The 72089-nt window shown below is 40.6% G+C and overlaps 3 protein-coding genes across 3 annotated transcripts; 1 reads left to right on the top strand and 2 right to left on the bottom strand.

Moving 5' to 3' along the window:
- Positions 1 to 1991: 1991 nt before the first annotated feature.
- On the bottom strand, positions 1992 to 13352 carry spdef (SAM pointed domain containing ets transcription factor). Its single transcript, XM_080422153.1, has 6 exons — positions 12924 to 13352; positions 5890 to 6487; positions 4713 to 4910; positions 4317 to 4364; positions 4087 to 4221; positions 1992 to 3503 (listed from the first exon to the last, which is right to left on the bottom strand). The coding sequence occupies exons 2-6, from the start codon at positions 6476 to 6478 to the stop codon at positions 3325 to 3327; spliced, it is 1149 nt and encodes a 382-aa protein (XP_080278279.1). The 5' UTR covers positions 6479 to 6487; positions 12924 to 13352; the 3' UTR covers positions 1992 to 3324.
- Positions 13353 to 22962: 9610 nt separating this feature from the next.
- Positions 22963 to 38867, bottom strand: ilrun (inflammation and lipid regulator with UBA-like and NBR1-like domains). The gene is made up of 5 exons (XM_080422164.1): positions 38578 to 38867; positions 37055 to 37209; positions 36584 to 36781; positions 31560 to 31864; positions 22963 to 25887 (listed from the first exon to the last, which is right to left on the bottom strand). Exons 1-5 carry the CDS (start codon positions 38736 to 38738, stop codon positions 25855 to 25857), a joined length of 852 nt encoding a protein of 283 aa, XP_080278290.1. The 5' UTR covers positions 38739 to 38867; the 3' UTR covers positions 22963 to 25854.
- Positions 38868 to 40461: 1594 nt separating this feature from the next.
- On the top strand, positions 40462 to 46696 carry snrpc (small nuclear ribonucleoprotein polypeptide C). Its single transcript, XM_080422197.1, has 6 exons — positions 40462 to 40546; positions 42012 to 42054; positions 42827 to 42935; positions 45258 to 45317; positions 45461 to 45580; positions 46143 to 46696. The coding sequence occupies exons 1-6, from the start codon at positions 40539 to 40541 to the stop codon at positions 46256 to 46258; spliced, it is 456 nt and encodes a 151-aa protein (XP_080278323.1). The 5' UTR covers positions 40462 to 40538; the 3' UTR covers positions 46259 to 46696.
- The last annotated feature ends 25393 nt before the right edge of the window (positions 46697 to 72089 follow it).

Below are 72089 nucleotides of genomic sequence, written 5' to 3' on the forward strand. Positions count from 1 at the left end.
ATCAACGTAACTCGCATATAGCACTCAACTGTCACAAACTATTTAATGACACGTAGCTCGCATACACGGAAACTGACTCCGGCCTATCCAGCTCAGTTTACACTCACCCATGACACAGGCCATTGTCTGCTGATAATTTGAATACAAAAAGTGCACCATTTTAATTGTGTCTTAACTTACCTTGACCTACCTTGAACTTAAATCATCACGTAATGCATTGGAACACAGAATGGGGCTATTTACAAGTGTGCCGTAAACATGGAAATGAATTTGTATCGATCATCATGTAATTTAATGCAGTAATGTGAATATGGTGCCACTGTGGCATTCACTGTGAATCTCCTGTGATACACTGAAGGATATGGTAAATAATATTTAAACATTTATTTATTTTCTGTCTGTAACTGATAGGGGAAACACTGGTCTGTGGCAATGTTGTGGAAAGATCTTAGAAGTCTAGAAGCCCTGTCCTGTCTTGTCTTTTTTTCTTTTTGTCTTTCCTTATTTTTTTTAGCATAGCGCTGTAATCTCCAAACTGTAGTGCCTGTGCCTATACAAAAATAAAAAATACGTCATGTGAAAATTCTGAGGGAAAAAATGTTCAGGCCTATTTGGAGGCTTGATAAGATTAGAGTTGGCTTGGTAAATATGACAGTATCTGCTTGCATGCAAAATGCTGTAACTCATCACTGTACAGCAGGATGGCTGAGTGGTCATAGTCAACGTACGAGTGTGAGTGTGTGTGTGTGTGTGTGGGGGGGGGGGGGGGGGGGGGGACACAACAGGCCTATAGAGGCATTCATTCATAAACCTGGTTGTTGTCTGGGGGAAGCAGCTATTTCAATGCCTATTGGTCTTGAAGATGTGGAAACGCTTGCCATGTGGTATCATCTGAAACAGTATGTGGCTGGGGTAGCTATAGGGCCTTTGATTATCCTAAGGGCTTTAGTGACACAATGTCCATTGTATATATCCTGGATGTAGGGAAGCTCACATTCACTGATGCTCTGGGCTGTCTGCCCAACCCTCTGCAGCACTTAGCGGTTGAGGTCAGTACAGTTCCCATAACAGGCAAGCAGTGATACAATCGTTCAGGATGCTCTCTGTGGTGGTGCCTCTGTAGAAGGATCTTGGGTCCCATCCCAAACTTCTTCAGTCTCCTAAGGAGAAAGAGGTGTTGCTCTCCCTTCTTCACCACTTGGCCCATGATGACTCAACGAAATGAGCAGACAGAATGGATGAAATTGGATGAAATTAGCAACCCAGTCTAACATGTATTTTCTGTTTACTAAGGACACAGGGAGACCCCTGTTATTGAACAAACACTACATAGCAAAGATCAGAATATAGAGCTTTAACCTTTTAATAAAAAAATTCCATAAAATATTACTTACACTACCTTTAAGAGAGGTTCACAAACATATATGGAGCTGTCCTTAACCCAAACACTGTACGATATGATATCGTTTTCTGAAATACTTTTGTCTAACAAATACTTTTCATCTAACACATTTAAAATTACTTAAATTAGTAGGTTCTACACTCATTCGAACAAATTGAACCTGACACATTATTTAACCCTGCAAACATCTGATGTGGCCTTGTGTGCATTTAGATATTGGAGCTGTTCCCACCACTAGATGTCACCAGTAACCAGCGTCAGCTTTGGCACAGACTGAACCAGCAATTCCCAACCTGTGGGCTGGGGCCCACTGGTGGGCCATGAGGATATGGCAAGTGGGTCCCCAAATAATTGGTAAAACAGTGAGATTTTATTGATAATACAACATTAGTATTTCAAAAGAATATATAAATGTTTAAATCCTTCAAAATTTTGTTTTTTACAGTATAAATAAATCAGACCTATGACAGTGAGATATACTAGTCATGACCCTCAGTTAGGATAAACATTGACAGAGAGAGAGAGAGAGTCATATGAGATTAGTGTGCCAACTGGTTGAACCACCAAAATACTACAGTCAAGACAAACCTTTAGCAGAGCTGTTGTTTTATTTCATAGATGATTTCAAATTTATGCTTACCCTGCAAGATCTGAGAGTGCTGTAGCATGCCGTGGCATGTTTAGATTACAGTCACTGTTTGCCAAGTACAGATAGAAATGCTTACTACTGATATGCCTCACATCCCTGGAGGGCATCCGATTTTGGCAGATACCCCATCTGCCCTCCCTTGACAGCACAAAGAAGAGTTCCGACATAATCGTCTGAATATGCTAATCGTGATTGATAGTCGTAATATTTAAAGCAGAGCTCTGTTTTGTCAGTTAGGGGTGAGAAGAGGTCAGATGCCAATAAAAACCAAGTGAGGTGATCCAGGTGCTCCCAGGGCATGGCGCTATTCTGAAATTCTATTTCAGAATATCTTTTCAAAATTCTGAAATTCTATTTCAGAATAGTGTCATGAGGTCAATTTCTTTAATAACGAACCTGTCTTTCTCAACATGCAACTGTAAGACACAGATAGTTTGGTTTGTGTACAGTGTTGTTTATCAGGCTGAACCTTTCACTACTAGGCTCAGATAATCACAGGTTTGTCAAGCTTTTAATTCGGGTTAAGCAAACTGCTAAAACCTCTCATTTGTGCATGCCATTCTGTAAGAGATCAGACGCACACCATAGCGTATCTCTTTGTTACTTGGATGGCATCCAGGACCAAACCCAAGGTAAAGCACAACAATCTTGACCACATTCTAAAAGGTGTGAGAAAAACAGGTTGCAAGTCAAACACAGCATAGACAGTTCTCAAGACTGCAGGCAAGACAACAAGTAGGTTATAATAAAAGGTAGCTGTGGGCAATGGGTGTTTCCCATAAGGGTGCGTGTGATATCAATCAGCTCTAACTGTAACAAGGTTAACTGCTGGTGTATGACGTTCAAAAGGAAAATAAGTATCATATATACAGTATAATAGACAGAGTAGACAGGCAGATCATGCAAACGACAAGGCAGTTAATTTCTCTTTTTTTGTTTTTGCATTCTCTTTTTTATAATCTTTGGTTGCGTCGTTCAGTAGGCGGAAAAAAACCAAAGAACATGTTATTATGTTGTCTTCTTATTTTGAGACCACATACGGGCATGCCTACATGTCACCTGGCCGGCTGATATGCCAATGTTGGCAGTGGCAATGTGTACCAAGGGGGTTTGGTCAGTGCACGTGTCTTGAGTCAGTTTTATTTTTAAACCCCGTACTCAGCTGAGCTTAGGTGTTCAAGTGCCTGGTCTGGTAGTCTTTGGAGGCTCATGGTGGCACCTCCTCTTCTTCTTCCTCTTCTCCTTCTTCTTCTTCCTCCGCCTCCACCGTGACTCATACGGGGTGAACAAACTGGTAGACAAGTCTCTGAGAGACGTCCGGTTTGCGAATGATGCCCTTCTTGTAGTACTGACGTATGGAGCGACTCAGCTTGTCGTAGTTCATGGCAGGGCGGTTCTTTCTTAGCCCCCACAGTCTTGCCACGTGAGCGGAGTCTTCTATTTTGAAAATACCTGATGGACACGACACGACACAACACACACACACACACACACACACACACACACACACACACACACACACACACACACACACACACACACACACACACACACACACACACACACACACACACACACACACACACACACACACACACACACACACACACACACACACAGTTTGGTGTCAATGGTGTGTGTTGGCCATTTGGTGGGTGCCTTTATCTAAAGTACCAAAGTCTTACATTGCCGTGAGTACATTTTATTGCAAGAGTGGCCCCCTTGCCAAAAAACTGAAATATCAAATATCACTATAGTGTCCCGCCACCAAAAGCACAGTTCAGGGAGGAATGGTGAGTATTTACTGGTCCTCGGGTAATATAAGTACAAAATAGCATTGAAATGAAAATAAACTATTTGATTACGTGTAACCTATTGGCAACATCAATTCAATTCAATGCACACGCCACACTTCAATTCAATGCACATGCACACTCCACCTGTTATGTGTAGAGCTAATAAATTGGTGTCTGACTCTGGAGTGCTGTCTAAATTGAATGTGTTCAGCTCTATAGCATTGTGTAAATGCCAGTACCTTTTTCTTTATTGAGCCAGCGGATGCAACGTCCATAGTTGTGGGGCTTTAGCAGCAGCTCTCTGAGAAACTGCCATAGATGAATGGGCTGGCCTGAACAGGACGAATCTGCCTCTGACCACATCTCCTCACTTCCTGCACCACAAACAGTAGAGGAGAAATTACCACATGGCACTGTAGGAAACCTCACTTTATTATCACATTTGTTGGTAAACAGTAATCAAGCCTACCCGTAATTTTAGTGTCTGCCACAGGAAACCTCTCTTTCATCCAGGCAGCTGAAGAATAGATTTGTGAAAGAAACAAAATGATGAACAGAATAAATGATTATTGAATTCTAAGAATTATATTAGATAATTAGAAACGAATTCCAAGGATTAAAAAAGTATTCCCTTGTCTTCTCACCCATGTGCATGCCCGCACAGAGGCATACACACACGCACGCGCACGCACACGCGCACACGCACGCACACGCACACACACACACACACACACACACACACACACACACACACACACACACACACACAAAATAACCTTCTAGTTAGTATGTATCACAATCATTATGATTATGGCACAGTATCAATGTGCACGTCAGACTACACTCAACAAGCATCGCCACAAACCTGACTTCCAAATGTCCAAGTGTGCATGCAGAGTGTCCCCGCACTGGGGTGAGCGCTGGCGAAAGTCCTCCTCGCTCATGGCACACAGGTCCTTTCCTGTGAGCTCCTGAAAGGCCTTGCCAGCCTGGGGTAGTCTGTACAAATGTTCTGTCCACAGCAGCCACTTTTGGACATTCCCTGTGTTCCACTCTATAGGGTCTGGGAAGACAACAACGCATGCACACACACACTGTCCATTAGAAAGGAGAATGGTGGCCAATGCCCCCGCTGTATTTGCCCTAACATCATTGTTTTGTTTTGTTAATGATTCAACTCATATACCATGAGAGTCATGAATCATCATGATGAAACCCAAATACCTGCAAGAACATTTGCATATGGGAAAGGTAAGTCAGTCAATGTCTCTATATTTACTTCTATAGGCTATGCTACTGTGTTTTTGTTACTTTTACATATAAGAGGATTACTAAACCCTTGAGTAAATCATGATTCACAAAAGGGAAGGGTACATAAGCTGTGTGCTTTTGGTTTTGGGAAGAAGTTCACCATGACCTTATTCTTCTGAATTAGGAATAAAGAGGATTGGTAGGTGGAATGGGTTTATGACAGCTGAAAGCCACAGTGCTTTTCATGTTTGTTTTTGCCAGTTGAAGGAACCTCGCCCTCAACACTGTGTACACTTCTATTGGCATTACAGTACCATCAGTCTGTCAAAATTGCAGGGAACTTGCATGCAAAGGTCGGGATTAAACAGATCCTGGAGAGGGCAAACATTTGCGTCAGTGGGGACATTACTCAGGAGAGATCTGTCATCTTCTTTCTCTATCCACACAGGTGGCATGTTGTTTTTGGGAGTAGAATACGGTCGCTTGATAAAATCAATATTCCTCTACCGTAACGGACAACGCTTTTGGATGGTTTTGTAACGGGCATCGGACAATGCTTTGTGTGCACTGAATGATATTCCATTTCACAGTCCATTATGCAGTAGGCTATGTCTTAATTCAATTCATTTAATGTGTTGCCACCTTTTCCACATGTAGCCTACCTACCCTTAACTGTGTTTGAATTTAATTTGTACATCAACTCATCTAAAATAAAGACGAAGAATAAATACTGGTGCTCATTGAAACCCCTGTGGGAAAATAAATGGTATTTGTGGAGAAAGTCGTCTTACCAGGAGTAATGTTGAGCAGCTTGCAGGCCGTCTCGATGTCTTTGAGCACCTCTCCCACCACCATGCACTGCACCTGCTCCAAGGACCGCTCCTCCTCAGGCCCTTCCAAACCGGGCGAGAGACCCTGTTCTTGGCTGTCGATGACGGGGCATTGCTCAGGCTCGTCCCGCGGCTCAGCCATGCGAGACATTGGTACGGCCAAGGCTTGGGAGGCCTCTGATACCTTCAACAGCCAGGCGGAGTCCTCGGTGAGGAGCATGTCAAAGCAGGAGAGATAGAGGCCCGGGAGGCCGCGCTCCAGAGCCTCCAAGCACGGCTTGGTCTCTGCTATGTCCCAGGTGGTTTCCCCAGAGTCCCTGCCCCGTTCCAGGATGGCCAGGGAGCCGTCTGTCAGTCCCAGCCGGGACCGGGTCCCAGCCGGGCCCGGAAGGCCGCGCTCCAGATCCTCCACGCACGGCTTGGTCTCCACTATGTCCCAGGTTTCCCCGGAGTCCCTGTTCTGTTCCAGGATGGCTAGGGAGCCCTCCGTCAGTCCCAGCCGGGACGCATAAGCCGCACCTTCTGATAAGCTAATAACTGGATTTGACATATCTGAAACCTGAGGAGGGGGAGAGGGGGGCAGAGAGAGAGACAGAGAGAGACAGACAGAGAATATTTAATATCTTATGTTCATTAAATTGTTCATGAATTCTAGCCACTGCAACTTTTGGAATATTCTATTGATACAAAGCAGAATGTAATAAATTGGAGACTTAAGTGCCATTGTAATTTGATAAATAAATCAAGGGGACAAGCTTCACCCACTCTTTTACAACTGTAAACTAATGATGTGACAATAAACTTGAAGAAGTTGAAGAAGAAATAGGATGTAACATTTCAAGTACCTGTAAGTACATAAAACAAGCACTTGTAATATGGAACAGAGAGTACAACACTACAGTCCATTGAGTCCAACCATGGTGTCAAAGAGCTGTGTGCCCTTATAATGTTTACAGAGTACTTACGAACACAAATATATAACTTTACATAACTATAACTCATTTGTATGATGGTAGCTAAGAGCTTTCCCCCTGTTTAAACAGTAATCCTATCTAACAATAGCTATATTTCTACCTTAAGTACCTTAATTAAAATTAATGGCCTGCTTTAAGTCAAGATTTTCATACCTTTTACAGAAATTCCTCCTGTAGGCACTAAACAACCAAGGGTTCCAGTATTGTAAGAAATTCCATCAGAGTAGAGCTCCTCTGAGTGGTGTGGAACTGGGGTGAGACTGTGTTGACTGAAGCTCTATAAATGAGCCCTTGGCCAAATGGGGATACTGGGGAAATGACCCTTAAGAAAGTTACTGCACAGCAGTGCCATCAGGCATGGGGGCAAAACGGATTTGAATGAGTCTCTTATTTGTGGGTCAGTGGCCCAGAATGGGTGACGGCTTGGGGGTAGTTGACTTGTATTGAAACCTGAACCAACTCTGCCGCCCGCCATGGCTTTCAAGGTGCCGTCTCGGCAGACCTCTGTCTCCACTATCAGCTGGAGTTTTTAATCAAAAAGAAGTTAGATAATGTGGAACAAAGTGCCCAAAATGTGTTACTTTGTCCAGGCCCGACCAGACCTTGTTTACATTTTAGGCATTTAGCAGACGCTCTTAATCCAGAGCGACTGTTGTTTCATAAAGCTTAGATAAATATATACATCATACATTATATAGGCCTACGGTACATAATAGTGCTATGCATGATGTTTATAGAGATTCTTTGGTCTAGCTGATCTCTTTTTAAGCCTGCATTTTTTGTTCAGAGTGTAGTGTGGGCATTTCGTCAAAGGTTACTGTTCTCGTCATCGGTAATTGCCGTCATAATAGCATATTTATGGTCGTCAGCTGTAGCACTACCCTTGTAAACTTGAGTGAGCTCACACACACGGTGTACCTGTCACAGCTGGTGTATGAGACACGTACCAGGTTATCAGCAGTTATGTACTGTATGACTGGTGGGCCTGGTGAAGGAAGTGTGCTTTCATAAAGCACATGTTCCGGGGCAGACACAGCTTTATTTGTCCCGATAAAAAATTACAATCTGAGCCTCATAAAACTGCTAAAACGTTTGCCAAAATCATCCTGGACTTAAACTTTACACAACCTTTTGAATTGCTGAGTGGAATACTTGACTGCTGTCAAACCACCAGTATGCAAGCCATTGACATAAGCCTACTTTAGACAACATCTTTACTCTCCAATGACTTGGAGAGAGGAAACGTCTTTTACCAAATGTCTCCTAACCCCTCTGTGAAAATTAAGTTATCCAAAAGAAGTTCCTCTTTCACTTATTTGTGCTTCAAACCCCCGCAGTAAAACCTTCCCCTTTTCTCCCTTTTATCTCCCGGTTTCTCGCAAACTATCACCCACACTCCCATTCTCTCCAACAGAAGTCAGATTAAAAGCCAATGGTATCCCAGCCAGCCTCCTGTGTGTCAACTCTCTGTAACAGCTTGCGTTAAGCCCATTAGCCTGGCAAATTTAGCCATATTACCTTTTCCCGAAAAAGGTAGGAGAGGAGAGGCCTGAAAAAGAGGCAAACACACCCCCCGTGGAGAGGGATTAAGACCCTGACTGATCTCTAAATGAGTTTGGTCAAGATGCTTATATTCATTTCAGGAGAATTAGAGCTTGCTCCATTTACTCAGCAAAGTCAGCCTTTGACACATAGTGAATGAAGGGCCCTCTCCAGCCAGGCGTCCTCCCTGGTAACCATCTTTCCACTGCATTCTTGGTATCTGAGCATCACATGGTGAACAGGAGAAACTCATATTGTGTTGGCATCTTTATGCTGTTGGTGTCCTTTGTTTTGACTGGAAAATCCTGAGTGTTTGTTTAAAACTGAGAGAGTAAAAATGGTGTGCTTCTCTCAGAGACTGGCAGGTATTACCTGAGTATAAGAGCAGTCACTTTAAGCAAAGAGACTGATATGAAATGCCTTCTATTTCCTTTGTCTGAAAACAATGGCTTCCTTAGTTCTTCCTAGTTTCTGGTGAGAAACAATAAAAGGGATTTCTCTTGATTGCTAAGTTAACTCTAAATTAAATTAAATTAAAATAAAATAAATTAAATACATTTAAATCAAATTAACACTCAGGACTTTGCAGTATACAGTATAACCCTATGAGGCAATGCATTTTAGAAACCTTTATAAACTCCTTTATAAACTTTTACAAACCTGACAGACTATACTGAACCGAACTCAATATCCTAGACTACTCTTGCACTATGCATGATCTGCTTGGTTAAAATCTTTGTTGCTATTGGTCATGTGAAGTTCCTGTGGTGATGAGATGATCCAGAAGAACATTGTCACTCTGCATAATTTCATAGCTCCTAAACCTATACCTTACAAAATACAGATGGGCAAGTTTTGGAAAGACAAAGTCAAACTTGCTAAAAAAATTAAAAGTCTCGAAGGTCGAATATAAGTACCTATTGATTATGGTTCCTAGATTCAATGTTTTAACAAGTCTAAGTTGAGTGATTAGGTTATGGTGAGTATTGATGAGTAGTGCTGTCTCTTGAGTCTTAATAAAATAAAATAAAACGTCTGGTCTCAATTATGTTTAACCAGTGTGGTTTGCTGAAAAAAGGTAATCAGTGAATCATCTGTTTAAATGGTCACCAAAATGTTCACAAAGCACTTTCCCCTTTGCTCGTCACAAGAAAGGGGCTTTGTTATTTGAGTTTGGAGTTAAAGAAGTGTATATAGGCAGGTGTGACTGTTTGCTATGTGAACAATGGCATATGGTTTAAAGAGAGTTTTTTTTTCTTTCTTTGTCATTGTTTCTCATGGGAAACTTGGAACAACTAAGGAAGCCATTGTTCTCATACTAAGGAAAAAGCAGTTTCATATAGGGCTCCTTGTTCAATATGACTGCTCTTGGGAAGATAATATTTGCCAATGTTGGCTGGCTGGCTGAGAGAAATGTTGTTGTGAGCAGCTATAACCTATTACAGTCAATCAACCTTCTCAGGCCCTTTTTATTACAAGACTGATGCAGCCAGGTGCAAAATATGATCTCTGTTCACATCATAAATGTCTCAAATCAACTACTGCAGTCTTGTGCAGCTGTAGAAGAGTGGCTGCATGTTACTCTCATTATATATTTTCTTATTCTACCCCAAGATGTTTATACTATAAAACTAGATAAAATAGTAACAAACATCTCAGCTCATGAAGACAGAAGAGAGCTTTGGTGTGTATAAAAATCATGTAACTGAAAATAAAATGAATTTCTTCCTCATTCTCAACTTCATTTGATTCAGGACATGTAATGTCTTTCCCAGGAGAAAGAACCCCAGAGACAAGCATTTCGTTGGTCATATTATACATGATGCTTGTTTTCTTCAGCTGCTCAGGTGCAATGGCATTGGGCCAATATCCTACAATACACCCAGGACGGTATTAAACGGTTCAGTGTTGGGTTGGGTCTCCAGGCTTTTCAACCAATGCCCAAACATTTTCATTTGGTCATTCGTATGTGGTTATCAGCATCACATTACTGTCATTTATATCAGTATAACATGCATTTTACCATGGACAACCATGTTGTTACAATGTAATTAAGTGTAAAAAGTTGACACTGACAGATGCATTATTCAAGGAGTCCAAATAGCAAGGATGTTATGAAACAAGAGATAGTGTGAGGAGAAAATGCCGCTTTTGAGTGCAAATCCAAAAAAACGAAAGAAAGGAAAATGGGGCTGTTTCCCACAGCTTTGTTTTATCATCAATGCAAATTAGTGATGATGGGTGATAGTCACAGGCATGGCCTTTTTGCAGCCTAAGGTACAGGTCTGTGTAATGGCCATATGGCCTATTTTGGGCATGTCATTACAGGCCAAACCTTCAAACATTTTCAGAAAATGTCAATTTATTATTATTATTTGTTCTTCAAAAGATCAGCTATTTTTGCCACACAACATCACCGTACGATGAAGTATAAATTAGCTTAAGTGGTTGAAGATATCACCTTGGCTATAACAAAGAGGTGTTTGATAAAAATGGTAAAGCCTATCATAGAAAATATTTTCTAAATTGGGGCAACACCACCATTACTCTCCTTCGTTTATATATATATATTTTTTTTTACATATTTTTTTTTTACATACATTTTTTAAATGTTCAGCAGTGGAATAACTGACATTTAAAAAAATGTTCAGCAGTATTTCACCTTTAGTGAATAATTTGATTAACAGGATAGTAATAGGCTATAGTAAATTCTGACAAAATATGCAAACAAATTTGGCTCCTGTCATTATTTAGCTGCATACCAAGATATGAGATATTTCTTTTTGCAAGAACTGCAACATCCGTGGCCTCAGTCCGCCACATCTTTCCCAAATGCAGCAGGCAGACAGTCATGTGTTACTTCGGTGTGTGACATACTCATATGTTCTGTCAGAATCTTCGCTAAAACATCCGGGACCAACGCTCCACAAGTCCCAGACTCTTCTCCCTTCTGGCTCCCAAACTATGGAATGAACTCCCCATTGCAATTAGAACTGCAGACTCACTCCCAATCTTCTGCCGTAATCTGAAGACTCACCTCTTCAGACTCCACCTCAGCCCGTAGCACTTGCCCTAACCTTGACGACCTTGCAGGCTTATGCAAAGGCTAAAATGTAACTTAGATAGCATGTTATGTAGACAGTTGCCAGGTCATTGTTGACCTGGCATCCTATAGTGTGCAGTGGTGGAAAGTAACTAAGTACATTTACTCATGTACTGTACTTAAGTACAATTTTGAGGTATTTGTACTTTACTTGAGTATTTCCCAATTTCCAATACATTTACTTCTACTCCACTACATCTCAGAGGCAAATATTGTACTTTTACTCCACTACAATTATTTGAAAACTTCAGTTACTTTTCAGATATAAACTATGATATAATGTATAACCACTTTAGCCCTATTTTATACATAGGCTATTTGAAAATAGCAGATCTACAAGCTCACAACGCGTCGCATCGCGACGCGTTGTGAGCTTGTAGATCGGCTATTTTCAAATATTTAGTACTTTTACTTTTGGTACCCCATTTTGGTGCCAATACTTTTGTAGTAATTTTTTTATTTGGGATTTTTACTTGTAGTATTATATTGCAGTATTGGTACTTTTACTTAAGTACAGAATTTGAGTACTTTTTCCACCACTGATAGTGTGTATAGTTTCAATGTACAGGCTGATGATAGGTTCTTGGTTTACGTATGTACTAGTTATTATTAGATTATTGGTTTACTTATGTATTACTTTATTATTAGATTACTATTCCTGTGCATTTGATGTATTATCTTGTGTTGTCCTTGCTTACTGTAATTCGCTCTGGATTAAGAGCGTCTGCTAAATGCCTAAATTGTAAATTGTAAATTGTAATGGGGGACTTGATCTTTGAGTCCAGAGCATACTGCTGTTAGGACTTATTCATACTTCATCGTACGACCGGTGCGTCATGTTTTTCAGTTGAGAAACGTAAGTCTAAATTAGGCTTCAGTTTTCAGCGGAAGAATAGTCCATGCATCATGCACCTGTAGCACCCTGGGCGAGCGGCCAAGATTATTTAGATAAGAACCCCCCCCCCACACACACCCCACACAGCTCTAATCGCTGCTGTAATCTTAAGTATAAAAATTACTGCTGTGTTCTTAATAATAATAATAATAATAATAATAATAATAATAATAATAATAATAATAATAATAACATTTAAAAATGGTTTTAACAAGTTTCAAATTGGCATGAAAGTCATAATGATTCAAGTTTTGGACTAAGATCGTTTTAACATTCACTGACAGAGGTGGACCTCAGTACTGAAATGTTTTTGTTTCAGAAGAAAAGGAACACTTCAATCACAACCCCCCCCCCCTCACACACACACACACACACACACACACACACACACACACACACACACACACACACACACACACACAGTATATGTACTATATACATACATATTATACATACATATTAGGTGTTGATTTCTTCTTACCTGATGAATGACGCTCTGTGCTTTACCAGATCAGCCGCAGGCAGAGGTGAGGATGAGAGTTGATTTGATGGCAGCAGATGGGGTGAACCTGCCCGCTAATGATGATAACTCATCAAGTGACAGACCATAGACCCCATGCAGCAGGTCTCAGACCCTGGCGTTACCTGGAAGGTTGGAGATGCAGCAGTGCAGCAGGAAACCACCACAATTGATTTCCCACCTTGACACCTGTTGTACTACTGCCTGTTGTCCCTATAGCCAGAGGCCTGGGGACGTGGGGTTGGATGAGAATGTGACGTGAAGACACAGCCTCAAGCACAACTGCTAACTAACACTATCTAGTGTCAGAAGGCACCTGCTGCGGGTGTGTGCAAACTGAGAGGGAGAGAGAGAGAGAGAGAGAGAGAGAGAAAGAGAGTGAATGTGTGCGCCAGGCCAAAGGAATTCAACATCCATTGACTGCACGTCACCTTTATAGGGTGGCCGTGTTTACTTACGCACAGTCTCGCACCACGTGTGTGTGTGTGTGTGTGTGTGTGTGTGTGTGTGTGTGTGTGTGTGTGTGTGTGTGTGTGTGTGTGTGTGTGTGTGTGTGTGTGTGTGTGTGCGTGTGCGTGTGCGTGCGTGCGTGTGTGTGTGTGTGTGTGTGTGTGAGGTGGTGTCAATATATGCAAATCGACTCATGAGCGGTGTGTGTGTGTGTGTGTGTGTGTGTGTGTGTGTGTGTGTGTGTGTGTGTGTGTGTGTGTGTGTGTGTGTGTGTGTGTGTGTGTGTGTGTGTGTGTGTGTGTGTGTGTGTGGATGAGGAGGTTGTGGGGGTCTGTGCTTGTGCGTGCAAGTGCGCATGCATGAGTATTGAGTATGAGTGTGTATGTGTGTGCGCTTGTGATTGTGTTGACATCAGCCTGACGTGCCATTTGTCTTACAGATTAACTCCAAACCGCATCAAACACTTCCAGTTGCCCCGCCGCCACATGTCAAAGTTAACCTAGTCTGTCTTTAGTTTCAATAGAATAGAATAGAATAGAATAGAATAGAATAGAATAATAGATAATTATTACTCATACAATGCTCAGACATTCTGTTTTTCAAATTGATCCTGGGCAGTTTAGATTTTGGATTTATCACACATTACTTCTACAAGTGCTTCATGGTGCATCTATTCAACTGAGCCTTCATGTGCATTACAGCTGAACCAGAGCTACAACACAGGATAAACAAGTGAAATTAGAAGTGTTTAAACCAAAGCAAAACAAAATTTGCAGACAAATTTGGAATTGGACTATTAAATTAAAGCTGATAAATGGGTGCTCACTCCTGATTGGATGAAATTGGTGACCCACCTGAAAATGTATTTTCTATTTAAGCTACTAAAGAGCTGCATGGAGAGACAGGGAGGCCCCTGTTACGGAACAAACACTATAGCAATGCTTAAGCTTTAACTTTTAAAAAGTGTTGCAAATGTGTGCAAATCTTTGAATATATATATATTTTTAAAGTGAACAATTTTAACTCCAATATTTGCTTCTGGAGGGTCCCTGGAACAAAATATTTTGAGATGGGGGTCCGCGGCCAAATACATATCATTCTGGGGGTCCATGAATAGAAAAAGTTGGAGCACCACTGATATAGCAACATACTGTTAGGATTTAGAAAACATTTTTAGATTTGGCCGCGGAACCCCCATCTCAAAACATTTTGTTCCAGGGACCCCCAGAAGCAAAGATTTGAGTTAAAACTCATACATATATTGAAAGATTTGCCCACATTTTCACAATTTTTCAAAAATAGCAGATCTACAAGCTCATAGCGCGGCACTCGGTGCTGCGCTATGAGCTTGTAGATCTGCTATTTTTGAATAGCCGAATAAATCTTAAAATGACAGACGCTTTCCCGGTTTGAATGGATTAAATGGTTATCTGGTATGTTTCGATAACACTTTATAACTTGGCAATTCTAGGCTTTACACAACTGATTATTCCTTTGGATATTGTCATACAATAATAAGGGGCGGCAGTGGCTCAGGAGGTAGAGCGGTCACTTCTGGAACCGGAGGGTTCCCAGTTCGATCTCGGGCTCCCCCAGAGTCAGTGTCGAAGTGTACTTGAGCAAGACACTGAACCCCTAATTGCTCCCCGATGGGCAGGTTGGTGCCTTGCATGGTTTCCTCCGCCATGTGTGTGTGATTTGGAGAATGTAATGCACAATCATTGTAAAGCGCCTTGGATAAAGGCGCTATATAAACGCTCCATTTATTTATTTTTACTACTGACTCTGTTCCACGATTGCACAGGTATCCAGAGCGATGTCATATGTGAGGTTATCTATCGCATTGGTATTCAAAAATTATATTTGAATAATTTCGAATTTTTAACCTCAAATCTTCTCTTCTGGGGAGGTCCCTTAATTTGGGGGTTCGCGGCACGAAAAAGATTGACAATCACTGATCTAAGTGGGTTCAAGTGTTCAGGTACGGTGTAGACGAAAGACAGGTGTAGCTGTGGGATTGTCTGATCCTTTTGTACACTTGTGATGTGCGCTGCAGTATTCATTTTATAAACTGGACCCACCTTTGTGCAATAATCCTGTTATCTGGCGATGTCATGCTACAGTTAACCGTGTTTAACCACTAAATTTCCACTAAATGCCCAAACGCCCACTCCTCCTCCCTTCTGGGCATGGTTCCTAATGGTGTCTGGTGTCTGTCATTCAAACACTACATCAAATTAACTTTTTAACAACTCGTCATCCCACGTTTCCAAACAAATATTGCTAAACCAATGTCCTTGCCAACTTCACAGGTTGTATTACAGGGAACCTGTAATACAACCTGTGAAGTTACAGGGAAACTGTAATACAACCAAATGCATTAGCTGTTTGTGGTTCTAGTATTGCTGTTGCCAATTCTGGTGTAGCCATGGGCCTAGCTTTCTTTATTTTGTGTAACCCTAACCCAAATGATTGAAAAAGAACGGGCATTTAATAGTGAAATCGCAACTTATGATCTTGTTTAACTTAAGTCTTGTTTTATCAAATTAGCACTGCAAAAATCCAGTTATAGCTAAACCTCGATGTATCACAAGGAAACACCTTATTTGAGAAAAAACTGCTCAAAATCATGTGTAAGCCTTGTAATGATATGGTTGTCATTTTAGTAAAGTTTATTCCATTGTTTACAATTAGAGTTAAAGTGCATCTGTGACGCTACTACTCATCAAAGTTAAGTCAAAGATCCATGAGTGTGTGAGTTTACAATACATGAGTCAGATAACTTATAAGTAATCAGGCTCATTCTAAAAACCCAAGTATGACTTACCCTGCAAGTCATACTTAAGCCTCTCCAATGGTAACATAATTTGAGCATTATTGTAGTGTAGGAATGCCATCTGTGTTCCATAAAATTAAACATATTACTTAAACGTACACTGTTCTACTGCTCCTTACTGCACCGACACACTCAACTCTATAACAGCTACCTTGCATTCCGAAAAGCCATGGAGTTCACTTTAGGTTGGGAATAGTGAAAGTGAAAGACACCTGTCAGGTGGTCCGGTATATTTATGATGACAATGTCATAAAAAGACAATACTGCACTCAAAGTTCCAGAAGAGTGCTCACCAGTTCTTGGAGCTAAATTGATGGGCACTGATTAGCTATGCTCCTCTTCAGTGCCAACTGCTGTGAGATGGGTGGCAGATTGGGGGGATTGACTCATGGGAGCAGTGCACGGTTAATTGAATGGCAGGTGTATGACTTTGACTATGCACATTCTCCTCTATTTAGTAGAGTGCTGGACCCTGGTTCTGGGCGATACACACACAGAAGACACTGGCAGAGAGCTGTAATCTAAAATGCAAGGCAAGCAGCAGACCCAGCCAGGCTGGGCTCAAGGGTCTTTAGCGTTCCATGTCTATGCTGATTGAATTAGCCATGTCATGTGACCAAATAGGCTAAAAACTTACCATGTAAAATGTATTTCATGGTGTAAGGAGTAATAACTTTGAAACAGTTTAAACTTAAAATGGATTTAAAATATGTTATATAGTTCTACTGTTAAATCCTTCTGGAAATTGGCCTCGGGTGGCATTGTAGTAAAAAAAATAAAGAATATACAGTATACAGTATATAATAATACTTTGGGGCACATGATCTGAGTATTTTCAACATGACTCAATGTATTGCTTTTATTGTTTACTTTAATTTGTGAAGCCATAGAGTGACCTGCTGAAATCTACTGCTTTCTCTACACAACCGCTGATGGGGCATAATACGTATATCAATGTATTGAGTGCATGGGATTTCTTCTTCACATCACTCACAGACTGCCATTGTTCCAAATGTGCTTCTCAAAAAAGGCAAAGCCTATCAAGATCATAACATTAGTATGAATACCGTACATTTCCACGAAATCATGCCTTTTTGTTTGCACAGTCATTAAAAAGGGTCAATCTTTTGATAGCAGAGGATTGCAGACTAATTGTACAAATCGTGTGGTTTCTTTTATTTCCAGGACTTTCTTTGTTTCATTTTTCAAGGTATTAGTTTGATACCATTGGCCACAGTTTGAATGGATTAATTGTGAGATACCGAGAGGGTGTGCCCAATTTGCGTCAAGACTTTTAGTGGCGGAGTGTTTGTCTTGTGGACACACCAAATCAAACCAACATCAGTGGCAGCTTCCTCTCATTGGCCAATTTTATATGGAATTTGATAGGAATGTGTGTGCTTGAGTGTACATTGGATAATGTGTTGATGTGTGCACACATATTGTTTGTCACTTTATGAAATAATGACTCTATTGCCTTAGAAATACAATTACTTATAAATATTATTAATAATATGCAGCTTAGGTAGTGGTCATCTAAGAACCGGAGTGTTCCAGGTTTGAATCCCGGCTCTTTGTGTTGAAGAGCTCCAGATGAATAGGTTGGTGCCTTGCATGGTTGGTAACCCATGGTTGCCTCTGCCGATGGTAGTGAATGTGTGTGTGTAACGCTCATTGTAAAACACTTTGGATAAAAGCGTGATAAAAATGCTGGCCTTTTACCATATTGAAATATCTACCGTAAGCACAGATTTATAGAAATCAAACTGTGCGTGACTTCACATTAGTCTAAGAAATTTGCATGGCAGTTTCCTCCAGTGTTTGATTCACTGACTCTGGAATAACGTTTTCATTGGTGAGGAGAGACAGCGGGCGTGTAAAAGAAAGTGGATGACTCATGTTTACACTTACTTAGGTACTTAGCACCTTTACAAAAACGAAAAAAAGGAATAACAGAAATTGAAGTCACAGATACTAGAGAATGTACTTTTTGTTAACGTTGACATGGGTAATAATGACAGATGTACATTTATACAGTTATTTTAGTCTTCACGAATATACGTAAGCCTGCAGGCATTTTTCGTAACAATTTTTTGGGCTTAACTGTGTTTATAAAGTGATCAAACAAATGATTGCGTGCATGTGTCAAATCATTATAATATTAATATACAGTGACTCATCTTGGTTGGAACAATTTCCATAACCAGCTCTGGGACAACCAACAGAGTTTTGATAAAGCTGAGAGTTATGAGATGACCTAATTTCTTTCTTTAAACATTTTTTTTTAGAGTATTTTTTAGCCCTTTTTCTCCCCAATTTAGTCGTTATGCCAATTAATTCCTCCCCACACACATTTCTGTGTTGTCACTGCTGTGTCATATCCTACTGACTCACCTGCCAGTGAGGAGCCCCCACCAGGAGGATGTAGAGCCTTTGTCCTACTCCTCCCGCTGACAGGTGCCGCCCCAGCTCGTAGGAGTATACGTGCAATGACCAATATCACCCTCCCCGTCCGGCTCCCCCCCCGAACAGGGGCCAATTGTGTTCGTGTAGACACTCGACAAAGACGGTTGCACCGCCACCCGAGCGCCCCCTGACCAAATTTGTGTGTGTGTGTGTGTGCGTGCGTGCGTGCGTGCGTGCGTGCGCGTGTGCGTGTGAAGGACCCCTACAGTCTTCATAAATGTAAAAAACAGAACAATTTAAAATCAAGCCCACATATTTCAGCCTAACATAGGCCTTCTTCAGTTCAGCTGGGGAAAAAAAGGATTCTATAGATTAGTTATCCACAGTTCAGTCTGTCTAAACTGTGATGAGAGGTCCCACTTCACTCGATTGAACTCCTTCGAACCCCAGTGACAGTCCCCCAAACCATGTGGTACCCCTTGTGTAGTTACATCACAACCCATTCATTCATAAAACATTCTCAATGGAGGGGGAACTGTTGTGACATCACCATGCTTCCAGACAACTGCTGCCATTCCAATATTTGCACAAGATGTATTTCCTGATCAAGCCCAACAGCTGTGAAGTGTGCCATGGCACTATGCTGGTCGTCATTTTTGGAAATGGACAATGTTGCACAGACCAACACGTCCATTCCTTGAAACCTGGGGTTTACTCTGTGATGCAAGACCAACAGGAACTCATAGTGTTGTGTGTAATTATAGCAGGACCATGAGGTGTGGGAAATGCAGTGGAACACAACGGCGGAGGGCATTCATGTCTGAACATGAAGTGTGCAAGAGAAGATTTGCGTGTGTGTGTGTGTGTGTGTGTGTGTGTGTGTGTGTGTGTGTGTGTGTGTGTGTGTGTGTGTGTGTGTGTGTGTGTGTGTGTGTGTGTGTGTGCTCGCCCACAAATGTGTTCCTTTTCCTGCATCCGTAGGCATGTGTAACCCTACTGTATGGTTGGTGATGCTCGGAGCAATACCTCTACAATACTTCACCTGATGTTTACAACATCCGCAGGGGTCCCACCCAGACATAAAAAATGTCTAATCTAATCGCATTGATACTTTCCAGGCTGAAGGCACCCTATCAACCATATGCTTTATGGAAGCACAAGGCAACTTCCTGTCTCAAACATTGTCTGATTGTTGTACTTGTGCCCACCTTGACCTTCAATCCATCTCACGAGCAAGACCAAAAGGAGGTCCCTTTGCTTCATATACAGTATGTTACATTATACTGTGTGTGTGTGTGTGTGTGTGTGTGTGTGTGTGTGTGTGTGTGTGTGTACACAATTAACACAACATTACTTAACAGGGTCTGTGATGTTAATGTACCAGATTTAGCCAAAAGACAGATGCTACTGTAGGTTTGATGTCTACCTGCTATCCTAGAGACAAGTACTACAAGCACTTGTCTTGGTTGGAACCCTAGTCAGCACCTTACCATGTTGGTTGAATAAGGTTCATGCCGTTTCCTCTGATCTTGCACTTAGTTGCTCTGTAAATGTGTCTACTAAATATGGAAGCCCATTTCTGCCAGTGTGATGGGGGAAAAATAAGTCATGCTGATGGTGTATGTAATATGTTGGGCTTATATTGTACAGTATACGCTGATTTATATTATTATCTTATAGCCTACAGTCTTTTCCATCTTGTTTTCTCTCTTTCTCTCATGAACAAATATAAGTTTTACTCCTATGTTCCTGCACACAAGATGTAACAACCTTGACGCCTTGTTGAAATGACAGTTATCTCAAATATAGATACAATTTATTAACTCATTATTATGAGATGCTATGTCATTATTTTGACATACAAGCAGGATCGTATTTTTTCATCACAGTGGTGGAAATATATGCCTAAATTGTAAATAGTTAAAAGGCAAATCTTCATCTGATGTCCCTGGGCAGGTTGTTGAAAAGTTAAAAAGAAGAAAGAAAAAATGCATCTAAATATGGACCAGGCATTTTGAGTAGATATAAGTAAATAATTATGTTTGAGATACTAAGTCAATATTTCAAGGTTTCTCATTATAATGACTTACTTTTCATCACATCATCTTAGGATCTCCTTGCACAATTAAGCATAAACCTTAAGTGTGCACAAGAAGACTTAGCAGGTACCTTGCTCTTGTATCTCTAGTTATGTAGCTATACGGTATCTTCCCCAATACACAAATCTTTAGTATTGATTTGCTTAATGAAAAACAAAAAAAACTAACAAAAAAAACAATGTATATATATTTTTATATTTCATGTAGTTCAAAATGATGCCAAAAAGGCCCCACAACTATTTCTCCTGGTAATCACAAGAGAACCAGACTGTGTATGTGTAACGGCATGAACCCTAGTGTCCCTATTCTGGCGGAGAACATTAGGCAAAAATAGCGGCTCTGCAACGCAACATGTTGTGAGCTTGTAGATCGACTATTTTCAACAAAGAGATTTGGTGTTGAGGGGGAAAAAAGAAGCAGACCTACTATAGAGCCCTGGGGAACCCTGGTCAACTAAGTACTTAGGGTTTAAGTGGTTGAATTGCAACAACCAAAGAATACTATTTTATGATAAACATAAATACATATCTTTTATTTTCAGAGCAGATGACACCTGTTTCATTCCTTCACTCTCTTCACTATCAAACAAGGTCTTATGTTTGAAGTGACAAAAGTGATGGGCAGTTATCCAGCTAAACAATACCTATATTGACTCAAGTGCTATGGAAGATCTGAGATATGATAGAGGATCTTTGCACAATCCACGGTTGTTGAGCTAAAGTAAATATTTGTCCCCAGTTACCATGTCACACAATGTCTGTGCAAACTTATTCCAATAACCTCACCTCAATTATCACCTCCTACATCGCACACAGACATGCACGCATGCACATATAAACACACATACACCTGTGCTCACCGTACTCTCTCCTGAGGCCTTTACTATCTGAGAATAAACCAAGCATCAATCCAGTTCATTTCAATTAAAACATGTCATTTATCCCTACAGGCAAAGTTTAACGTTAAAGTAATTTATATTATATGTGTAGTAAAAATTGAAGATTAATTGAATAATTGAATTGAATTAATTCCAAGATGAGATATATAGTATTTATCCATCCAGCATTTGAGAGAAAGTGACATCTGCTCTTGATGATACACTGACATCACACAATTAACATAAATGCTTGTACTGGATTAAAAGGACAATAAATAAAAACAAAAAACGTTTTACTTCCGTTTTTGTTCTGTTCTTTAGTGAAGATGCAGCATATATGGTTGATGTTATCTAAATACATTTCATTTCCAGTGACAAAGCGTTAAATGTGGCTGTCTTTGAAATTTTGGATGTGCTAACCCTTTGGGATTTTTTCAATTCCTACTTTTGAGATATATATATATATATTCTCATTGGCTGCATGGGACGTACAGTTGTAAAAGCACTATGCACGCATACACAATCCTTTCCATAAGCTACTGTAGGCTTACCAACTAGATAATGGACAATCATATGCTTTCCATGAAAACGTAAGCATTAACTGCTTGCTTACCAATTGGAACACGATCCCTATCTCTTAAGTGAACTAAAATGATTCAGGTGAGCTATTCTTCACATTAAACCAATTTGAATGAGTCAACAATCAACCTGAATGTCCCATCCATAAAAACATAACTAGATGCAAATATGAACACTTCTGAGCCTGTGGTTGTAGTTCATTTTCAAAATTTTACAGATAATCCTCACATCCCATAAACATAACGAGATCTGATATTTTCCGAATTTAAGGTATGCTACATTGAAGAGGTTTCTCTGTAAAGACACCTGAGAGATTAGATGTTTCCACAATGGTTTCACTGCATTGCTGCCTAATGTTCTGTGTATCATTGTTACATTTCAGTCAGTTTAGTGTCCCTATTCTGAGGAGAACATTCAGGGGAAATGGCAGATCTACAAGCTCACAACAGCACATGTAGTGAGCTTGTAGATTGGCTGTTTGCGGCAAAGATATCTAGAGAAAACAGGAGTGAGACTAATAGACCCCTGGGGTACTCCGGTCAACTATGTTATGTGGTTAACAAGACAATAAATCAACAATAAATTACATTTTATTATTAAGTGTAACCTACATTGTGGGCCTTGTTGAAAAATCCCACTAATGTCTCATAACAGAAGGAAACATTTCTACCTGCTCATACACTTGTCATAATAACCAAATCTTGTCTTCCCATTAGTCATTGTTCAAGACTGACCATATTACACACATACACATTGTTTCAGTGTTAATTTAATCATACAAATGTTTTATTTATACATACAGGAGAAAAAAAAGGCTTTTTCAATGGACATTTCCTCTTCAGATAAATGTGCTATCTTCGGACTCTATGTAAACTCTCAGCTCATATTCTCGTCATGCCACCCATTTCAAACCTGCACATAGTCACAAACTAATCAATGAATCCAGCAGAATAAAAATAAAACAAAATTCAAAGGACTCCCTCTCCATCGCACACACACAGGCCTGTGTACACACATACATACGGACACCCATACACGCGCTACTGCACGTATGCACACAGACAAAAAGAAGACAGTAACTCTTCATTATTAAAAGAAATAAAGCAAGGCAGAACAGTGTATACTGTTTGGGAGGAAGAAGAGGGCTTTCGGGTAACAAATACAGCAGTTGTGAAGCGCAGGATGCTGGTGACACTTCCAAACCACTTGAACCCTAGCATCACTAATCTGGGGGGAACATTTGCAGAGAATAGTCAATATACAAGCTCACAACTCGTCGCAGTGCAACTTATAATTGGCTATTTTCGGCTAGGAGGGGGCCTAGTTTAGAGTCCTTGGGAATACGGACATCTAAGTATAGGGTTTCAGTGGTTTAACACAGGGGTGTGTTGGGTGCGGGGGGCAGATAACTCTAGCCAGAAATAACTAATTTACTGTATGGTGATGATCCCAATCAGACATCAGGAGAATTCGATGCCGAACATGACCTGGACATAAACACAATTCCCTTTCATATTGATCTGGCAAATTAGATTACCTGATAATAAAAAAAAATGGATTCCACAACAGCCCTATTGAGGCCAATCAACACACATTTCTATTGTACATTGATGCCGAAAATACATTGAAATTCCGATGAGAGTAATTAGTTAGTTCATCCTCAAACACATGTATCCCAAATGTGTAAACAAGAACATGACTGATCTTCATTTCCATCACAATTAATTTCACAATGTCACCCATGTGAATTATTTTTCTGCAGGAATTTGCGTCAATTTATGTGAAAAATCAAAACATCCCCAAATGGTTTTCAAATAACTTTGGTACTCTGGTGCAGAAAATAAAAAGAGAGATACACAAAAAAAAATAGGCGCTCAAACTCTCTGGAAAATGCTGGCATCACTTTTTTTAGGTTACCACTTTTAAACATCATAAGTGGTGTACAGCATTGTGCAAATAGCAGTAGCGAAACATCTGCAATTTCTGTATTCATAATATCGACACAAAACCGATCAAACCTAACATTCAGGCAGCGTTTCCAAGAACAGAACACAAACACACCACATTATATAGTATCGAGGATGGTATGGGGGAGGGGAGGGGGGGTGATGTCTGATTTAGTAACTTGATTATTAGCACCATCTGCTGGCTGTATGGGGAGTTTTTATTTACTTACCGGTATTTATTTTCACACTTAAGAGGCATATGGCAATATACCAACTGGGGCAATTGGTGAATCAGATGGTTCCATATCATTAAACTGAAAATAATACTGCTCTCACTTCATATGTGTGGAGACATGACACCCTTACCCAAGTAGTATACATACACCATGTCAATTTAAATCGACAGGAAGCCAGACCACACATGCACACTCACACGTACAAGCACACGCACGTTTTGAGTTACATCTAGACAGTCATTCATAAAACTAAATAATCATACACCAGGCGGAAGAAGACTCAGATGGCTTGTTCAACTCCCTCACACCTCTCTTGCTCACACTCACAACACAAACATTCCTTTTGCGAAGTTCATCAGGCCAACTATTTAACCACTTTCATTCAACCTGGCATCCCCATTTTGGGCATGTCATTATGGGTGAAAATATTCAAACCAATACATTTTAAAGAGTTCACAAAAACAGCGAATATACAAGCTCACAATGTGCATTGTGAGCTTTTAGATCGGCTATTTTTTTAAAGATTTCTGAATAAGTGGTTAAAGTGGAAAATCCACCCCAAAGTAAAAGCCTCACACAGGGACAGCAGAGCACCTCCAGATGACGTTACTTGACAACATCGGCATCGCTGTGTTTGATCTTTGGGGAAAGACAGGATTCCTAGACTAGGGTTTCTAGATCACGTCTTGAATAGTCGATAGCATTGGCTGGTGACTGATTTGATATGTCGATAGTAGCTGGACTATAAAAGGTCAAGTAAGCCAAATCACTGTGTAAGCAAAAGATTCTTTGTTAGGACAAAAAAAAAGAAGCACTCTAGTATGTGCAGCCATGCAGCCATCATGACCGAATAACTTCTTTTCAAAATTGTACATGGATTTGGTACATTTCTAACACTTCTCCAGAGCTTGGAATTATCCACTTCATTTGCATCATTTTAGCTTTAATTTCCAAACCTGTGTAGGAACTCTGGAGAGAGTGTTGCTCATGCTCAGGAGTATTCAGCTGTCCGAGATCGCGGAAATAAAAGTTGCGTATGCAAGTTGTTTTTTCTAGGGTGGATATTCGCCTCCAGTTCGGTGTGTTTGACAGCGGGAAAAAAAAATAGCCATCTAACATTTATTTTATTTTTTGTAAGGATTTATAGCACTCTTTAAAATGAAGCATTCACACATGCGTATCCGGGGTGTTTGGTGCCGGGCAGAGGACGTTTCGTGGGAGCGAATGTAGTCCGTTCTGTGTCCTCGCCATAGTTTGTGTGTCTGTGTGTGGAGGGGTGGGAGAGGGGGGTTTGAGGGTCACAAGGCCGGGGGAGACAGAGCGAGAGAGGGTTGTCGAAAGTCAATATAAAACAACAGCCCCTCCCACCCCACCCCCATCCACCCCCCCACTTCAGACTCCCCTGCATTTCACAGACTCCCCGGGCTGAGTGGCAGGGGAGGGCATTGGGGGTTTTTGTCGTTCTAGCTCTGTCCAAACGGATAGGGTCCATGAAACTGGAAAGAAAAAGAGGGAACGTATTTGATATAAAGACAGATTAAATGGGCAATTCCTTCCCCTCAGAGGTGCAATGCTCACAGGACGGCCTTGCACGCCGTGCATGAACCAATTTGACCAGGAGCACGCGCAGGCACACGCATAGATTTAAAACTACTTTAAATTCACACCTCAACAAAGTTTTCAAAGGCTCCCGACTCACACCTAGTGAATTAACATAGGAATAAGCCTAGATGCATATCAATTGTCCATTGCTTCCTCTGCATACTACAGTTGTTTCTCTGCTCTTAACACATTTACCGCCGGGCCCGTAGTTCTACGGGCCGTTAAATCCAACGGTTAAGCGCCGATCCCGTAGCCTACGGGCTGTGGTGCTTTTTCCTTTTTTTTTCAATTTTTTTTTTTTCAATTTTCTAGGGGGACCATTTTCAGTGTAACACCACCCGATGTCGACCGGAAGTGCGATCTCGTTTTTTGTTTCCCGTCTGTCTCCATTCTAAGTCGTACACAAAAACCCCTGTAAAAGCCCCTGTAAACATGTAGTTTTTCATCCTCGCATTTCCCATGTTAACATAAACGATCAGAACTCAAACATGGCGGCTCCGTTTGACACGCGGTCTCGACGAGTAGACACCAGGACATGTGCCCGTTGTTTACAAACAGTGGATCGCGCAATCTAAAGGATTTTAACGGGGCCTATGGCGACCTGAAAAAAACAAAAAACAACAATAAAACGTTGGCACTGGTGAGTACATTATGAGATTAACCTCTGGCGGTCAATGTGATAATGAATGAATGAAATAAAAAAAGTACTGTACTAAATACCTTAGAGACGACACATGCACTAGCACTACTAGCTGTCTAGTTTAAAGTTACAATTTAGGAGTCTTTTCAACTAATTAAAACTTTATTCTAACCCATCTGTATGGTAGAGTTGTGTTAACCACTTGAACCCCAGCATCGGTATTGTGGGGATAGCTTTCGCTGAAAATGGCAGATCGACAAGCTCAAAACGTGACACGTTACGTCACATTGTGAGCTTGGCTATTTTCAGCTAAAGCTTTCCCCACAATAACAGAAAACAGAAAATACACTAGTATTGAGCCCTGAGGGACTCCGGTTACCCATATGGGGGTTTAAGTGGTTAGTACAATATAACTAGCACATCACAATGGTGTCATGAGAACAACCTCACACTCATGTCAACAAGACCAAGGAGCTGATTGTTGACTGCAGGAAGCAGCGAAGAAGTGAGTGTAGGGGTGTAACAGTAAATCAAATGTAATCAACTTAATCTATTATGAAAAATAACTGATAATCAATTTTAACTAAAATAATTGATTTGGGGGGATTGCAATTTTGCTCTTTTAAACATTTTTTCTTTTTTAAATAGTTAATAACTTGCGATAGGCGATACCGGCGATACCGCTGTATCAAAAACAGAACGACGATAATAAGGGATAGTTTCTATAGCCAGGCTGTGAGGCTGCTGAACAGGTGCTGAGGCCTGTCGCCATGTCAGTCTTGGCAACACAGGCTGTCACACTGGCATTATATCAATGTATGTATAATATACATAAATTGATTCAGTCATATACAGTATTGTATGATGACTGAATATACATGACTGAATATACTCCCATCTAACAGGACGTCTCTTACTTGCATAAGAGACTGAGGTAATCTGCCTCATCTTTACTGTACACACCTATATTTAATTGTTCTCTTCTACACCCGTCTGTAAACCTGGGGTGTGACAATAAACTTTCAAGTTGATCTGAAGTGGTATCCCTGCTCTTCCCTGCTCTTCCATGGTATCCCTGCCAATTACCTGATTCCGTGGAATCAGGTAATTGACTACTTGACAATGTCAATATAGTTATTTGAAGAAGGCGGCGCACCAGATTAGATGCTAGATGTGCTGCCATCTTTAGAGAAAAACAGACATAACGCTTATGGATTTTCGCACAATGCATGGCGTCATCACAATGCATGGCATGCAATGTTACGTTGCACTCTATGAGACCTGTACGTCCATGTATACTGTCCCAAGTAAAATATAATATTGTTTTTGGTATAAATTGTCTCACACCAATTTCTTTGTCAGGAGAGTAATAAGTGTTTGTTAACAATTAAAAAAAGTGTATTTATTAATTAATTCATTGCTTGCAGTTATATGATGAGGAGGACAGTTATGCCACAGTTCACTGAACTGAAAACAATTGGGGAAAAGATCAAATGAAAATGGCCTAAAGCCTCACTGAGTGATACTGCTGGGAACACGCAAGTTTCAAATTACTACACTGCTTTATGTACTTAGCGAAGTGACTTTTTGTATTCATACAAGTGAAAACAAAGCATTGCTGGTGTTACGACTAGCTGGTGAAGTCAGAACAAAGAATGGAGGTCCACAAAGGTGTAGTAGTGGATCCATCACCACTGGGGAAAGTCTCTCTTAAACAATGAATTTGACTGGAGCCAGGGACAATATTTAACTCAACACAGGCCGGCAGAGTTTTTCCCAGTGCCTTTGAGAGGAAGCACTCGAGACGACAGAACGCATTGGGATGTCGTCCTCACAATAGAACGATAGCATTCAGGTTAAAGAAAACTACCTATTTAAAACGGGTTTGAGAGATGCGAGTACACCTTTTTGCGTAGATACAGGTATCCCATAACAAAAGCACTCGCCAACGTAAGGAACTGAAAAGGAAATTAAAGCCATGGAATGCCTTTCAACATCTGTCTCAAGCCTTTCAGTTGAATGTTTTCTTCTTGAATGTATTATATTGCTTTAACCAGCACCTGTAAAGACCACACTAAGGAAACTGCTGTTATGGTACCACAGAATATAGATATACAATTTGTCATTGAGTATCGAAGATTGTAGTTTGGCAGTTTTCAATGCACAACACCGTTGTGCGACAAACTATGAATCAGGCTTCACTATTTGTGAACAATCCAGTATAACCAGAATAACAAGTCAGGCAGAAGTGACAGGAAAATAACCCTTACCCAAATGACGAATAAAGCCTAAACTATGATAGGAATGATGGGGATGAATATATTAATTTAGTCCCCAGTAGCCATTCCTTTTTTTTGTCACTGTCACTGATTTTTGTCACTGAACATTTGCATATACGAGAAATTTGTGCTTTGCATTTACCAATCCTAACTATTCGGAACAGCGGACACTATTAATACATTGCCCCGCAGGGGTTAAATGCCTTGCAACCACACCTTGCATAGACATGATACACATAAAGTGATACAAATAAAAATAATAATAATAATAAAAGTCACTTCACATGTGCATGAAGAAATTAAGGAAAAGTGGAACAGCATATATGTCAGCAAATACTAGGGATGTGAACAAGTCAGTATTTTGCTAGTCGATTAAGTCGAAGACGATGAGTCAGAACCTTTAAACCAACCAGTCAATCCACTTTAGTGTGATGATTTTTTGCAAAGAAGTATCCCCCCCATCATGTTAAGAATTTATGTCACAACCCTAATGGTAAAAGAGGCTTTATTTAAAAAGGGTAGGGTAAGTGATATTTTTTTTGTAAAAATAAGTGTTGCTTTATATTCTGGTAGTACTCATTGGTATAGAGTGTTTGTTCAGTAACAAGGGTTTGACACCGGCCCTGGCTTTAACCTTTTAACACATTGAGTGCCATAAACGGTCCGGACCGTTTTTGAGAATCCATGAGTCATGTGCCATAAACGGTCCGGACCGTTTTTGGCCCTTTTTTTTAATACGTGGGGCCCACGTGGGGCGCTCTAACGAAACTTTGGGATCATCCAAGGAGTCTCTGAGAAGGAGAGGCCGGATGTGGATCCATGTCAAAAATCCTTCCGGTCGGCCGCTCCAATGTTAACTCCATGACTAAAAGCTTAATATCTCCGTGGTGGAAGTGAGCCGTTTTCGATCGGCGATCACTCTGCAATGGAGGATCGCGTTAGAAATATTATTGCTCCAGGCGTTAGTCGGGACCCTCCGCCGTCTCGCACGCACGCTTTGTTTACATGCACTTCCGCGTCAGGGCTTCTACAGCACGAAACATATCAAAGTAAGTGGATGGAAGATATGCAGGCACTGAACGTACCCTATTTTAATAAACCTCTGGCACACAATGTGTTAACAAAAAACATGTACATTTAATATATGTGACATGTGTGTGCTGCATTTACCAATCGTATTCGTAACTATTAGGAGCAGTGGGCGTTATTATAAAGTTATAATCATGTCTGATAATAAAGTTAATTTGAAGTTATAATTAATGACTGTTGGAGTTATGGGGGCGGGCTTTCAGGTAGGATGGATCCATATGATTAGTTTGTCAAAATCATCCCACACAACACTCCTATGTGAAGTTGCCAGCCCACAACTTGAGGAAATGAAACTCCTGCAGTGCGCACACAAACAGACATGCACCCTATATTATTAGGAAAACAGTAGCTAGTTTTTTATTTTTAACATTTTGAATTGCTATTTTGGAAAAGAGTTACGTTTTTATGACGTTATTGTATAGACAATTAAAAACTTTTAAATACAAGAGATTTTTCCATTTCTACTTTTTGGGTTAATTGGAGCAGTAGTTGAGTCAACATAATTGTCACATTCCTACCTAAATACACCCCAAAACAAAACATTATTATAGGATCATGTCACAAACTTTGTTGAGAATATTGTGTGTCACCATTCACTGCCATGAAAGAGTGTCTGGAACAGTCTGAATTCTCTTCCTGTACATTTCCATTTTGAAAGCCATTTCTAAAATGTCAAGATTAAGGACAGATATTCTAGTTTCAAAATGACTCTCAGTGTATATAATGTGAACCGTTCTAGTGGGCGGAAACTAACAGCAGACTAACCTTTGAACTAGATGGGTTAAAGGACCTTTGATCATGCTAGAAAAAGGTGTTTCCCGGGTAATTTAATTGCAACAATGTCCCTCATAGTTGACTGGAACAAAAGCCTTGCCAGAGAACTATCTGGTCTTGCAGGTTTTAGCCTAAAAGTCCCATTGAACCTCCCAACATTACCACATTGTGAATGGTAACTGGTAAAGTCCACAATTGGCTTTCGATACATAATGATGATCCTGTAGAATTCTCCTAGGACAGATTTATCTATTGTTTAGTATTCCAACTACAGCAGCCATCAAGTCGAACTACAACCAGCAACCCTGAACCCCTAAAGCCTGTCTATGATGGCTCAAACACTGAGTGACTTGAATGCATTTGTCCACCAGTTTTTGAAAGTTTCTCAACATTTGCACCTAGAATGCCACAGTCAATGTCATTGAATTGACCTCCGTCTTTCATTATTTCACAAATTATTTTCTTTGAAAACACAGATGAAAATCAAATAGGGACTCGCCCCTATTTGATTTTCATCTGTGTTTTCAAAGAATGCAGAATTTGAGGGTAAAAACAGTGCGATTTCTCTTACAGAAGCCATGTGATCGGCAGTGCTACCATTTCATTAATTTGGCTGATGACTGGCTTTTGAAGGGATCTAACCGGTGAACTTTTAATAACAGCCCTCTCTCTCACCACTTTACTTTTACCTAAAGTGAAGCAATGAGTTTGGATAAGCACCCAATTGATACATTTAACTTTCAGTCAAAGTGAATCAGCATTTTGTGAAAACATGCATACATACCTGACTGTACGTGACTACTGACAGATTGGTTTGGAGGCCATTTGATGCCCTATTTACAGCACTGTGTGACAGTCCATTTTGATCTTGTTGGATTGGCTCCGGCGTGCCTTCCCAGGCTCCTCCAGGGTCTTTCAAGCCGCTGTCTGTGGCATCGAGCTTGTTCTTCTGCGGCGAGGCGAAGGGGTTGAAGTCTCCCTGCACGTTGCGGTGGGGCTGCGTGTTGAACTCCGTCTCAAAGGAGGACAGCTGCTGGGTCACACCAAGGAGACCTCCGACCTCCACGCTCAGAATCACCCAGATCACATCTATCGGGGAGAAATGTAGAGGGACCGTAAGCCAACTATATTAACTCCAGACTGCAGGGACCCTTGATAGTGCTGGCTTTCTAGCCCACACAAGGGAGGGAGCACAACTTCCTGGTCCAAAACCAGAAGAACTAGGAGTCCCCAAGAACTGGAGGAGTTGATAGCCACGAATGAGAAGATAAAACAGATTACAGCCAAAATAAAGTTAGTTAATTATATTTATTGTAATTAGGTAGACTTACCAATTGTGTGTGACAAAATATCAAGAAGATATGAGAAGTTTTAGAACATGTGAACAACAGTCATTTGTCAGTCTGTGTTCAAAACAATCAAGAAACAAAACTCAATGGGCTTCAGTCCAAATACCTTTCTTAAATTCTTCTTACTTTTCTTATTGAGAAAAGAGCCAACAAAAAACACGTAGGATTCATAAAACGTTTCGTGTGTGCCCCAGGTGTACCAGATGATGAATGCAAATTGTTCCTAAACTGGATGTGTGCCTGTTTATGTTTATTTGCATATTACATGCCCTGTCAACACCATAAAAGGCAATGTAGATGTACGGGTCATATGCTGATAAGCCTAGTTGAAACGCTTACTGAGCTCTGAAATAGAAGTTTATATATAATGCAAAATGCATGAACTAAAGAGAAAGTCTTTAGCAGCATCCTATTACTAAGTTGTTCTTCTGGGTCAGTACTGACACTTGCATGTAACCAGTGTTCGCCATGACCATCTCCAATTACAAGTAGTAAAAAATATATACATATATAAAGAAAAGGGAAAAAAAGAAAACATACAAGAACGTGAAGTAGGCATAGTTTATTAGCCACAGATGCTGTTGGATTTGGACAAAAGATTAATTGGAAATAATTGGTGAGACTGCAATAGTGTAATACATGGAAAAGAAGTTAAAGGAGATGGTAAATAATACATCTGATCTCAGATTACTAAGGCTGGTCCCAAATATCCGAAAATTTAGATACTCGTTCAGCAGGTAGTTGTGCCCTTTGGCTAAATGGACTTATAAATGCTTCACCTTCAAGAGCTAAAGTGCTTCACAAGAACAATGTTGGTGCAACTAACGACTTTTACTTCCTCCTACAGTCAAGATGCCAGTGCAATGTGTATTTGATCATCTATGCGTTTCTATAAGAAATAAAGTAACATTTAAAAAATGATTTCTGTTCGTATTTTTTTGGCAGTTCTCTTTTTTATTGGGGGGAGGGGCGTATAGGTGAAGTATCTATAAAGATCAATTCCATTTTCGGGTAAGGCAGGATTGGCTCTCAAGACGCAACTTACTACATTTAGCAAAAAGACGAGTGCTGGCTTTTGGAGAGAGTAATCTCGCCCAAAACAGCATTGATTTGATTTAGAACAAGTAGTCAAGTATACAGCTATTTGTAAAAAATACAAATAAAAAGGCGTTTCAGGACAGCCCAACTGATTATACAAAATATTATTTGGGTAGCATTCTTAAGAGGGCTACATGCTTACCGTCCCACATCCGAACTAGTTCGGATAGGGTAGGTTATAACTACAAAATGAATGACGTCAATAAGAACTTCTTATGTCTCAGAACATTCAGTGGACGCTACTGCACACCTAGATGTCTTCACTGTCCAAACTGTTTGGATGGGTTCGGACAGTGTGATTGGTCAGAAGTTGGGTGGGCTCGATATACATACATTTTGTTTTCGTATTTAGCCCAGGCTATTCTGCCCGGCAGTGAAAGCAGCGATAGTCTCTACAGACACCTCTGAAATCCCTCTAGTGACAATGCATAAACACAAACTGTTGCACGAAATAGCAAAACCTCCATACCTCTGTGACAAATGTCCCACAGTTAATCAGAATGATATCCAGGTATTAAAATAACCACGCTGATATGGATAGTAAGTACACAATGCTTCAGTCCGCTTGAGACACAGACTAGTTCTTCTGAGAACAAAAAAAAAACTGTTCAGTTGGCAATATGAAGGGACACTTGTCTGTCAGACATTTGTTCTGTCAGGCCATTAGAAGAAAGTTCTTAGGTCTGATGGATTATTTTGAAGCATGGTAGCTACCTTTCAGGAGCGTTCTGCCTGGAGTGTCCAAGCACATCCAATGGACACTGTGCATAACTGTAGTTCCTTTTACCGGAAGGTGGCATCAACAATTCCCGTTTCGTGTCAGTTTCTCATGGCTTCAATTGATTGGCTCAGCAGCAGCACTGGAAAAATACATGACACCTTATATGTGTTTCTGGTACAAATCTACTGCTGAGCCAATCAAATGAAGCTATGAGAAACAGACCCCGGAACAGGAAATGTTTATGCCACCTTCTGGAAAAGGGAACTACAGTTATGCACAGACTACAGAGCCTATCCTTTCTCAATGACAGTGAGTGCAGTGTGCGCTTGGTGCTGTTAAAACAAGGCCCAAATACTCCAGCATTATATAGAAGTTGCAAGCGCAAAGATGTTCACTTGACGTACCAACACAAGACGTATATGTGCGCATGCACACGTTTGGGAGATATAGCCTGTTCCACTGTTAGGCATTAGAAAACATAATAGTGAAAGACCGGTTTGTTCAACAAAATACAACGAAACAACAGTCAGCTTTTCTTCTTCTGGTGTTTATTTGGGATCAAACTATGGGTGGGCGATATGTCAAAATATATCACAATTATTTTCACAATTCCAATTTGTGTCACTGCTAATAGATATAGATAATCTATTTGTTTTTATGCTGCTGATAGATTGATAATCTATTTGTTTTTATGCTGCTGATAGATAGATAGATAATCTATTCATTTTTATGCTGCTGATAGATAGATAATCTATTCTAATCTATCCTGCTGTTCGATCATGTGACATTCAGTGTAGGCTGCTCAACGGCGAGTTAGTACTGTAACGTTCTCTTTTGACTGCTTCGGACAGAACATCTGACAGTAGCCTATACATCTACAGTAACTACTTAGCAGGTCACACAATGGACCATTGATATGCATCCAGCCAGGTCGGTCATTCCTATGTTAATTCACGCTGTTGACACGCTTTTGTAAGCGAGGTGCGAATGGTTGTTTTTGATCGATACCTGAGGTAGTGCATGTCCGTCCATGTGCACTCTTTATGCTGGGTTTGGTTAAAGGTTACAGTTGCAAATAACTTTAGTTTGCACCGTGTCGGTTTTGGAATATCCAAAGTACAAACCAGTTCCATAGGCCGAGGGAACAAGAAGCTCCTCCGTGTGTGTGTCTCTGTCTGCTCAGTGCTTGCTACTGCGTGCACTGCAAAAACAGCTTGCTAAAAAGGGGGAGCGGCCGATTGAAGCATGCGTGAGCAAAAATAATAGATCTTCAAGCTAACAACGCATCGAGCCGCGAATCTTTGTTAGCTTGTAGATCTGTTCTTTTTGGCGAATGACACCACCGTACTACAGAAGTATAAATTAAGGTATAGAACTGCGACTCATAGAATGTGCACTCGCTGTATCACGACCTATATGATCTCTCTGAAAAGGCGTTCACCGATCTTTATCGTTATATCGCAGACCCCTAGATCAAACTAATAAATCTGTAAGATTTTTACTTTCAGTAACGTTATGTTGGCTGGCTATTGATAGTTCCATTCAAATTTACCACCTAGGCAACAATAAGCAACCAATTTTACCCCTTCAAATTTACTCGTTATGCCAAATGTGTGTCCCAGTCACAGCCAACCCCTACTGTTGGTCTTGTGGAGGGTGTAGTCAACCATTTGTCTCCTCCGATACACATGGAGTCGCCGGGTGCTTCTTTTCACCCGACAGTGAAGCGTTTCACCGGGAGGGTGTAACGTGTTTAGAGGATCACGTTATCAAACCCAGTTCTGCGTCCTACTGAGCAGGCACTCCAACCGACAGTAGGAGTCGCTAATGTGATACAGTGATAAGCCTGTAACAATTATTACATAATCGTCTAATCGCAAATATTTGAGATAATCAAATATTTTTGCATATTCGTCTACAAGCTATGTCTGCTATTTTATTTTTACATGTATAAAATGATGAATTATGCCAACTATTTCTCTGTATATTTAAGTTATTTGTCATATCTGCCCAATATGTAATTTTTATTCTATGTTCCAATGTTCAATGCCAAACACAATGAAATCCTTAAATCGCAATTATTTAAGTGACAATTAATCGTCAAATTAAATTTGCCATCGTGACAAGCCTATGCAGTGATAGAGATCACCCTCCCCTGCCCATGAACACAATTAGTTGTGTTTATTGGCGTGCCAGGCCAAGCCGGATGCACCATGGAGAATTTGAAACCCAGTCTCCACAGTGGTGGGGAGACGCCCCAACCAACAATTATTTTAATAGTTGATTAATCTGTTGATTTCCTTTTCATTATTACGCAGTTCATCTATGGATTTATTTGGCAACCATAAAGTGAAAAGGCTTTCAAGTAAAAAAAGAAATATGGTAAATGTGCATTTAGAGCAAATACTACATATTTGATTTATTTTAGAAAGAACACTTAACAATTGTATGTACTGTTAATGTACATATAATTTTGTGTAATAGAACGCTTATTATTTGATTAGTCAAATTAATATGATTTTCTGTTTCTTTTCAACCCTGAACAGAAGTAGCTAAGTGCATGTTAATTGTGACTTTGCCGGCATATTCTTTATTATCTTTATTATTGGCAATTTGGCATAGTCCTTGCTGATGTCTTACCTCCGTAAAATAATCCGGTGGCTGTACACATTCTCCACTGGCCCTGGTACATGCCCGGAGCTGTGGGACTACGCATCTGCACGCTCACGTCTGAGATCTCCTGCGGGTCCAGAGACTTCACCATGACCATGTTCACATGGCCAAACTGGTCTCCTCCAATGTACTTCAGAGAAACCCCAGGTGGCCAGGATTCAGCACCTGAAATATAGTGCAGTTAAGACACAGGTCAAAAACAAATCAATCCCATAACTGCATGCAAGCACCACATACACAATATTATTCAGAATGTTGTTGCTGTAATTCTCAACGTTTTTTTAATTCAAGGACCCCTAGTTTGATATACATTAGGCCATCTTTTTATCTCTGGGACCTCACTCTACAATGAAAAATGTGTTAATTTAACTCGGAATCCACATTGAGAACCAGACAGTGCAGTGTAAAAGGTTGCAGAAAGAAGACGAGGCGCCCCACCTGTGTTTTGTATCCTCCAGGTCTTTGTGAACTGTGTATCTGGGGGTACGGACTCCCCTTCACCGATCGTCACATCCTCAACGAAGGACATGGATGGCGCATTTACATTGGGACTTTCAAAGTCATAATATGCTCCAATAGCAGCTTGGAGGTTCCTGTTCCGATACAAAAAAGAAAAGAGCAGATGAGTTGTGTGGTACTGAACAGAACCAGTCATTGAAGGGCATTGATTGATTGATTGATTGATTGAATGATTGATTAACAATTTGCAAAAAAGGTACAGTGTACTGGTAGTCTTGGATCAAGACTATCATAGATGTATTTTATCGAGTCTGACTTTTATATCGTATTTATTTACAATACGAAAGTAAAAGTCAGACTCGATAAAATACATCTATGATAGTCTTGATCCAAGGCTAGTACAGAGTTGTACTAGATTTATACAAAAGGATGCTAAAAGGATAACCCAAAAAAGCCCAGGGCTTATTTCCATTGAGGTCCTGTGGCAGGGGAGAGAGAGCTATTATGAAATTGACACATGTGACCAGACTGACCACTGTTTGGTTTCAGCCATTGATCATGTATTTGATGATAACTGATAATGGACCCGCAAAATCGTGACTTTCTATGAGCTGTCCAAAGATCACGACTCTGGTTATGTCATCACCCTGGTTGATTGCTGTTGTCTTTTGGAGCACCATAGTTTATACCAGCTTAGATGAATGATTACTATTGCTTGCATTCTATTGTGCAAGATGGCACATCATCTACATTGGTAGCTCCTCTTGTTTACGTCAGCTAGCTGGTTAAGTTAGCTCTCCTGTGTGTGTTAGTTTTTGTTGCATTTCAAGCTCTCACAGCCAAAGGAGGACAAACTTTGCAGTTTCACTTTCGCCCCCACGCCAGATTCACCTTAACTTGTCATTCCATGAATAAAACAAATGTCGTTGACGTGCATCAACGACACTGACCTGACACTAGATCTACTTTAGCTTTAGTTCTAAGTCTATGTTGTTGGCGGCGGGACAGATGGATGGATGTCTGGAGTTAGCTTTGTGTTGCTGGCTAGTGGCTAACAGGCAGTGTTGCCATGTCCGCTTATTATAAGCGACTTTGGGCTTGTTTTTCTGTAAATATTGTCAATTTGCGGTTTTTGGGGCTCGCTTATTTGGTCTTGCTTCCTAATGTATTCCTAATGCTTCCGAAATATTGTATGGCAGGGACCTCCCCCCCCCCCATCCATACAATATTTGTGTTAAAATGTTTCAAAAAATATTCCACATTTACAACATTTTCTTCAATATGTTTTTTTGGGAAAAAAACAGATCTACAAGCTCACAACGATTCGCGATGCAACGCGTTGTGAACCTGTAGATCGGCTATTTTCAAATTGATAACGTAGACTATAATATGTCTAAAGGGCGACGGGGCTCGCGTCTTTTGGGCTTGTTTTCATTGCTTGTTTCTCTCGCAAAACCTGGCAACGCTGCTAACAGGGCCCCGCTCCTCATCCCCGGCCTCACCAGTTGGTCATGTCCAGGAAGAAGGCGCAGCCCGCCGGGTTGAGCTGGAAGCCCAGCAGCCTCTGGAACTCCGAGATGAGGACGTCCTTGTCCTCGGTGCCCATGCAGCTGAACCTCTGCATGAGCTCCGCGTCAACGTCCATTTCCATGCCCTGCTCCATGGCAGGCGGTGCTGTCCCGTGTCCCGTGCGGTCCACACGGATAGGGGAGCGAGGAGCTCAATTTAGTCCGACGCCGAGGCCTTGTCGTCCAGCCATAACAACCATTAACCCAACAACAACAAGCGCAATACGCATGGGTACGAGTCTACGTCCCATCCGTCGGAGAGACGGGGTCCGCTGTGATTGGCTGTTTGATAGTTGGCTGTTATTAGCAACCAGTGACGCCAGGGGGGGATACCACTATCATGGTCAAAATGTGTAACAAATCTACTATGCAGTGGTGGAAAAAGTACTCAATTTTTTTTTTACTTAAGTAAAAGTATCAATACTGCAATGTAGAAATACTACTACTACTAATACTAGTAAAGGTCCGGAAATTCAAAATGTAGGCTTACTGTTATTATTATTAGCATCAAAATGTACTTAAAGTACCAAAAGTAGAAAGTACTCATTATGCAGAATGTCCACAGGTTTTTTTAATGTATAAAATCTTTTGAAAATAGCAGACCTACAAGTTCTGTGAGCTTGTGGATCTGCTATTTTCAAATGGCCGAAATGTATGGGGTTGGGTTAAATAATGTATGTTTTGTAATAATAAGTAACTCAAGTTTTCAAATAATTGTAGTGTACAAAAAGTAAAAAAGATGTAGTGCAGTAGAAGTAAAAGTACTGAACATTGGAAATACTCCAGTAAATCTAAAGTACATCAAAATTATACTTAAGTACAGTACTTGAGTAAATGTACTTAGTTACTTTCCACCACTGCGTTTACTTGCTTGATTCTATGTGAGAGGGGGAGCTGCGTAAACTACTATAATTGACTATCTAAAACAAGCGGTTGCCTTAACGACCAATTGACCAACCAGAGATGATCGTCCCTGCAGACCATGGGGCGATAGAGAGGAACATTCGACCTAAAGACAAATCAAAAACGACGTCACCACGTGACCCTTTCGTCATCTGTTGCTATTGGAATCCGCGTTTTCATTGGTTAGCAATGAATGAAAAGTTACATGCGGTTGCATGTTGTAACCTCAACCTCGCGTTACATGCGTTTTGACTACTACGTTAAAAACATACACAAGCTGATACTAAAATATGTATTGTCTGTCAATAAATATGTTAGATTGGATTGCGTACGACAAACGTAATGCAATGTTTGTTTGGGTGTTGTTTTTGATTGATTGGTTGGTTGATTGATTGATTGATTGATTGATTGAATACTTTATTAACAGTTTGAAAAAAACACAGAGGTACAATTTTCAAATGCATTCTGAGATTGTGGAATAGTTGTCTGGCTACGCGAGACTACTAGAAAGCCTATGGCTTGTTTCCATTGTGTTCCTGTGAATTCAATTCATCGAAACAATAATATACAAAACATCATATAAACGAGTAGTATATAATGAAACAAATATATGTACAGTAAATAGTTGTGGGGGGGGGGGGGGGGGGTGATAAGCTTAGACTTTTTAAAAAGGGGCCAGTTACAAATTGCACTATTATTGCAGCCACCTGTGAGTGCTCTTTTAGAGCATTAAAGTGAAAAAAGATACATTGCACAGTAAAATAATCCCACCTACAGTCAAATAAATGACAAATTACATTATTTATGTAGGTAGCACTTAATAACGGTTCATTTGACCTCAAATTTGCGAGAGACATTTACATTGCGGGGCGGAACTAAACAATGCCCAAGCCTAAATCCTAGTCGGGGAGGATTATTTGCAACACACCGGAACCGCGCTTTCGTAGGAGCAGCAGGTTTTTTTATGCTACCATTACATTACCAAGGGAAACATGCCGAAGTAAGTACAAACATTGTGTTATTGTCTATCCATCTAACCTCCCTGGCGTCCCGCACTAGATTAATACGTTTTTCGTGCACTTTTACTTGTCGTAGGTATCCAAGGAATTGTAAAATGTAATAAGATAGTTATGTTATTAGTACCCGAGCGTTTTTTGGGGTTATTGGTTTGGATCCGTCTATTTGCTGGGATAGAATGAATCGAATGAATGGAATGGAATGTTGGTTTGTATCTCACATTAGCTGCCTGCTAAAGACACTGGTTCCCAAACTTTTTAGCTCGAGACCCAAAAGAGAAATGTGATGTTTCCCCATGCCATGGGACCCAAGCTAGTGAAAATAGCAGATCTACAAGCTCACAACGCGTTGCGATTGTGAGCTTGTAGATCGGCTATTCTCACTACTTCTTAAACGTTTGTTTTCTGTTTTAGAATGATAGAAAAATCGTTGAATTTGTTTATAATTCATGGAAAAAAATGGGAAATGTTTTTGAAATAATAATTAAAAATAAAATGTGGGAAATAAAACCATAAAGGGGATATTTACTCGTGATCCATAAAAATGTGTCTGCGATCCACAAATGGGCCCCGATCCAGTGTTTGGGAAACGGTGAAGTAAAGACGTCCCCCATTGCTTTCCTTGGAGCACTCTACTTTAAAAGTGTTGTCTATTGGTCACTTATTGTCCTCGTGCTTTTTGATTGCTAGGTTTGTTTGTTTTTTCGACCACAAATGTTAAGAAGAATGTGATTTAGATAACATGCTATTTAGATAGATGCTAGGGTCATTGATTACCCTTGTGTCCTAGTCTCTAGAGCAGTGATTCTCAAACGTATTCATTTCAAGGACCCCCAGTTTACTATGCATTGTAGGCCACACACACAACCCACATAACGCTGAGAGTGCACAAATGGAACCAAATGGACCCTAAGGGTCCATTTGGGTCCATTTGGTTCCATTTGTGCAAGTCTCAGAGTTTCCAGTCATTTAGCTGGGGACCTCCTGGAACCACCTCAAGGACCCCTGGGGGTCCCCGGACCCCTCTTTGAGAACCACTGCTCTAGAGGCCCTACACGGTCCTCTGTCTCTGCACTCTTATGTATGTGATTAGTACCTGTGTATTCACTGTAGTTCAATAAACATGTGTACAATGCTCAGGATAAGAGCGTCTGATAAATGCATAGATTATTGGCTCTGGCAAGAATAACTTCATATCAACAAGGAAGGAAATAGGCCTTGGACAGTGTGTCTGTTGATGTTATTATTATGTCTTCTTTCAAAATGGATCTGTACATGCCTGTGATAAATCCATCTAAATTTCTAGCAGCAGTCGATTTAGCTTCTTGGCTGAAATCTAAACACCATAGTTCCACATGCTATACAAATCAATCGACTATTTAATAACAATGTGTTTGTGGTACGCTCAATGTGTAACTTAACTTGTCTTAACCGTGAATATTTCCACAGATTTTATTGTGACTACTGTGACACCTACCTTACACATGATTCGGTAAGATTTATTTACATCTTTACACATGTTTAATACAATAAAATAGGGTGGCATAGAAGAGATCATATGAATTATATTATGATCTAAGCCTAGGGTTCACTTCCCACAGTCATGAAATTCCTGGAAATATTTTGAAATTCAAATATTTTCGAAAATGTTTGGATACACCTATTATATATACATATTAGTTTTTGGCTTTTGATTTTGTTCATAGAAGACATGTCCCAAAACCATGTGAAATACTTGTGGCTTAATGTATACAGGACGTTACGTGACAAAACTAATAGATCTACAAGCTAACACGTTGCACCGTGATACTTTGTTGAGTATCAACGTCACGTGATACGTCACGTGACACCTTTGCTTGTCTTGTCTTGCATTGATGGCACACATGTGTAAAAGCCTCATTAGTGCACCATTATGATTGCTATAGGCCTGGAAATAGGGTAAAATACTTTGGAAAAGGTATGTAAAAGTTTAGAAAATGTATTGTTATCCCATATCAATCCAGGAACGCATATTTGCCACTTTAGATTTCCTTGGCTATTCAAAAATAGCAGATATACAAGCTCATAGCACGGCTACAAGCTCATAGCACGGCACGGAGTGCCGCGCTTTGAGCTTGTAGATCTGCTATTTTTGAATAGCCCAAAGTATAAAATAATGGTTATAGCTAAAAATCTAAAATGACACAGATTGAATGGGTTAAAAATGTGTGGGAACCCTGGATCATCTATTAAGAAGCCTCATTCTTATTCTGTCTCTCTTCTAGCCATCAGTGAGGAAGACCCACTGCAGTGGTCGAAAACATAAAGAAAATGTGAAAGACTACTATCAGAAATGGATGGAAGAGCAAGCCCAGAGCCTCATTGATAAAACGAGTAAGACAAATATGCCACGGTTAATTTTTCAATACTGTGTCATTGTCTACATGTAAAACCAACACCAAGTTCCTTGGAAGTTGTTAGCAAACAAAATTGATTCTGGTTCACTATATTTCCATGATGATCAGGCATGATCAACCTGATGGCATGTTTGTATTCAGGGTTATAATGCTATTTGGTCATTATTTAGTAGGGTTCTTCCCTTAGTAACCCTGTTTTAATTTCAACACGCCGTTGAAAAATATTTGAGGAAGCCGCAGACATTTTTCCCCCAGCAGCAAAGGGATGAGTTGCAGTTCCGTTGCTGGCTATGATTCATTGTGTTTCACATTCAAACCACCAAGGCTGAGTGTTATTGTTTCAGACAGTTTGAATGGACTCAATATCAATATCCAAATCTGATTGACTGGTCCATCAAAAAGACATGGTTGCCCACATCTGTGCTATGCAGTAGATAACACTACTGGTATACTTCAGTTCTTTATACAGGAGTAGATAACGATACTGATTCTGATTCTGATTCTACTGGTGACCTCAGGCCAGTATTGATCAACAGAGCTGCCATCACTTGGGTCTGTTCTTAACTTCTTACAAATATCTTGGTGTGCACACTGACAATGTGCTCAGCTGGAAATGTTGACAGTCTCTAGTCCAAACAACAGCAACTGTACTTTTTACACAGACTTGGGGTGTATTTTAGAGATGTTCATGTTGATATGAACTCATGCACTCCTAGAGAGCATAACGGCATGGTGCGGTAAACTGACAGTGCAGCTGAAGACACAAATCACCCGTCTGGTACAGACTGCTGCTCTGAAAATTGTGGGGGTCAAAAACCACCCGTCGTTCCAGACGATTTATGAGCAGTCTGCCCTCACTCAGACGAGCACAAAAAAATGTCTGACCCGACCCACAAGCTCCAGCTTTTACCCTCTGGCAGAAGTCATTTGGTCCCCAAGTGCAAGCTGAAACATTAAGGCCCTGTTTAGACTGCAGTCAAATCCGATTTATTTCTCAAATCCGATCTTTAGGACCGACTGTTGACACCGTTATTTGCAAGTGATCAGATCGGATCTGTGTGTTCAGAGTCTGATTTAAACAATGTCAACCCAGAGCCGCCCTGTGCGACTACAACGTCATGACGTAGGCTAGTCGCTTACTTACGTTCAAGAAACGCAACATAACAGACCAGCAACAACAACAGAAAAAGCAAAGACAAGTACATGCATGGAAACGGTGAAAAATGGACATCTCAACTCACCATTTCTTCCGTAAAATAATACCCCTATTGTTTTGTTTTCATTATGATTACCCCTCGCACTCACAGATTAAAATCAATTATCGCGCTCTCTAATGACGTCAGTGTCGCTTGGGTCGCGTTGCAAGTGGCGTTTTGGATAGTTTGATATTCGACTTGGGTGGTTAGATCAGGTTAGACTCTAACAGTCTCAGTCTGAACGCTCTAACCGTTAGAGCTTTCAGACTGAGACGCATCTTTAGAAATTAGATTTTAATCTAATTTCAAACCACCTCTGAATGTGTCAAGTCAGATTTGTAAAAATCAGATTCCCTGTGACCTTTTTCTGTTCAGAGTCAGACTTCATAAAACAAATCGGATTCCAATCTGGATATATCAAAAATCTGATTTTGGCTGGATTTGGCTGCCAGTCTAAACGGGACCTAAGATTAATTTCTGCCTATGTCCATTAAGCTCCTCAACACCAATTTGTAATATATTGGCCATAAGGGATGTGCAATATGTCACTGCTTCTGCAATATTTAATGTACTAGATTTAGTACAGCTACACCGCCTGAAAATCTAGTGTAAAGTGGTCCAGAAAGATGGGCATGTTACATTTGTGATGCTCCATATATGGGCATGTTACGTTTGTGATGCCCATCATCCACCTTTTTGTGACACCCACCATCCACCCGCAAGGCAATTTAAATATTATGAAGGTTTACATGTTATGTGGGCCATGAAGGTAGTGCAATATGTCTTTGTCAGCAGGTGTGTATGTAATTGTAACAATTTAAACGATAGCCAGCATGTCGCAGGGAAGGCACAGACAGAGAGATTTATGACTGGCTTGCTTTCCTATTAAGAAATGAGAAACGCATTAACACAAGGGCATAAAGTTAAATAATGAATAGTGATAATAATAGTGACCCCCTGTAAAGGTCAAGTATTTGCCCCACCTACAGTACATAACACATCCATGCTTTCCTGTACTTGGATGATGCATCTTCTGATGTTGTTTTCTTTATTGTGTCGTATTATTTTCCCTATTAATGCTTTCCCTTTGTTTCCCTCCACAGCGGCAGCTTTCCAGCAGGGAAAGATTCCTCCCACACCGTTCCCCGGTGCCCCTCCCCCAGGTGAGTGTGTCCTCCCACAGCTTTGGCTCTCTTCCAGTGCAGTGTACGCCGAAAAGTCGGCCTCTCTCCCCTGTAATCGATTTTAAAAGTGTGTTTTGTTTCAACACGTAACTGATTTCTACAAACTGAACTTTGACCCACAGGTGCTCCTCCACGTCCAGGAATGCTGCCAACACCCCCGATGGGAGGTCCTCCTATGCCCATGATGGGACCTCCACCTCATGGAATGATGCCTGGAATGATGCCTGGACCGGGTCAGATGGGTCAGATATGTTTTATTTTTATATATATATATATTTTTTAAAGTGAACATTTTTACTTAAATCTTTGCTTCTGGGGATTCAACAATGTCTTCTAAAAAGAAAAAGGCATGTTGCTATATATATCCGACTATCCGTGGTTCTAAAAACTTTTCATGTCAAGGACCCCCAAAATTATGTGTATTATATAGCCACGGACCCCCATCTAAAAAAAAATGTTCCAGGGACCCCCAGAAGCAAAGATTTGAGTTAAAAGTGTAAATACGTATTCAAAGATTTGCACATGTTTTCACGATTTCTTTCCTCAAAAATAGCAGATGTACAAGCTCATAGCGCGGCACCGTGAGCTTGTATATCTGCTATTGAATAGCCAAAGAATTCTAAAATTACAGAGATGCGTCCCCGGTCTTGATGGGTTAAGCAAACTGATGATGATGTTAATGTTTACAGGAATTTCATGTTAACACCAATGAAATGAAAAAATATACTTTGTGCTCAGTTATGTACCGTTTAAGCCATAATAATGCTGAGAACAATTTGTATTTCTCCAACTTCAATCATCCAGGTATGAGGCCGCCAATGGGAGGGCACATGCCGATGATGAGGCCCCCACACATGATGGGCCCTCCCAGACCCATGATGATGCCAGTCAGGCCTGGCATGATGCGACCAGACAGATAAGATCCAACAGCTTACTCCGTGTTCTTTTGGATGCCATCATGAACAGTAATTGCCTCTGGAGGACATCTGCTGTCAGTCACCATAACAAGAAATCATTTTTTTTTGGGAGGGTTGAAATGCCAGATTTTCTAACTTTGATGCACAGTCATTGATGTAGTTATGCCATCGTTGTGGCATTCCTTCAACTGTTTCTGTATTTATTTCACCAATTCATTTTCAGAACCCGTTCATACAAGTCAGATTTTTACCTTTTTTTTTTTTCTACTTCCAATTTGAGACTTATTGAGATTTTGTTTTTTAGACATACTGTTCAATGTGAAAAGAAAGAACATGCTTTATTTGACAATATTCTGTCAGTATGTTTTGCTTCTTTGTTGTAGGTCTACTACATTTTATTTTACATGATTGTTTTTGAGAAATAAACTGAGTGAACTCAGACTTATGCGTCTCATCCAAATTATGATGTAAGGCATTTGAAAAGCTGAATGAAAACATCAACGGTAAATAAAATTCCCTCTTCATCACAAAGACAATTATATAGGTCTGTTCGCTCGGGTAACCTTACAAAATGTTATGCAACCTTATGAAATCGGTTGCTTATTTTAATAAATACTTTATTTTAACCGTCTGTATGTTCATACAGGATAACTAGTACATCTGCCATTGAGGAATGTAGTCCTTGAAGTTGGATAGGAAACATACTGGTTGACAAATGGTACTGCTGGAAGCTCAGAAATGCAATAATTCCCCAGGCAAAGTGAGGATGGCCTCTCTTCTTGGACGTGCGGTAGAAATGTGGTATCATGCAGGAGACCTGGGTTTGAATCTCGGGTATGACAAAAGTTACAAATGCGGCTTTAATTTTCACCACAAAAAGTGTGAAATTTGAATAATCTGTGAGACGGCACGTTTTATGTTATTCTCTGATACAGAAAGTTCTGTGGTTTAACCATTTTTACTGATTTCAAGCCCAATCAGAATTCAAATGTCTCACAAATGTCACGCAACCGACTCAAATGATTCTCATTATTTTTGAAGGGTTGGTATAATAAATGTTTTATAACCCGTTCAACAGATGAAAAGTTGTCAAACACTTAAAAGAACTAACCCTGAGAGCGGCACTATGCACACAGATTGTCTTTTAAATATTTTATATGCATCACAACCAACGTTTTAATGCTACTGCATTTCATCAGTCAAAACAGTCTTCCCCCGAGTTTCCTAGAGGTGGAGAGGTAAAGGTACATTTATCCAATTACCCAGTGCTTTTTTCCAAATACTTGATGTTTACTAGATTCTGGGAGCATCTGAATTGCATTCTCCCGTTTAATAATTGCAGGAGAAGTGTATTCTCATACAGTTGTGTGATGGCAAGCATTTGACGCAGGTCCATACTTTTAATGCCAATCAGATTGATTTAATTCTGAATTAAAATAATTGTGCCATTAACTGCAGCCAGTCCTCTTTGAATGAGATATTTAAACGGCACACATTTTACTGGCTTAAACATTCATAAAAAATAAAAGACTGGACAGCTTTATCATCGCCATTGTTGGATTTGGTGACATTGCATAATCGCAAATAAAGACCGTCCAAAATGTGGAGGTTTCAAATCAATGTTGCCAAACGGCAACAATCAATGTAATTTTGGTTGTGTAAAACAAGGTTGCATACACTAAGAGTTATTCAAGAGGCTTGATACAGATTATTCTGGGTAGGGGGTGATTGAGAGCCCTTATATAAAGAGGGTTGGCAGCTGGTGGCATGGTTCAGCTTGATGTTTCTATCTATAGTGTCTTATGAGAATTAACTAAGTTCCATGTCAGCTGCACAGTATATTCAATATTTATGAATGTGACTATAAATTTGAGATTTGCTCAACAGATGGTGCTAGAGAGTCATGTGTAGCAATTAGTACTCAATAAATTGGAACAATCTAATGATTGCATGCAACGCCACATTTGCTTCCAATCTCAAACTATCAGGATGATTTTGTAGCTAGGACAGTTTTCTAATAATTAGACCACCTCTAGGCAAGTTTGATCAAGGAAGATTACCATACCATTTCATTATTACATGTTCATGTGAAACACCCACGCACAGTATACAGTATATAGGTTATATATAGCAGCTGCTATGCCTGTCATTCAGTAACCTGTCATCTGTGCAGAGGACCCTGTAGATCACATGTAATCTGACAGCCACTTGGGGGTGCCGTCCATTAAAAGTCCTTATAAACATGCTTTCCTCTGCATCACTGTGACAGGAAATAATGACCATGGTAATGCACATTTTATGCTTATGTCGAGCATATGCTGATGCCCATGTGTCAGCTGAAATCGGACAAGTCCTTTATGAATATTCAATCTTGCCTTGAAGTGGAGCGCTGCCCTGAAGGCAGAGTCTTAAGTTAAAGGGAGGGCAGAAGAATATACATTGATCATAGAAAAAGGCCACTGTACTCAATCCCACACGTAGGAAATGGCTGCTGAAGGGCTTAATCAGATTTGAAAAGTTCAAGTGGGTAAAAAAAAAAGCAAGTGTTGGGGGTGGATAAAAGTCACATTTAGAATCTTAAAACATCCATCCAAATGTTAAAAGTTAATATTGGTGAGATTTGTGAAAGTGCCCGTGGCGAGAAAACATTACCATGGGCTAGTTCACGCCTCTTGATATTCATGTCATGCTTTTGAATGCATTAATGTGCAGAATATCAGCACTCAGGGATAAGCTGTTCTCTGTTGCCCCCAGTTTCATCCTCAAGTCCTACAAAAGAGATGGCCGTTTGATTCATTAACTGCAGCTATCAAGGAGGTCAACTGTGACTGCAGGCCGTGCAGTGATCTCGGGAGTCTAGATTCCCACACACATGAAGAGATCAAGTCTCTCTCAATTGGGTTCAAGTTGTATATTCAAGCTGATGCATCATTTCAGCATGCAGCATGCCGTTGGCAGTCTTGCCACTTGAGCAACCAGCCTCAGCTCAATGCCTGCGTGGCTTCAATTCTAATGGCAACTTGTTCATGGGTGTATGCAGACCAAGAATGCTTAGAATGGTGCTTGTGACTTGGACCTGCATCAGGCAGGGAACAACTGCAGGGGTGTTTCAGGTAGCTATTGATTAGAGGCAGAAGTAGTAAGCTTTAAGCTGGGCATGGATACACAGTTTTTTCCCCCTCCTTTTCCTCCTGTGTTTTTGCTCTCCTCTTCTCATCTCTCTCTCTACTTAACTCCCTCTCTCCCTCCCTTCCTTCTCCTTTCTCTGTCCTGCCCTGGCTACCAACACTACTCTGTAATTTAATCTATTTAGTCATGGCTCTGGATCAATATCCATTTTCCCGGCCCTGAGGGAGGGTCCTGTGAATGTACTTGTTTCACTGTGGCTGTGTTAGCCAGCAGGGTATCTCATGGGCCTGTGGCTGTTAACAGATAGTAGTATACCAGAGTCTAGTCTGTCACTCACTAGCTGTAGAAGAACCGAATCTATTACGGTGGTAAAAAGAGGCTATATGCAGGAACAACATTTCAAACCTGCTGATCTTTGCATTTGCAGCTGTTATTTACAAGAGTAAATATGTAGGAGTTTGTGCTGGATTGCAACAGAAAGGGTCTCTTGCAGAGAGAATGTCCAAATGTGATGCATGGATACTTAGCAAATGAGTGACATTAAATCCGATGCAATCAGGCCTGATTTGATTAGCAGGCTTCTTCAAGTGACCAGTGCAAAAACTGAAATGATCTCTTCCTTCCCCCAGGGATTGATTAAGTGTCAGCACACTGGGTGATAAAGAATCAGCCCATTCAGATGGCAGGGTGGCCACGTGGTTCAAGACATAGTCCTGTATGGGATCTCCCCAGAGTTTTGTCCCTTGCGACGGCGGTGTGTTCTGTTGGCATTGCCCTTGACCATGACACTGAACCATGACCGCTTGCTCAATGACAGTCACTCTGAATAGAGTGTTACAGTAGCTACAGTAACTTGACCACTGATCAGTGAATGAGTTTGATGATGAGTAAAACGTTGTTAGCTGCCCTACTCTGTCTGAATCTGATTTAGCTTTTAAAATTCACACGGCCTGGCAGTGGCCAGCTGTACTGTATGTTTTTGTGGACGTGACAGTGATTCTCCTTCACCTGCTCTTCTCCAGTGAGCGAGCATCTCAGTGTATTTATAATAGTAACCACATTAAATATATATATTTAAAAAAATATATCCATGCAAAATATAAATTATTTGAATGAGATATCGGCATATAAGTGATATTACACTAATTGTACAACTGTTCTTGAGGTAATTGTTTATTCCCCCAAATCACGACGACTCATTTGACCTTTGGGATACACACATAAGTCGGTGTGTCCAAAAACATAGTTACTGCACTTTGGCTTTGTAGGACAGAATAGTAGAATAGCATAAATATATGGCCATGTCATTGTAGCTGGTGGGAGATGACATGTTTACTATTTTCTTGTAGTGACTGTGTCCGTTCTTTTGGTAGGCCTATACGGTGCAATCTTTTCAATGTTTTAGAAGTAATCCAAAAGTAGTGTCAGAAGGAATGTGAAACTTTTTTACAAAAATTGCTATGTAATTTGTATTGAGTAATGGACTGCATTTCAAACTAATCTGCACTGAAGGGTCCTTCAGTCAGATTACTTTGAAACTCTGGTCATCAAACCTTTTTTGTCTGTCTTATCACGTGCTGGCAAGAAAATCCAATTACAAAGGGAATACTCTTAAGCTATTGTATAAAACATATTCAGCTCCAATGTTCTTGTCCTCTGTATATCACCCTTAATTCTCTTCCCTCTTTCAAGTCCTTGAAAGTAGCATAGTCCACCACCTTGTTCAATGTTTAGTGCTCTATTATGTTTAAATGTTATTCTAGCAATCATTTTGTAAGACAATGTAGTTGTTTTTGTTGCTGTCTTCTAAATAGTGAATATTTTGGATGAATACCCAGTGTATGTAAAGTTATTTGGATTGCATCCTATAGTCCACCATTGGAGTTCTCATTTATGGCTCTGCACGTGGTCTATGAGGTTGTGTGTGTAGGGAATTGGAATGTCAGTCTCTGACCTTGTTCACATGCTCTCTTTAGCCTTACTCTCATCATAAACAATGAGAAATTAATAGCTAAAGAAATTGAAAACATGTAGAGTGAGGAGGCACAAGAATAGAAGTCCAGGCACAATTATAAGTGGGTTATAAAATGCCCTTATTGAGGGTGGCAAAGTGACGTTAACAACACAAAAAACATTGTGGTCTGCATCAGCATGCAGAGACAAAGAACACGGAGGCCCTGAACCTATGTAGGGAGTGGTTGTCATACCAACAAATACAGTAGGTGTCAGTTATGAATTCTATTCTAAGTTAAACAGTTGAAACATTTCAGGCATGTTTCATTCAGACCCCTAGCAATGGCTTGACCTCTGAAACATTTGCCATTGTAACTGTTCCTCTTTGCAATTCATAAGAATCCATGCAGTCTATATTACTTCAGGGACCCTTTCAAGTGCAGTGGTACACTTTTTTCACTTGGGATTTTGTGCCAACAGTAAAGATGGACAGCACACTGTGAAATTCCTCTTGAATGAACTCCTGCCAGATCACTGCCCTGCCTTGCCTAACCAAGGCATTGCCAATCTATTCCACACAAATTGAATACGTCAGAGGAACATACACAAAAGCCAGTGTTATCAAATTGTATTTGAGAGACTGTACTCTGAGTCAAGTGTCTCATATCGCCAGAAGAACATTCCCTTCTTCATCTCTGTAAGTCAATATACTGTACATCTGAGGTGGAATCGAAAAATCCATCATTGGCAACAATGTAAATTATGTAATTAATGTGTGTAATGGTGTTTAATACTGCGGTCCAGATCTCGGCCCACCCGCCCTCTCATTAGCCAAATTTAATATAGGATATAGGAAAGGTTGACGGCCAATCAAAGTTCACCATCGTTGAACTCCATGCGATGAACGCGATGCATCAACGCGCCGCAGCGGAAAGCTCCACCAATTCGCTTGCATACCGGTACATCTGTTTCTGACGTGTATGGGAGCATGTCCTAATGCCTAATACCGTCATACGACGGTGTTAACAGAAAATAGCAGATCTACAAGCTCACAGCACGTCATGGGTGCAACGCATTGTGAGGTTTTAGATCAGCTATTTGGCAACACGTTGCAAGGTTATACGAAGCACAATGTATAAATATGGCTTAATTTATTTTTCATCCAACATTGCCTTGTTGTTAAAATATGCTATATAAATAAAACTGCCTTGCCCTTGCCTTACCTTCCTCATGTCTTTTGATTTGAGCCAGATAGCCTATTCTGGTTCTCATATATTTGTGTCAACCCCATAGAACTAGGCTAGATTAAACTATTACACAATGCACAGTGAATGCATGCTTACTGGTCCATATTAAATGAAGAAAAATCCACAAAGTTAGTTAATCTATAATTTGTGAGCAGAGAAGCTTCACAGATTTTTGTTGCTGATATTATGTTTTGTTAATGTTATGTTAATGTTATTTGTTGCACATTCTAAGATTACAGGGTTAACAAAATCTCCCGAACACGTTTTCAAATGAATTAGATCAGATATCTCAGGTATAATAGGAAGAATGCTACAGTTTGTTAAGAGGATTTTCATCTACTGAATCATGTAGACGTGTACACAATCATGAAAGGGAGATGTAGATGTGAAGAATCAAGAAGGGGTTTATTTGTCACTTAGAAGTACAAGCAGCAAAATGGGAAATAGGAAAGGAAAGGAGACACATAAAGATGAATGTTTTCACTGTCTGCCTTTGTGGCTCCAGTGACTATTTTTAAAATTGCTAGCAAAGAATGGTGTATCTTAAAGAGAAGAAAGCTGGGGAAGGGTTATTGTCTCCGCCAGGCCGAAAGGCATGGCGAGAGTATGTTTTCGCCCCTGTCCGTCCGTTCGTGTGTCCGTGTGTGTGTCCGTCCGTCATTCTGTCATTTTGTGTACAGCTAATCTCTGGCACCGTTGGCTTGATCGCAGTGAAACTGTGCACACACACTCCCTGGATGCCAGAGCAAATTTTTCACATGGGCCTTTTATAGCGCCACCAGGAGGCAGTATCTCTATAGTCATTAAAAGAAACGTCTAATTTCAGATTTGTCATATTCCATCTTGATTGGCAAAAATTGTCTTTCAAAGTTTGCAGGAGTACTCCGTTTCGAACAAAATGCCTCAAATCATGAACACAGAACACATGCAATTTCCGTGAAATTTTGCACACACATTCCCATAAGGCCGAGGAAGAAATGCCATTTGAAAATGTTCAAATCAGCCTCATGGTGGCGCTGTAACAGGCCGATTTGTGTTTTTTACCTATAACTGCACCGATCAGTGTAAAACTTTGTATGCACACTCTCTAGAGGCCAAGGAAAAACCTTTGCCCTGCATTTTTCACATTTGCCTTTTATAGCGCCACCAGGAGGCAGACTTATGTAAAACATTTTTTTTGATATTAAGCCTTCATATTTGATCCAAATTTCACACAAATCGGTACACATGATCTCTATAGTCATGTGATCAAGACGGATCTGTTTGATTTTTCATATTCCATCCTGATTGGCTAACATTGAAATGTAATGTTTGCAGGAGTGGCCCGTTTTGAACAAAATGTCGCAAATCATGAACACAGCGTCCGATTGCGGTGAAACTTTGAACGCACATTCACACTATGTTGAGGAACAAATACCACCCTTTTAACATTGGCCTGTTATAGCGCCACCAGCAGGTCAAATTTAGCAAAACACATTTTTAGAACAAAATGCCTCAAATCATGAATGCAGTGTCCGATTGCTGTGCACGGCCTAGGAATAAATGGCACCCTTTTCACATTGGCCTATTATAGCGCCACCAGGAGGCCATAATAACCTACCTGACCTGGCGGAGACTTGTGCTCCGAGGAGCACTTTTTCTAGTTTTATTATGTGCAAAAAGCTAACAAGCCTTTATTTTATTGGCACCATATATATATTGGAAACATCTTGAATCAGCCTGGCTGATTCAAATGAGGTAGTCATGGAAATCATGACATCTCAACATTTGCACACAATGAAAGACTTCCCTGAGTTTCTTTGCTTCCTCTAAAAAGGGAATCTGAAGTCTTGACACAAATTAGTTTTAGAACGATTTTTCCAAAGAACAGAAATTGTTGAGAATTCTTTTGAATGCTGTTTCCCATTAATAGTGTTGTATGGTTTCAACTGTTGTGCAATGAGATGCACTATTCTCTGTAAAGTGAACCTTCCTCATAACAAATAGCTTAGTATGAAAACATTTGAACCCTTCTTTTGTAATGGAACGCCCCCTCTATCTCTCTTTTGATCTTGTAGTGTTTAAATTCTGTTCTTCAATATGTTTGCTCTTAATCTTTCTTTAAATGCTGTGCTCTGATAATGGTATTGCATCGTATTACTCTGAAAGGATACGTTGGCTGATTCCTCCGTACCTGGAATATATAGAGCCTGTCTAGGTGATTCATGATGTTCAATATCATTACCATCATTTTCTTATCTATCTATCTTCAGTACTTGCTGGAGGTGGTGTTGTCAAGGGCGACTATTATGACGACATTACATTGAATGTGACCCTCCTCTGAACCGTCAGCACTATCAGTAGATGAATTGCAATGCTTTATCGTCTTCCCTTATACCTGTTCTCCATTGTATAATGCTACAATTCCTTCGCCTCTTTTCTATCAATTGTTCCTTCTCTTTGAATTTAAATGCCTCCTTCCCTGATTTTCTTTCTTTCTTTCTTTCTTTCTTTCTTTCTTTCTTTCTTTCTTTCTTTCTTTCTTTCTTTCTTTCTTTCTTTCTTTCTTTCTTTCTTTCTTTCTAGTGGTGATGAGTTTAAATTAGATTACAGCTGCTCATTATTTTAACACATGAATATGTATATTTTCTGTATGAGTGTTTTGAGATCTGGAATCATCTTTCTGGAATCATCTTTCATGTACCAGTCACATAAAAGAGAATACCAAATCAGATTTCTATTTGAGATCAGTTTAATTTTTGTTTTTCAATTGTTATTTATTTTGAGTGTTCCTTTGTTGCGCTTTAATTTTTAAATCGTGTGCCAACAGTAATAAAATAGGGAATGTGTTTAATCTGTCAGTCACCATTGTGATCATCACCCCCTGATGGGGAATTCAAAACATGGAGCTGTGCCTTTTGTTTTCACTGAAAGCAGAGCACATAGCTTCAACGTAACACAGGAAGCTCTGCTTAGCTCTGGTCTCTCAACACACACACAAAGATACAATACACACACAAACAAACACGCAACACATACACATGTGTGCATGCATGCATAACAAACTTAGACAACGCAAACATCCATATGTGTACTCAAAACAGACATATATATGTGCACACAAATGCACACAAACACGCATGCACACACGCATGCAAACACACACGCTAACGCACACACACACACACACACACACACACACACACACACACACACACACACACACACACACACACACACACACACACACACACACACACACACACACACACACACTTACATGCATGCACACACACACACACACACACACACACACACACACACACACACACACACACACACACACACACACACACACACACACACACACACACACACACACACACACACACACACACACACACACCCCTGTATGTATTGCACCATATTCTTCCCTTTTTCCCCTTCATCCTCTTGTAGCCATGATGATATGGTGTGCTTTGATTCTAATCATTATCTGTGAGCTCTATCTCTTATCTTTATGTGACCACAGGCGATCATCGTATGATCCCACGTAGCATAACATGTGAAAGAAACAACCATTATAGCTAAAACAGATGTTGTTGGAGTTTCCTCTTGATAAAATCTAGACTTCATTCCCAGATGTTATGAGGGTTATCAGGGGTATCATGTGAGGACTTAGTGCGGGTGTGGGGGGATTACTGAAAGGAGGGAGGGGGGTAATATTTGAGTATAAAGTTGCAGTTTTTGAAGATATTAAAGTTGCAAATTTCAGAGATCATAAAGATGCATATTTCTGAGAATATGAAGTCACAAATTTACTAGATTAAATACCTGTACATACAGTACCAGTCAGGTTGCAGAAGAGCCAATCATATTGCACCAAAACAGCTCTTATAAAATGTATCAATAACCTTAAAAGGATCCCTTTTAACCTTATTATTACATATTAATAAATAAATGCCCAAATAAAACTTTAGTCAAGGGGGACAACATCCGTCGCAAGTTGATGATGTAATATGTCCATGTGTGATCCAGCCCTATGGAATGTACTGTGTGGAATGCATGTGCTGACCCACTTGCTGCATTGCAAGTGGGTCCCCTATTAAAACATGTTTAAGTGAACATGTTTTATTTCTTCTAAACCTTGCAAAAATCTGTTTTCATAATTATACAAATAGATAAGAACTTAAAGTATACCATGTTAGTTCCATTGATCCAAGCTGGAACACAATCGATTGTGTGTGAATTGTGTAGAAAATGCACGCGGCCCACCCATCTGACACAGATGACACAGCCAAATGGCTGCCGTGTTAAGTGATCAGATGAGTGGGCCGCGGACGCTTTACACTGCCACTTTAAATATAACTAGATGCCTATGAAATGTTGCTAAATGTGGGATCTGATATCTTGCTTTTGAAAGGTCTGGCTGCAGCTGCATTTTGAAGTACTACCGGTAGTTGTTATCTCTCAGCTGACATATAAAGGAGCATTCAATAGTCCAATCTGCTTGTAATAAAAACACGAATTTGCCTTTCAAGAAAAGGTCAAGCGGTGCTTTCATTCACCTAATTGGTCGAAACCTCATCAGCGATAATTTAATGGTGGAAGAACTACTTTCAGACTAGCTAAATGTGTGTGACTGGCCCGTGACACTACAATCTCACTTTTGCACATAATTGCTCATTGGACTTTTTAAATAAGGCCACTGATTACAAATTCACTTAGATTACTAGTTTCAGATATTTGGGGTTCCTATGCATATTTGGGGAATATAAGTCTTAACAGCATGAACATGCCAGCCAAAATGAAGGCCAGTCATTTTAGAACACATTTGCTAAACATGTCACTGCCAACAGTGGGTGTTGGCAATGACATGGACCACGGTGCACAGGGGGAATTTGGCAATGGCTACATTGAGAGAAAGAGAAATAACATAACTTATAAACTTACATATAGGCTATTTTATGCAATTTTTCAGTCATAGACCTTCACCAGGCATACATGACTGAAACATTGCATACATTTGTAGAAGCAGCTTACGGCAGAAGTTTGCAAGTTCTGCCATGTGTTCCTGCACATATCCCTTAAACTGGAACGATTGCTCTGTGATTATTATTCACAGAAATGTCATTGTTGTCATTGACCAATTAAAAAAAAACATTTGGGAATTGAGGTCCTTCGCCTACTGACTGCGTGCACAAGAAATATGATGCTGATCGGCACAGTGGCTACTATGCAAGATTAACAGACAGACACACAGACACACATGGTTGACAACATGATGAAACTTCTGGCAGATATTAAAATATAAAAACTAATGAGAGAGTGAGAAAAAGAGAGAGAGAGAGACATTCAGAGATACATTAACTCAAGCATGTGGACTACTGTAACACTACATTTGCAGGATTATACAAACAAAATGAGTACTAGGACGCCTCCAGCTCATTATCTCTGCCAGAGGCCCGGCCGGCGATCATGTTTTTGCCATTGAGTGTGTGTGTGTCTGTGTATTAGGGATGGGACGGTATATAAACCTTTCATGTCACGATTATTGTGGCCAAATAATGACATTATCGCGATAATCGAAATAATGCTTAAAATGTAACTTTTGTTAACCCCTTGCATCCCAGCATCCATCTTCTGGGGGGCATTTGCCAAAAATAGCAGATCTACAAGCTTGCAACAATTCACGTTGCGATGCGTTGTGAGCTTTTAGATCTGCTATTTTTGGCAAAGAGGTTGGTGTAGAAGGAAAAAAGTGGTCCAAGCGCAGAGCCATCTCATGTGTAGTGTATGACGGAAGATTTCACAATACATTTAAATCTCCGCAATATGATTATTGTGAGTGTTTTTTATTGCGATAAACAATAACGATTATCATCCCATTCATTCTGTGTACGACATCTGTGCATGTTTCACGAGCAAACCTCTGGACCAATCACCACCAAACGTTGTGTGCATGCTCAGTAGGCCAAGAAACCCAACCCACGAAAACAATAATGTTATTTGATATTTGTGTAGATTCATTATAGTACATCAGACCCACCATCCCTCCAGGCTATGGGATACATGTAATGGCTATGGGGTGGAACTAGTAAATTGGGCGCAAGCTGTCCATCTGGCACATTCAACATCAGTTTGACATTTCCTCAGTCAGGACAACGACACACACACACACACACACACACACACACACACACACACACACACACACACACACACACACACACATATACACGCACGAGCACGCGCGCGCACACACACACACACACACACACACACACACACACACACACACACACACACACACACACACACACACACACACACACCAACACACACACACACCAGTTAAAATCTAGCACATCGTGCTAGATTTTAAACTGCTGCCCAGAATGTCTGAAATGATTACAGTTTACTGGACATCTGGTCCATATCCATCTTTAATGGATGAACAACAGAGTCGGCTCTGACCAATTTGGTGCCCTAGGGAAGATTTGAGCTGGTGCCCCTTTGAATTGCAGCCAGTTCCACCAACAATGGCTGTGTTCATATTCACACTGAAATGACTGCATGGCTTTATGTCTTTGACATTTTGATCATAAAAACAATAAAGGGGTTTAAGTGATGTTTTTTTTTTTTTTTGTTAAAACAAAAGGAGTTCTGTTAAAAAGTTAAAGCTCTATTGTGATATCCTTGCTATAGAGTGTTTGTTCAGTAGCAGGGGTCTCCCTGTCTCTCGGGAAAACCCGACGGAAAATACATTTTCCGTCGGGTCACCAAATTTATCCAATCAGGAGAGAGAACCCATTAATCAGCTTCAATAGTGTTACAATTCCAATTTTTTGTCTGCCCCCCCCCCCATCACTTGCAATTTATATAATAATTTAACTTGTTTATCCTGTTTTGTATGAGTTCTCTCTCCTGATTGGATTAGTATCCTGACCTGATTTTCTTTTCCTGCTTACTACAGAGCTGGAGAGACAGCTAGACCTGTTACTAAACACTCTACCTAAGTGTCTATTTAACACTTATTTTAACAACGAAAACACTAATGATAATAATAATTATTAAATAAACACACCTACATCCACTTTATTAATAAGTAATAACATATTGTAACAACATATAACAAGTAGGGTTATATATTAATTAATCATATTGCACAAAATACAAAAAACAAAATGAAAACAAAACAATAGTTTATAGAATCCAGTGATAGATGCCCTACACATAACAAGTATTAGCCTAATTATACGAATGCATTTGTGGTGGACTTTAAAGTACATAATTAAGATGGTCTTTTATTCCCTATCAGAAGAATCTTCCGTCACATCACAGCCTCTCTCTCTCTCTCTCTCTCTCTCTCTCTCTCTCTCTCTCTCTCTCTCTCTCTCTCTCTCTCTCTCTCTCTCTCTATATATATATATATATATATATATATATATATATATATATATATATATATTTTTTCCCCCCTTCTTATTACATCCAGTGTTATTGTTCTTGTTGTGTTGTGTTGTGTTGCTATCAGCACAGTCTTGCAGACCTTGCCACACTAACGTTTTGCTGCTTGTATCTGTAACTAGTGACAAATAAACACTAGTCTAGATTCTTGATTCTTGATGTGTCATGCATCAACATACATGCGTTGACGCAATGCCATATATAATGGCAAAGCAAAAAAAGGAGGGTAGAGCCAATACTATAAATACTATATGCAGTGGAAAAGCGACATTACACAGCCCTGGATAGGCCTCCGCCAGGAGACAATCTCTTGATTGAATCCCGGTACAGAATCACCTTAAAAATCTTCCTAACAGTCTATAAAGCACTTAATAATTTGGCTCCTTTGCTCATTCATGACTCGCTCACTGATTATAACCAGTCTTCTACAGTAGTTGTTGTACACAGAATTAGATCCAGGTCCGGTGAGGGTGCCTTCAGTTACTGTCGTCCTAATCTCTGGAACAAGCTGCCTGCTGACTTGAGGTCCATCACAACTGTGTCCACATAAAAAACAACTCAAAATTCTCCTATTCCTCTAGTGTGCGTGCGTGCGTGCGTGCGTGCGTGCGTGCGTGCGTGCGTGCGTGCGTGCGTGCGTGCGTGCGTGCGTGCGTGCGTGCGTGCGTGCGTGCGTGCGTGCGTGCGTGCGTGCGTGCGTGCGTGCGTGCGTGCGTACATGCAATGTGCTATATGTATAAAATTGCCATTTCCATTTTATGCTGTTGTGATTTGATTTGATTATTTCTTCAGTTTTGCACTTTGTAGCTGATACTGATATAAGTACTTTATGGGTAATGTTTATTATGTTATTATTATTAGATGCCATTAATGTGAGTGAGTATGTTTGAGATAATTCAAATGTTCCACTCTGAGATTATGAGGGAAATGGCTTTTGGTTGATTAGACACAGTTGCAGCCCTGGCCTCAAGACTTTTCAATCTCTACCTTTCTTTCTCCTCACTCGACCTCACTACGATAAATTAAGCATTAGTCTCTCTCCATTTCCCTCTGTCCTTCTCGCCATACATTAATTTCCTTTCTCTCTCTGTGTTCCACGGTACAGAGGGTTGTCTTCACTGAACCATGCCACTGTTCACCTTTCCCCAGCTGTGATCCCGGCAGTCTGAGAGGTACAGTACGTGTTCGCAAGTGTCTGCCTCGATCTCCACCTCCAAGCCTTCTGAGCCGGCAGCAGTACTGTAGGCTACTTCTGCCTCTGCTCTATAGAGCCGTTTGAACTGCTTTCCATTCCCTGACTGACTTTAAATTAGGTGTTTGGAATTAAATGGGCATAACACCGAGAAAAACATCTTTGAGGAGTTTTTGTTCTAAAGTTAGATATTGACTTATGAAGGAAAAACGGTACCTGCATGCTGTTATAGAAAATGATCAGAACAAATTCATGGCACACAGCCCCAAAAGGCCTCAGGCAAACCAACTAAAATATTAAGGGCTCTCTCACACTAAAGGATGGAAAAACTTCTTCAAATATTTAATTGCATGGAGACAGACCAAAAGTACAGACGGAAAGGTCTGTTTTTCCTTTTCTGCCTCCAATGCGATACAATTTGGAAATAGAGTTGTTTCCGTTCCTTAGAGTAAGACAGGCGGCCATGATTCACCTTTTCTTAAAGGGCAAAAGCAAATGCAAGTCCTTGGTTGACAAAATGTCAACCACTTCTACAGATTTAATACCTGGGTTTAGAGAGCTATTGAATAATGAGCCCCCCTTTCTCCAAAATTGATAGATAGGCATTTTTACTATAAGAAAATATATGCCGAGCAACTAGACAATCTCCAAGCTTACGGCACGTCACGATGCAACACATTGTGAGCTTGTAGATCTGCTATTTTCTGCACCCAGCCAAGTGTAAATCCGGCATTAGACTTCAAGGTTTAACCGAGCCCCTCTGTAAAATGGTGATAGTGGTGCTTCCACATTTTTGGGGGCTGGAGAAGCGATAGCGAGGATGGTTAGATGAATGACAGCCCTGCTGTGTTGAGGAACAGATGACCCCAGAGGTTAGCGTGAGAGACAGAGCGTTCTTGTCTGGGGTCAAAGTCCTCTCTAAATCTCCCAGGAGAAATACATGAGCTAAATGGAGCTGCAAAAAATAAATGGCATTTAAAGGGATTCCAGGGAATGGATCCTGCAACTGTCCAGTTTATTTCGGTAACATATAGAACATTTTACATTTCCCTTTGTGACATGAAGCACTTTTCCACCAACTATTAAGTTTTCTTTTTGTGTCTTTTCTGCCTTTATTTTGGATAGTACAGTAAAGATGGACAGGAAACAAAGACAGGGAGTGACACGCAGCAAAGGATGTTGGGCTTGGGAATCATTAGAGCCTATGTGGTATGTGTCTTAACCACTAAGCCATCAGCGCCCCCTATTACGTTTTCTTGACCCTCTGAGATTTGTTCTTGAGGTCAGACTTCCTCTCTTAAAGGTAATAGTACACAGATATAGTGCAAGCAGAGAAAATTCAGCTGTAATGCAGCTCATCACGCAACCCCAGCGTTGCCGGGTTTACTTACGCTGTCAACACGCCGAGAAATGGCGCAAAGCGTTCAGAGTGTTCAGGTTCCAGTACCCGGCGTTGACCAGATTATTGCGTGGGTGAAATAGGCTCTCTACCTCTCCCTCCCTCCCTCCCTCTCTTCCTCCTGTCCCTGAATGAGAGTCAGAAATATCAGAAATGCCATGCAAACTTTGCTAAAGTAAAATACATGTCTAATATGGGCAGTTCTTTTGTCTTTCCATTTTGAAACACACACACAAATATTTTCCCCTTTTTGTTTTTGCCTCTGGGGGCACCACCTCTTTTTTTGTGTAGAGACAGGAACTTACTTTGGCTCCTCCAGTCCTCCCCTTTCTTAGTTCACTTCCTCCCAGGTGCTTCTGTGTTATTCCTACTAACAAAAACATTACATGTTTAGGGTAGTGTTGCTGACAGATTCTGCTATAAGCAGAATCTGTCTTGAGATATATATATATTTTTGAGCGGTGCAACCGCTCCTATAAGAGGGTTTAGGACCCATCCGTGGTGAAAGTTTTTCTTTCCGTCGTGAAAATGTGTCTTTCGCTGTGACGCCATGCTGTGGAAAACACGCCCATAGGCTAGGCTTTGCAGGACGTGCTGTGATTGGCTAGCGAGACACATGATGAAATTAACTTCAAACTTCGCAGACACGCTGTGATTGGCTAGCGAGACGCATGATGAAATTAATAATAATGTAAAAAATGTAAGCACGTCACTTCGCAGGACGTGCTGTGATTGGCTACCGAGATGCATGATGAAATTAATAACTCATAAATAGCACCGCTCACTTCACACTGGGTGTGATTTTTTATTATCCCTGTAGCCTCTCTTCCATAAAGTCCATAAAAGGGGGACCATATCTCCAAAAATGCCTCTGCCTTATCCTGCATTTCAAATTGAAACCTCTCCGGAGGTAACAGAGACATTATTTGGGCCATCTACATATGTTCATTTGGAATATCATCCGTCTTCCATAAAATTAAAATACATTTCTTTGCCAAAAATCTAAACAAATCAAACAATTTTCTATGAGGAGAGCTCATAATTACATTAAGTCAACTCCTAAGAGGTATAAAAGAGGAGACTTCCTCAGTTTGAACTTAATAATTGTTTCGATTAAAGCATGAATTGTGTGCCAAAAGGGTTTAATCTTTAAACAAAACCAGAACATATGCAAATATGTACCCAAAGTTAATGTACTTTTATTACATAAAGCAATGCTCCTGGGACATCTTATGTCTTGAGATATTATTACACATTAAAAAATGTGCAGTGGTGGACAAAGTATAGGCTATCAAAACCAGTACTTACTTGTATAGATATATACTCTTGAAATATTACTCTACTACAAGTAAAAGTTTCTTAGTCAAATATGTACTTGCGTTAAAGTACTGGACTTGAGTACTTAATGCTTTTAAAAATCCTTATTTAAAGTAGACCTACGTGCTTTTACGTACAAATTACAAAGTAGGCCTACATTTTCTTTTTAATATCACTGCATTGCCATATTGAAATTTAGACATTTTCCCCCCAAATTCAAACATATTCCAGAAATGTTCAGAAAATATCAATAATAGTGAAAATAGCCAATCTACAAGCTTGACATGACATGTTGTGAGCTTTTCCCCCCTATTATTTTCCACTATATTTGAAATAGAGATTAAGTGATCAATTCATAATGTTAATTTGTCCACCACTTGCCACATGCCTGATCACTTTGTCACGCAACATACAACGCCTCATCGCCACACCTATGAAGGGCTATGTATACATGTGGCCAAATTACCTATCTTAACAGGCAGGCACGCGGTTGAGGACTCCATTTTGAGGCATTGATTTTGACACCAATCACCCCCCATCCATACAAACCCACCAAGCACACAAACACGTGTGCACATGCACATGGGTGTGTTGTTTACTGTTATATGTCACCACTGTGCACATCTTTGCTAAGAAGAGCGTGTTGGTGAGTCACCGTGATCTTCAACCTGCGGGCTCAGCATCCATCCATCCAGCCAGCTGAGGAAGTAACCCATTCCTTCTGTTAGTCCCTCTAATACACCATAAAGACATAATTAGCTGCTGAAGTGTCCTATTCCGTAGCCGTTATTGTTGGAAATGACATTCGGTGGATGGTTTGACTCTTGTTATCACCCAGAGCCTGCGAAGTAGAAGACGTCGTCATTAAAATAATGACAATAATAACGTATTGTATTTATAACACTTCTTTTCATTTAAAGCCACTCTCGTAGCCTTTACGAAAGAAAGGCTGATAGAAGGCTATAAAAATGCAAGGTCTGGAGGAAGCAAATAATTGTCTATCCACTTATAAAATATATGAGCCTAGAATCTGAGGTGCAGTGATGTGCAGTTTGGTGTCTCATTAGGTCTGTCTGTGCTGTCAGGGCCGGCTGTGTGTGTGTGTGTGTGTGTGTGTGTGTGTGTGTGTGTGTGTGTGTGTATGTGTGTGTGTGTGTGTGTGTGTGTGTGCGTGTGCGTGTGCGTGCTCGCGCACTCACGCGTGTGTGTGTGTGTGTGTGTGCTCGTGCGTGCTTGTGTGTGTGCGTGCGTGCGTGCATGCTTGTGTGTGTGCGTGCGTGCGTGCATGCTTGTGTGTGTGTGTGTGTGTGTGTGTGGAAGAGAGTCTGAAATGAAGGCTCTCTGTGATTTGATCTCTTGTGTCATGCACATACATCGGTTCCCGTAGGGGAGAGGTGAACGTGCTCGGGACTCGGCTGATTGAGGGCACAAAGAGAGCGGAGCCAGGGATGCAACACAGAGTACATGGATGGATGCACATGTGAATGCTGAGGATTGCTTCATGAGAGATACTTTATTCAGCATCAGCTCCCTGTGAGTAGAATGATGAATAGGACAGTCTGGGATATTCTCTCTCTCTCTCTCTCCTTCTGTTGTTTAACCTCTGTAGCATTCAAGTATATCTGATATACTCTGTGTACAGCATGTTCCATCATTTCAGGCCCTATCTATCAGAACTCGGAACAGTACATGAACTACAGACGCACGCACGCACGCACGCACGCACGCACGCACGCACGCACGCACGCACGCACGCACGCACGCACGCACGCACGCACGCACGCACGCACGCACGCACGCACGCACGCACAGACGGACAGACAGACAGACAGAGAATCGACGCATTTAAAGGATATCAAAATATAAATAGTATCATATCAAGTAGTATCAATTTTATTCTATTCTTGATTCCACCGTTGTTTTATCATAAAAAAATGGCATTCTGGATAATGTTTAATTAGTTTTAGATTAATTATCAAAGCATTTTTTAGAAAATAACATTCAGTGTTTTTTAAATGCCAATTTGGACTTGGACAACATTGCAACCATAGCATTGCAAAGGAACTTTGGCCGCTGTTCAGACTAAACATTAGCACTAATGTCGCTTTTCCATATAGTCCTGGCTCGCCACTCCTCTACTTTACTCAATTATTTTGGTTTTCCACTGCACTGGACCCCCTCACAGTACCCCCCCCCCCCCCCCCCCCGGAGATGATCATGATAGCAACGCCCATGAACGCTGCTGTAAAGTACAGTGCTAAAGCTTATGCTGTCTGGACACAATCTCCATTTTAACCTAAACCTACACAGTGCATCAAAAATAGTTTCTGGAAACATTATGGCAAGAAATAGGCCATGCATTTGCTCAACATTGATTCATTTATAAGATCTAATTTAAACATTTTATTATTAGTTGAACACCTTTTCTATAGGTCTAAGAGTGCAACACAACTAGACACAACAAAATAAACGCAGATCATTTTCTATTCTGTTCTATTTCTATTTCTATTTTTGAAAAAGCTTCTTTAGATTTTTGAAACCTTAAGCTGCTTACTGTACGCAAACCACTTCCATATCTCTTGCTCAAATAAGAATAAAGACGAATGCAGAATATCTTGCAAATCACTATTTGACCGAGGTTTGTGCTGCTGTAACCCAGGCTGTTCTACCTGACAGAAAGACAGTAAGGTACATGCAATCACGCATGCATGCACACACGACACAGATTCAAAAACACAGATATAGGCTGGCTGACAGGCAGAAAGTCACAGACAAGCACACAGATAAAAACAAGGCAAGGAGAAGCCTAGCATATGGCTGGACCGGGTGTGGTCTGAGTCTGACGGCCCATTAATCCGAAATCCCAAAAGTCCCCAAAGAAATGTGGTTAGTGGGACGATAGGGTTAGGCTTAGCTATAATGTGTGCCGTTGGACCAGTGGTACTTGAGAATGACGGGCCGTCTGACTAATGGCATGACGCCGACCGGGTAGGGCAAAGTTGTGGGAAAACTTGTTAGATGGATAATTAGTCCAAATTTCACCGTGGGGGAAATTCAGTTTTCAGCTTCACCCAGCTGATTGCTGCTCAAGTGGTCAGACAAGTAACCTGCTCCTCGACACATTGCCGGGTTTGGGAATCAAACCTGGGACATTTTGTTTCCCAAGCAGTCTTCAGCTATGGCCGCCCACAGGTCTAATATTTTGTGCACTAAAATAGTCTATCACACAATTCTTCTTGACATTTACAGCAACAAACAAACATTTTGACGTGTATAATTGCTTTCTCCAAACTAAAGGCCCCAGGGCAGATACATAAGGCCCATATTTGCTTTATCAACTGTTTTAAAACAGACAGAATTACTACAGTCATTCTGACTGCAGTGATTCTGACGGCAGCAACACGGCCACTGCGTTTCATGTCCACCTCTCCTTTCCAGGTGATGTTTATTTATTTCAAAAAATCTGGTCCTTATTCTGCTCTGAACTAGCCCCCTATCCCCTATCGGACCAGAAGTAGAAGTCGGTCCACCATTTTGTCATTCGTGTCAAGTCTCTTATATCTGCTTAAAGCTCAAGCTATGGTCTATCCTACCAGAAAGACTTTCCAAGCTGAACAGCATAATTATAATTTACAATTCAGGCATTTAGCAGACGCTTTTAATCCAGAGCGATTTACAGTAAGCAAGGTAAACACAAGGTAATACATCAAATGCATACAAATAGTAATCTATAGGATCATAGGTAAACCAAGAACCTATCATCACACTAAACAGTATAATAAATAAAAATAAATAATCTGTACATTGAAACTACAAACTATAAGATGCCAGGTTAGCAAATGAACCTGGCATCTGTCTAAAGGCTATCATGCATGCTATCTAAATTATAATGTGTGATTACCCATGCCCCTATAGTTGCAATATGTGTAACTCCCATACGTCTGCCCTACTTGCTCTACTCATATCCCACAGCCTGGAGGAACGATTGATCTCCGATTGGCTATAATTGATTTTGTTGTCTATTTTTAACATGTTCGAAATAAAGCTTTTCATTCATAATTAACGTTAGTTGTTAGACCAACAACTAGCGGATAGACTACATTCCATAGCCTGGAGCGACAATTGCTCTACGATTGGCTAGTCCATTGTTAGGCCAACTGGCCCACCAATGCTGTAACTTCATCAGTCAGTCAGTCAGTCAGTCAGTCAGTCAGTCAGTCAGTCAGTCAGTCAGTCAGTCAGTTATTTTATAAAACCAGCAAAACCAACAGAGAGAACCTTACTGCTACTACAAGGAAGTGCAAAGAATTGGTCTTACACCACTTTGTTAATATTAATAGAACACTTTAACACATTGATTGAAAACACAAAAAAGGACCTATCCCAGTGCTTAACACGGGAATACGACAGGGCCTTCTCCATTGCCACTAAATGGGCAAGAAAAAATCTAGGAAGGCGCCTAACAGAGAAGACACTGGGCTTAGCCCGTACAGCAGTAACAGAATTATATAGCACAAAAGCACACACCACAACACACCCCACACCACAGGTCCCCCGTCCTCCCCCATCCCCGTCCTCCCCTCCTTCCTTTCCCTCTACAGGCAACCCAGGCACGGTAGAAACAAGAGAAGACCCAACTGGAGGAATGGGGACCGTAGCAGCAACAACACAGGGCCCAGTAGAACTAACACAGGAAGAGTTACCAGACCTGCCTACAACAAGCAGCAGAACACCCGAGGAGCCATGGGCAGAGATTGGACCGAATGGAAACCAAAGGAAACAGAAGGTCACTAACAGAACAGAACAGAACCCAAGAAACACACCCAAACCACAGAGGGATAATCCCACCAGGGGGCAAACTACACCACCCAGAGACACACCCCAGAGGACAACCCAGGAGAGGAGGAACAGTGAAGGGAACCAGACAATACCAGAGGGACCTACCGAAGACACTAATACACAGAGGGAGGCCCCAACACGAGAAGAAACCAACGAGACAGAACCAAGAAAACCACGCCACTGGAGAGGCTTAAATAAGGAAAACAAACACAAATGGAGATTAGTACCAAACCGAGACATCATCATAATTGGAGACTCCAACCTGTCTCGGATCCCGACAATCACAGATGACAGAGTCCAGATAGAATCCTACTCTGGAATGAACCTGGAATGGGCCGAAACAGTCCTGAGCAAGGCTGAGAAAAATGAGACGGCCACACACCTCATCATCTCGGTGGGAATTAACAACAAGAACCAAAGAACTAGAAAAACAAGCCACACAGCCTTGAAGAAACTCCGCACAACAGCCAAAAAACAATTCCCCTGCGCAGACAGACGCATAGCACTAATCAACTACTCAGAAAGCCTAGGAACTGACCCGAAGAATATTCTGATAAGCCTAAATGAAGAAATAAAGAAAGAGCCCCACCTCCCAAAATTGCCCGCAACCCACTTCAAAACAGGATCAGACAACGTCCACTGGGAAGAAGACACAGCCAAACTGATGCTACAGCACTGGCTCAACTCTTTAAACTAATACGGCCCGACAGCTCAAAACGGCAGGGCCTTATGGAGTCGGATATAATTAATCTGTCTCATTTTTTCCGACCAAACGAACACCAGAAAACACTTTTGGAAAAAGGTTTGTCATTCGTCCCCACCCTGGACATCTACAAACAACAATCACAAAGCTTGAGAATAGATGTGTCAAAATACCATCGCAGACTCAAATTAGCTACACATTTTGGAGTTGGAAACAACACGGAAATTCCGCGCTTCCACCTTCCATCATACTGGGAACCAGACGAGGACAAAATACCGGACAACCTAAAACAATTGATCCAGATGGACAGAGCCACAGTACAAAATGTACCAGGACACCTGAGAGAAAAAAATAACATCACAACAGATCAGGTGAGAGCTCTAAGATCATTAGCTAACAACCAGGACATTGTGATTAAGCCTGCAGACAAAGGGAGCCGTATAGTCATTTTGGACAGACAACAATATGTTTTTGAGGGTTTAAGACAGTTGAATAACTCAAATCACTATGTGGAGTTGGAGGCACCCATTTTTAAACAAACAGCAATAGAAGTTGGGGGTGTCATCACCGAATTAAGAAAGAAAAAATTTATAGATCAGAAACAAGAGAAGTACCTACGGGGCGAAAATTCCCCAAGAGCTAGAATTCTCTACCTTTTACCCAAAATCCACAAGGACCCTAGTACATGGACTATTCCTTATGAAATTCCACCTGGTCGCCCAATTGTTTCGGATTGTAACTCAGAAACATATGCCACAGCAGAATTTATTGAATTCTACTTAAACCCACTATCTGTAAAACATCCAAGCTACATTAAGGATACATATGACTTTATTGATAAAATAAAAAACATCACAGTGCCTCAGGGGGCCATTTTGTTTTCAATAGATGTTGACAGTTTGTACACCAATATAAACACAGTGGCGGGGCTGAAGGCAATCAGAGATATCTTTATAAAGTACCCTGACAGTCAAAGACCAGACGCAGAACTATTGAAACTGCTAGAATTAAATTTGACCAAAAACGATTTCACATTTGATGGGAAAACCTTCCTTCAGATCAGTGGAACAGCCATGGGAAAGAAATTTGCACCATCTTATGCCAACATTTATTTGGCTTTGTGGGAAGAAACCGCACTCAAAAAGTGCAGATTCAAACCCACACATTATTTCAGGTTTCTAGATGATATTTTTGGAGTTTTTGAGCACTCCACAGAGGAATTTGAGCAGTTCATCCAAATCCTAAACACACATCATGCCTCAATAACAGTGAAATATGTCACTAACAAAGAACATATTGACTTCCTGGATGTGACAGTCTTCAAAGGAAAAGACTTCAATACCACCGGCAAACTGGATTTAAGGGTATTTTTTAAGGAGACTGATACACATGCATTGCTCCACAAAACTTCCTTCCACCCAACCCATTGTTTTGCAGGAATAGTCAAGTCACAGCTCCTACGTTTCAAGAGAATCTGCACACAAGCAGCAGATTTTGAAAAAGCCTACAAGACTCTGTTCACAGCATTAAGGAAACGTGGATATACAAGAACATTTCTCAGGAAAGCATACAACACGTTCCAGGAAGTGAAAATAAGGAATGAGAAACCCACACTAGCTTTAGTAACCACATTTTCTAGCCAAAGTTTACTGGCAAACAGAGCCATCAAAAGAAATTTTGAAAACAGGGGAGGGGACCTCTTACAGAACTTCAACATAATCTCGGCCTACAGGAGAAACAAAAACTTAAAAGACCACTTGGTCCACAGCAAATTGAAACCATGGAACCAGGTAATTAGGACAAGGCCTAACTACTTTAGCCCAAAACAAACTGTTAAAAACAGGACAAACAAAAATATAATTATCCTAAGACAGAACATCACATACAACACCAGAAATTGTGTTTATCTGATTACTTGCCAAGTATGTGGATTACAATATGTAGGAGAGACGAGCAACTCCATAGCAATTAGAATAAGCCAACATAAATATACCATTAATAATGAAAAGGATACCCATTTGTTAATTGTTCAACACTTTATGACACATGGAATTGAGGCTATAAAGGTATGTGGCTTGGAATACAATGACCGCTGGACAATTGGACAGAGAAGATTCCATGAAAAAGAATGGATCACAAGACTTAGCACAAAATATCCAGGTGGTTTAAACTTTTAAACTGCCCAACAGAACTGAAACCCTTCACAAATTCTCACTAAACTAAACAATGGAGTTGATCACCTACATCAAACCACATAGTTGAGTGGGAGATCTCATTGTTGAGTTGGTGAGAATATTAATGAAGACACATTGATACCAAGAGCCATCAGCAATAGGGCTGGCAAGGCTGGTGTCACTCCGTGGCTGCGGCTAGCCCCGCCCCCGGTCGGTGGGGTCGACATCTCCCTTCACTCGGAGGTTCGCTAATAGTAGCCTGCTAGTTAGTGCTCTTTCAGCAGTGTTTCGCCAAAATGGGAATGAATTGTTGTATGAAAACTGTTCCACGGCTTCTCACCATCGACAAGTTGAGAATAAAGGGGCTAAAATGGACAACGGACTAACTTTTCACCGCATTCCCAAATGGAAGCCAGCGAGGTCTCCCGACGT

The sequence above is a fragment of the Gymnoscopelus braueri genome (genome assembly GCF_963280865.1).
Source record: "Gymnoscopelus braueri genome assembly, chromosome: 3".
Taxonomy (NCBI): Eukaryota; Metazoa; Chordata; class Actinopteri; order Myctophiformes; family Myctophidae; genus Gymnoscopelus; species Gymnoscopelus braueri.

What these genes read in the sequence shown, in the direction of transcription:
- spdef (XM_080422153.1), bottom strand. Translation starts at nt 6,478, where the DNA reads ATGTCAAATCCAGTTATTAGCTTATCAGAAGGTGCGGCTTATGCGTCC. An exon ending in GCTGCTCAACATTACTCCTG is followed by an intron (nt 4,911 to 5,889) that starts GTAAGACGACTT and finishes TTGTCTTCCCAG; the next exon opens with ACCCTATAGAGTGGAACACA. An exon ending in GGCAGACACTAAAATTACGG is followed by an intron (nt 4,222 to 4,316) that starts GTAGGCTTGATT and finishes TTTGTGGTGCAG; the next exon opens with GAAGTGAGGAGATGTGGTCA.
- ilrun (XM_080422164.1), bottom strand. Translation starts at nt 38,738, where the DNA reads ATGGAGCAGGGCATGGAAATGGACGTTGACGCGGAGCTCATGCAGAGG. An exon ending in CACCGGATTATTTTACGGAG is followed by an intron (nt 31,865 to 36,583) that starts GTAAGACATCAG and finishes TCTCCCCGATAG; the next exon opens with ATGTGATCTGGGTGATTCTG. An exon ending in CAGTAGTCACGTACAGTCAG is followed by an intron (nt 25,888 to 31,559) that starts GTATGTATGCAT and finishes TTTTCTTTCCAG; the next exon opens with TTTCATGGACCCTATCCGTT.
- snrpc (XM_080422197.1), top strand. An exon ending in GAGCCTCATTGATAAAACGA is followed by an intron (nt 42,936 to 45,257) that starts GTAAGACAAATA and finishes TTCCCTCCACAG; the next exon opens with CGGCAGCTTTCCAGCAGGGA. An exon ending in CCCCGGTGCCCCTCCCCCAG is followed by an intron (nt 45,318 to 45,460) that starts GTGAGTGTGTCC and finishes TTTGACCCACAG; the next exon opens with GTGCTCCTCCACGTCCAGGA.